This window comes from Diadema antillarum, unplaced genomic scaffold (assembly GCF_040938485.1).
Source record: "Diadema antillarum isolate AM-2024a unplaced genomic scaffold, OU_Dant_1.0 seq00000398_RagTag, whole genome shotgun sequence".
Lineage (NCBI taxonomy): Eukaryota > Metazoa > Echinodermata > Echinoidea > Diadematoida > Diadematidae > Diadema > Diadema antillarum.
The window spans coordinates 226,183-298,271 of NW_027271389.1; the positions used below are offsets into that span (position 1 = coordinate 226,183).

The 72,089-nt window shown below is 37.1% G+C and overlaps 1 protein-coding gene across 2 annotated transcripts; it reads left to right on the forward strand.

The window, feature by feature from the left end:
* The first annotated feature begins 17,588 nt into the window (after positions 1-17,588).
* On the forward strand, positions 17,589-26,736 carry LOC139732042 (uncharacterized). 2 transcript variants are annotated; one of them, XM_071642920.1, is made up of 8 exons: positions 17,589-17,685; positions 18,287-18,679; positions 18,939-18,986; positions 19,382-19,429; positions 20,798-20,973; positions 21,792-22,658; positions 23,263-23,438; positions 24,633-26,736. In XM_071642920.1, the coding sequence occupies exons 1-6, from the start codon at positions 17,661-17,663 to the stop codon at positions 22,428-22,430; spliced, it is 1,329 nt and encodes a 442-aa protein (XP_071499021.1). In that variant the 5' UTR covers positions 17,589-17,660; the 3' UTR covers positions 22,431-22,658; positions 23,263-23,438; positions 24,633-26,736. The 2 variants fall into 2 exon arrangements, with proteins under 2 accessions (XP_071499021.1, XP_071499020.1); XM_071642919.1 differs by lacking the exons at positions 17,589-17,685; positions 18,287-18,679; positions 18,939-18,986; positions 19,382-19,429; positions 20,798-20,973 and having other exon boundaries at positions 22,441-22,658.
* The last annotated feature ends 45,353 nt before the right edge of the window (positions 26,737-72,089 follow it).

Genomic DNA, 72,089 nt, shown 5'->3' on the forward strand with positions numbered 1-72,089 from the left:
TGATGGAACATTCCAATCCTGCTCATTGTTCAGGACCATTGTCTGGGTGTCAACTACACACTCCCATACACCAATTGACGTCTGTGCGAAATTAAAGATTTGAACACAGGGTTGACAATAAAGCAAAATCTGATACCTATTAAACTGAAAAATTAATGTTTAATATAATTAAAATTAATGAATTATGCAGTCATTGTAAAAGTGCCTCCAATAGAATTGTACACTATTCAGCTATTGCTCACATCAAAGTCAATGACAACGGGAATTGTCATTGTCGACCCTGAGGAAAACGATTATTTGTCGAAAATTTGGTCTGAAGAAATAGCACTGTTGGACTGTCAAAATGCATTACCACTCTACTTCTTCATCTTTTATATACTAGTGCCAAAACGCGGAATACAAGTATCAGTATATATATACATATATATATATATATATATATATATATATATATATATATATGTGTGTGTGTGTGTGTGTGTGTGTGTGTGTGTGTGTGTGTGTGTGTGTGTTTGTGTGCTAGGCTATGCAATACTGCAGCCAATGGTGTTAGGAATGTGAAACACTGTAAGCGTATCTTGAACGTCGTTATGCTCCATGGATTCTTCAAAAAATGGATCTTTACTATTGGTATAATCACAGCTATCGCAGTCACCGTCAAGTACTGCAGTGACTATTCACTTTTGAGACCTCAAATTTGTCAAATGATTGACTTTGATCTAATCAGACAGACTGACAGTAGCACACGATGTATTGGAAATTACAAGTGAATAAGATGACATACCCCCAAGAATTAATTCGCATTATCTCTTCGCTGTAAAGTACATATAATTATTTTTATTTGTTCGATTTTATCATGCAAAGAATATTATTGGTAATCAAAACTTGGGGAGATTAAAGATTATATACAAATAATAGTGAAAGAAATTGTTCTACATAAAGTTTAGCACCAATTTGAGACAAAAGATAACAAGATATGTATCTGTTAGATATGCATGAAAGCTAACCCTTTCCTGTTTGTTTTTGTTTAGTTTGCTTTGTTGTTGTTGTCTTTTCTTGTAAAGCGTCTAAGTGCAGGTCAAACATTGCAATGAAATGAGTGTAAAGCTGACTTGCATAATTGGCAGCATGAAAGTGAGAGCAAAACTACTCTGACGAGTATTTGTATACAGCTGCCGCAACAAAAATAAGTTTTCTTGCCATGACAATGATCGCTAAGTACTTTATTCACTAACCTGCGACACAGAACACCCATACCGATAGACTACTCTCGCATTCACAGAACTATATCTTCACCGCGATTTCTAACACCAAATTTCAGAGACACTCGGCTTGCGTGGGTGTATTTTTTCCCTCTCTCAATGGCAGCAATGGGATTCGACGTAACGCGTATATATCAGTTAATAATGGATCTGGTAATCATGTTGGCTACTGTACTGCTTGTAGAAATGGTGTATCCATCATTCTATGTTGAATCAGGTAAGATCAGAAAATCTCCTCGCATCGATGGTTCATACACGTGCTGTTCATAAGTCAGGAATCGATTAATCGCTCCCCTTTAAACTGGACCTTGAACCGTCTGTCATATAATATTACTGGTATAGTATGAAATAATTGCGCTGTTTTTGTTTTAGACTAACATACTTTGGTGCCCGGTAATTCAACTCGTCACTTCGAAATCTGATGTAGATGCTTGAGAGATTGGCATATTGCCTTTGTTTTGAAACGGAAAGGCAAATAATAATTTTAGCTTTGTGCTCTAACATTCGACATTTTTATTTAAAACATGGAAAGGATAGTCCGTATGAAAATAACCATTGCTCAGTTTGCTCAGTGCATGTGTGGTTTTTTCCGCACAAACTACTTGATATAAAATTATCCTGCTAAGTTTTTATCATTGTCTTTCTTCTCCTTTTCCTCTTCTTATTCTACCACTACCCATTTTTTTTCAATTCTGTCCTTTTTTCCTATTACATACTAGTATTCCGCTACTCTGTGTCACTGTATTTGTGTTAGGTTCAAGAAACCACAAACAGCCAGGGTTAAACACTCTCCTTATGATTAGGATGGCATTTCCATGTTATTTTTATATGTATGTTTATATATGATATATGAATGATAACGCAGAATACCACGTAAGAGTCTGCATATCAAATCGGTCTATCAGTCTAAAAGTCGGTCATGATTTGGAATACTTCCCATCGAATGGCTGTTAATCTATTTGCTTAGATATAGATACATTGGATATCTTGATATCAGACTCATTTCTCTTTGTGACGCAGGCTTTTTCGAAAGATTTTGCCGCATTTTTCATTATTCTTTATCTCTCTCTTCCTCTGTCGTGTATGCGTGAGTGTGTTTCATTTTGCAGCACCTACAGTTCTGTTACTCGATTCTCCTTTCTACATTTCATCTGAAAACGCTGCTCTGTGGGAGGAAGCGATGCGGGGTCAATTCGCCCCTGTCTGGAGGTTTACAACAAATGCCAACTACAGGATAAAGTTCATTTTTTTCAGTTATCAGTTCCAAAGTTTCGAATTTCCAAATGAACAAAAGCTGTACATTAGTGATGGCCTTCAGTATGATTCCTTTAGCGGAAGAACCGTAATAGCTAGCTTCAGTGGCAACAATGTTGGAAACTTACCAAGTAACGTGACATCACTGTCTAACGATGCCTGGCTGCAAGTAACGTTTGGTGTGTTTGCATACGCATTTACAAGTGACAGACTTAACATCCTGCTGAATCAGCTTACACTGAATATGACTGTTGTGGCTACAAAGAATCAAGGTATATTCATGCTCAACAGGAAAAAAATGCCTTTCTATATAGTATACTGTAGAAAAGATCTATCAGTATACGTTATTTCATTTTTGACGAATAATGGGTACTAGGTCAACTCTGTAAAAGGTAGTTTTTTTTTCCAAGCAGATACGGAGCCAGTTGTACGTGTGCCATATTCTCGCTAAAGAAGATTACACGTAATATGTGTCGCAAAATTCTTGTGATGTTGGTGAACTGTGTAAGTTTTAGCGTTACACATGCATTCCTCATTTTGATGCTACACAATCTGATATTTCCATATTTTGCATATTTCTGTATATATCTCCCTTGCAATAGCATCTTACTGTTTACAAAAGAATCGCTCCGTACACTTGAAAATGCAGAATTTGACAGTCATTATACAGGTGTTATAGCTCCTCATCATATCATGCAGATTTTTCCATCACTCAAAGTAACTGTCATCAATAGTATAATCTTTTTCAATGGAAAAAAAATACACATCCCCTCGACTTTTTACTGACGTAAGTTGAGGTAATTACGACCGTTTTTTCTCAAAGATGCAAATCAAGTAGGCCTACTCTGTTATTATCCTAGAAAAGTGAAAATACCTGTATGTTGAATTTTCTTTACAACAATTTCTTTATATTGTTGTATTTGTTGTATATACATGACGGATAATGCGTTGTAGTCCACTCATTGAGCGATGGCAGCAGCAACGCTTTTAACATTCAAAGCTGTTTAACAGATGGTCCAATCTTCCTAAAACTTTCCTCTATGTCTTCTACTAAATTGCTGCATTCCCTCAATTCGCATGACTATGTATTTGGGTGTCAACGTAATCTAATAATCCCGATAGAATGATAAGATGTTCTTGACGTTTAGATGAAAACTAGGAATAGTCACGTATTTGAACAAGAATCATACACCATTATGATGATACAGGTGTTGGATACATCGGATGTTTTAACATCAAAATACAGCCTACTTCAATTTACACATCTTGCTTTAACATGTTAAACACATCTTAACACATTAAAAAGAGCGTGTGTTGAAATGGAGAAAGCAGACCCACCAGTCAGAGCTTTCGAAAAATTATGCAAAGTTAAATGTATCTATATAGAGTTAGAACTGAAGAAGATAACTACATGTTAATTGATTGAGGTAGACCCAGGTAATATTTGCAAAGCAATTCTTATGGCTATTCTTTTTTTCTTGATGTTCAAAGCATAGATGCATATTATATGACATCACATGATGTCATTTTGTACGCATATATGTGACCCTGCACCACAAATCCAACAAAAAATCGCCAGATATGGATTTTTTTTTTCCTTAAGGGCAGATTCTGAAAGAGCAGACTCTAAGCTTTAATATGAAGTATAACTCGACTCAAATGACCTCTCTTAAGGGTCCTGTTTACCTTTGGGAACAGTGATTTCAAAAATTTTCAAGATATGACATTTAATGCAACTGTAGGTTTGTTGTATCACAAAACATCTTATCATATAAAATGTTCGCGATACAGCCTAAAATATAAGGAGATTTTTCTCAACAAACCGTAACTGTAGACGGTTTAGTCTGGAAACATTTGTATTATAACTATTGTTCACATTTTGTATATCTTACAATACTTAACATCAACTTATACCGATTCAAATTTTTACAGTGGCTGTTTCTACCCCTGACTCACATTTTAGAACTATTTTAAGCACTAATGCTGTTTTTTTTTTCATCTGCTAGTGGTAAATTACGCCTTTAACCTATCTAAATATTGAAAAACAAAACACACTCTGGAAAAGTGTGAAATGAGAAAAGAGTCTCTGAAGTATAGTATCTATTCAAGTGCTTAATCTTTACAAATCCGTGCTACCTGTGCGATGAGTGGGACAAAAAAAAAACAGGATGTAAACCACTGTACCAACAACAATGAAGGGATTATCAGATTAAGCTGAATTTGAGCATGGTCTATTAACGCATTCTGTTGATGAATAATGCCAATTTCAAATCAGTATAATCTATAGCAAACTGAAGAGTGTGCGAAGGATTTTGAAGAAATTAAAAGGAACCTCTAAGACATACCTGATCACACTACTCTACAAAAGATAGTAGAAAAACGACCAAAAGAACTCTTTCCCATTCATTTTATGATCCTAAACGTAAGGATAATGTAGAAGAATAGTTCTTTCGGAAAATATTAAAAACTTAAGATTGATCGGGTTGACGTATTTCTCCTATTTTGAGTCCATACGTAAAATCAAAGGGTGCGACTTTTTGTTGGCTTTGTGAAGCACGGTCAATGTACGCCTCAATATTACATATGAATCTCTGAATACTATAACAGCAAGTTCCGTTGGAAAAACATTTTATAACATTCAACTACAATACAGCCAGTTAATGTTATCATGCAAACTCATATTAGCTTTACTGGAACGTGTATGCTGTTCTTGATGAACCATAGAATAGGCCGTTCCAGGATTTCTATTTTGTTCACATGACTATGACAAGCGGAACTGAAGTGAAATTTCAGCTTTCATATTTTGTTGTGATTTTCTCATCTAGAATTCATATTGCGTGACGGACTCCCAATGTCCATCAAATCTCCGTTCTACCCCGAGGTCTACCCTAATAACGGCTACCGTCTTTGGGATATCAGAACTGAAAACGGTTCATCCATAGAGGTAGAAGTTCTGGTGTTCAACATGGAGCAAGATAAAGACTTCCTTCATATCGGTGACGGAGATATCAGATTTACCAAACTTGACGACACTTGGAAACACTGGACGGGAAACATGGAAAACTCGCGCCAAAATTTGAATTTCCGTAGCGTAAGCTCCCGTCTGCAGATGATCTTCACAAGTGACGGGGATGAAACACGTGTCGGATTTCATATCTCATTACGAGCAGTTCGTACCATGACAACACAGGGCAGCGTGACAAGTCACATCTACGGTAAAAATTCAAAATCGACGAAACTGCAACTCTTTGCGGGGAAGTCTGTCAGAAGTTGAGTTAAACTTGTGAGAGCTGTTTTCATGGTATCTGGGAAGTTGACATTTTGCAACAGATTGTTACATCATACTACCAACTCCCCACGTCTTTTGACTACATGAATATTTTAGTGCACATAAACGAGCGATATCTATTGTTCCCATGGTTCATTAATCCGGAAATGACGAATAACTTTTGTTATTCCGAAACACAAATTCCTGTACCTATAGAGGTCTGTTTTTACGAAAACGTAATTGGATGTGATAATCCCAACATTTGATGTGTAATATCAAAGGTACGTTAATCCGAGAACGAAATGTTAAGGTTAATTGATTCTAAAATGATAAGAAAACAAATTACAAACCTTTTTTCTTTTCCGGATAAGAACTTTCGGAATAACGACCATTATTCATTTACATACCAGATTTATGAGCCTTCTGAATATCATAAATCTTTGGAATTGTGAACATGATCAAAATCCATCACGTTGAATGGAAACAATTTCTAGCATGCATTGTCTTAATTTTGTTATGAGTGCATCATTATGAATACAATCTAATGATAATGATTCTCATTCCCATTTTCTCAATCCTTTCGTTACATACTCAAGCACAACTACTTGGATTGCAACCACTCATCATGAAAGTCCTTCGCAAGGTTTACATGTTGACGTTTTCACTTATTTTCTTTTAAGCTTAAAAAAATCAACATAGGAATCAATTATTGTAGATACATGTATTATGCTTCATTAGTTGAATAGTTGTTATTTTCTATAATACTCTTGGGAAATCATATTGTACATATATCCATAAACCTGAAATGAACTTGCGCATGAATCATCGTAAAATTCATTTACTGTATATCATGATTCCATGTAAAGCAGCTCTCCATTAACACCTGATTGTTGAATATTTCCCACCAGTTTCACAGAAGCCTCTCGGAACCTCTACAACAAAACGCCCTGTTACCAAGGATACGTTCTTCACGTGGTTTCCCATTGCACTTGCATCACTCCTCGCTCTCATCTTGATCGTGATACTCCTGAGATGGTTACACATGAAGTACCCGAGATGTAGGACTACTCGGCACAGAAACAGCAGCGTAAGGACACTAAGTGTACTGAAAATCGATTGTAACATGAGCCAGGGTTACACCAAAGCCGAATTCTCCCGAATAAATTTGGACCAACTCTCTCCGAATATGGCGTGGATCGGATGGATTCGGTAGATTCGGAACCTATTCGTCTCTGATTCGGGGAGCTCCCCGAATCAGAGACGAAAAGGTTCCGCATAGGTCCCGAATCAGAGCAGAATCGCTAATCTGGCTTATTCGCGAGACTATTCGGCCGTATTCTGGCCTATTCGGCTCACTCGCCTGTATTCTGCTCTGTATTCGGGTAACGATTCGGATGGATTCGGGCAGGTATTCGCAGGGAAATTCTGAGCATATTCAGTTCTATTCGTGATATTCATGTCTATTTTACTATAGATGATTTGGGCCGTTACTCCCCTATGATATAATGATCCGAATACATCCCGAATGTGGCCCGAATGAAATTTGTCCGGGCCACTTTCGGGAGTAGTTTTCAGGGTATTCGGCTGGTTTTGAACATTTCAAAACGAGCCGAATCCCTCCCGTGTATTCGGGTGGATTCGCAGCTGTTTCGGCTCCGGTGTAACCGAGGCTTAATTAGGCGCAGTTGTAATCATTGATGCTTAACTCCATGGAAGGCATATAAGCCATTGATATCATTTCAATGCATAGTTTCTGTGCAAAGACGAATAAGCCCCGTCATCCTGATCATGACATCAACTTCTCGTTTTCCAGTTCTGTAGTCAATCATCTCTAATCATTTATTTCAGATTCATATCTAACTTAAAGGTACATCTTCCAAACACAGTAGCATAATACCGAAGAAGGATTCGAAATTCGATTTCACCTCTTCGAACTAGGATCAATTATGAATGCTTTCATGAGACCTCATCCACTGTCATTCAATGCATGAATATAAAGTCCCCTTGTCCATGTCCTAGTCAGTTGTGACTGTTTTCACGTGATCACAAATTCAATAATCTGCAGGCTTTCGGTACTCAGGGTCGAGATAAGAGGGAAAATATTCCTCTCTCAATGCAGCAAGAAGATGGCAATGTGCAGTGCAGTGATAAAACTACTGTATCTGTAGGTTTGTAAGTCATCTCTCTCTCTCTCTCTCTCTCTCTCTCTCTCTCTGTCTTTTTCTTTCTATCTTTCTTAATTTCGTTCTTTTTGCAGACACATGATGTTGTGTCCCGGAATTCCGCTAAACACTCTCTGTCCCCAAGGGATGACGACCTCTACGAAACTATACCTGATGATCTTGACAAGCCCCAAATCTACGACTCTCCCCACAATAGTTGCAATGGAGCAGATCTCCCATTAGCTGAAATGTGCAGACAAAGCACCACGAGAGTACAGGTACATCCTACTGAGATTTCAGCATCTCACCGATTTCTTGACGCTCCGGTGACAACATCATCCATCTGTGCTAATAAGGGACGGGAATACGTCAATGACGACATAGAAGCAGCAGAGGTGGAAACTGACTTAACAATACATGAGAGTAAACAGGTGGGGCTAGAGATGGGCAATCCAAACCATCAATCAACCACAACTAATTCTGGTGTGATGCGGTGTGATGTGGTTGGCTCTACATCTCGCGAAGCTGTCCAAGAGGACGAAGAAGACATACTGAGTGAGATGACAAATTCTTCACTCTGGAACACAATCAATGGTTCCTCGGAAGAAGAGTGTAAATCTGACTTCAGTTACACCGATTTTTATGAAATACCACCATCAACATTTGAGGAGCAAAAGGGAGAAAGCATTGATGGGTTGGAGTGTCCATTTCCTGCGAACACACAAGACCCAATCAGTACACATATTGAATCTCCAAAGCAAGCAAAGACGTCGCCACCATCACGTATGAGTCAAATTGGCACATACGTGAACTGCGATGCGTGTAATTGTGTTAGTGACACAACGCGTGACAAATCTGTTCCGGGAAACACATCTAATGCTTCTTCAAAAGTGAACGCTTCAAGAATCCCGGGAAAATCCGCGGAGCAAGGAGGGGTGCTGCTAGACGAGTTTGGATATTTGATTATCGATGACACTGTAGTCGATGAAACATTATCTGCAGAAAGTCATTCATCGGCCATTTGAAAGAATTTACGACACTCACCTTCCGGAGACGATCCAGAAAACACATATACACACATTGATAAGGAAGTGGAAGTCACACATTAAAATTGACGAGTTTGATTACTTGATTCTCGAAGACGAATGAACACGTGACGATCCTATTTGTTCATAATGCAACAATTCATAAAAGCGCAAAATCACGACATGTAAAGGTTGGATGTACTAGATAACTTAAAATGAAACTAACAACATGATGAAGGTTCCATCAAAATTGCATCCAGAAAAAAAAAAGTATGAAGTTCTAAGGTTTCCTATGTTTTGCATCAATTATATTAGTAAAAGCCACGTATGCACTGGGTGCGGTGATGACCGGGTGATTATGACACATACTACCAATCTCCGTAAGATGTTTTTTTTTTTCTAGAATCAGAAGTGATAGAGCCAGCCTATATGACATGAGTGCATTAGTTACTTAATGTGTGTGTGTGCGTGTGTGTGTCTGTGTTTGTTTCTTTTTTCTTTTGGCGGTAAAGGGTATACTTGGTGTCCTGTGTGTAATATTTTCATCTTGAAATCGAATAGTCACATTTTTTTTTCCACCAGACTTGATAGGTTCTATAATTATAGGGTAGTAGAATATCTATTTTGTACGAATGGCAACCATTTCTATCTTGGGGTCCCCATTTAGGGTCACAAATTAAGGAGCCGTTTAGATATGTCTGTAAATACAAGAAATGTTCTGTACAAATACGCTAGCGAGTGTACTTTCAAGTGAGTTTATGTCACATATGCAGCTGGTCAGTGGCCCCCTTGTGGGCCAAGACCACATTTGGGGCCAGTTTTCACATTTGTTATCTCTTTTTTAAAAATGCCTGGTCAAATCTTGTACAAACTTAGATGTTATCTCCAATTTGATGAAACGTAAATAAAAAAAAAGAAAAATGAAAAAATGGGGAATGTAAAAAAAAAATGTGAAAAAAATGCAAGCCATGCTTTCCTGGACGCCGCCAAAGTCCACCAAGCTAGATTAGTGTTTCCTATAAGTAACAGTCCGCAAGAATTTGTGCAAAGTGAGCCTGGAATACTCAGGTGAGCGTTATAGACCCTCCCCCCCCATACTTTTATTTTTTTTCTAGTTAAAATCGAAAAAAAACTATTTGTATCCTTTGCAATACCGTTTTTTTTACCCCTAATCTTTTTATCTTGCTTAAAACTATAAGATATCACATTCTGCAAGTCATGACCTTTAACCCCACATGCATGGTCTATTCTCTCACAGAGCAATTTGTTGAAGTTGAAATGACCAAGATGCAGGAGGTTGGAACTTCGCACTTTCACTTTATTTTCTCGTTTCACTTAAGTTTATTTTTCATATTTCTCGCACCTGAACAATATATATTGTGGTGGCACAAAATACATAACATACACAAAATTACAATGTTCAAATTTCACAAAAGAAATATGCACTAAATGTACATAGTAGTTTAATGGCCAGAGAAGATATTGTTCATGTAAAAGAACAGACAAATAAAAACATGGAGGAATAAAAGTTCTTCAAAGCATCAATAATGACATGGAAGATAACGTAGAAGTGACGAAGTGAGATATTTATTGAAAAAATGGTAATTTCTTCATTGTAGGACAACTATAATGTAAATCAGATTATCAAAAGTCAAGGGTCAAAGTGCAGGTTGAAATGCCAGAATTCTACTATTTAACGCTGTAGTTACACTTTTCTCAATCCCTTGGAGATTACTAAATGCACAAACTCAATACAACTAAGTATATCATGAATTACTGCAGAATGATTCCATAAGGAAAAATTTTGGCCATGGAGTCAAAGGTCTAGGGAAGCAATCAGCTGTCACAATTTTTACAACATTTTGAAAATAGCTCAAAGTATTACCATGAAATAGGATGTTGCCTGTTGATGATTATTTGAAGAAAATATTGTGGCCATGGGTTCAAGGCAAGGAACAAAGGTAAAGTGAAAATGCTCAAATCTCCAAATACCTGCTCTCTTATGCAATGTAATCATCCATCCAAATGAAACCTAGTGACAAACATGTTATGATAAATCTTTGTTAGTTATGTGAAGCATTACCTACATGGCCAAGAAGTACTCTAAACCTATTGGGAGACCCATGCATTATGGTCGAGGCATGCCAGTTGCATTTTAGCGGCATATCTAGTTGTGTGATTATGCTGATGTAAATATACAATATGATTTATTTCTTAATGTGCATTCAAAGCTACAGGATGAATGTTTTCTTATAACCCATATGACTTAAATACTGATGTAAATATACAATATGATTTATTTCTTAATGTGCATTCAAAGCTACAGGATGAATGTTTTCTTATAACCATATGACTTAATTGAAACGGAAGAAAAATAAACTTTTGTTCACCCCTATGTTAAAGAAAATGTGTAATAGAAACTTTAAATCATCTAAAAATTGTTTTAAAAAAATTGTTCATCGCCAAACGAACTATGATACTATAGGAATTTGGTTACAAATGATCAAAATACGCAAATTGTGCATTTGTCTTATGATGCGAGGTTCAAACATTTGAAAAACAACCCAAACGGGCCATGAGGGTTATCAAGTTGAACTTCTGAATGAAAATTTAAAAACTCAAAAAATTGAAAATATCAAATGTATATAATGTATACTTGTATGATATCCCCACTATCGTAGACTCTTGTAATTCATATCTTATTTCCACTGATTAGAATATACAAAAAAAATAAATGGAAACCCTCCTTTTGAAGGTTATAATAAACGTATTAAAGGAAATTTCATTGATTCTATATTTTTTTCATGGATGTAATTGAACATGATATCTGCAAATCTGTGTCAGAATTGCAAACAAAAAAGAGCTGAGGTTTTATACGTACGCCAAAGTGATACCACTTTACAAGCATGTTAGTGAATGTAACTAAACGAATTGCAAACCTGTATTTCTTTTAACCATGTTTAGTAAAAATTTTAAAAATATCGTGTATTAAAACATTAAAATCATTAGTTATGTATGTAAAAAAAATTGTCCTTAAAACAATGTGGTTAAAAGAAGAGGTTATGACACAATAGCTTTTTTAGATTCGATAAGAGATATAGTAAAATCATTCGCTGTGTTGAAATCTTTTCAGAGCTTTTTGAAGTTCTTGCTTGTATTGATCATGCAGTTTTATTGAGAAAGCTGTTATTTTATGGAACAGTAGGTGAGTAGGAGAATGGTGTTAGACTGGTTAAAGAGTTGTCTTTCTAAATAGATATCAATTTTTTAACGAAAAGAAATAAATGAATATACAAGGTGTATATATATATATATATTTATATATATAATATATAATAATTTATATACTCTCTAAAAAAATCGAGTGAAAATTTTCACTCTAAAAAGAGTGAATACAAAAAAGAGTGAATTTTGAGTGAAAATGCTCATTTTCACTCATTTTGGAGTGACGTCAGGATCACTCCAAAATCTTCGAGTGATCCCTGACGTCACTCCAAAATGAGTGAAAATGAGCATTTTCACTCAAAATTCACTCCAATTTCACTCGAAATTCACTCTTTTTTGTATTCACTCTTTTTAGAGTGAAAATTTTCACTCGAATTTTTTTAGAGAGTAAATATATATATATATATATATATATATATATACATTTAAATCTAAGTGCAAGAATACAACTATAGAGATTCTTCAAGGATCAATTTTGGGAGTAAAGTATATTTTTTATTTTCATTGCTCTTTTACTTCATGTGAATGATTTACACAGTTCGCTGTTCGCTGCTGTCTGCAATTCACTCGGCTTAAAAGAACAAGTTTATTTGTATATATTAGGGAGCAGTGTCCTTAGGATAAACAATATTTGCAATGATTATGAGTTGATGAATTTTCAAGGCTGCCCTAAAATGACCAAATATCAAAAGAATTCTAAGATATCGTGTCGCATGATTTTTGAGAGAAATAATACAATTATTGATAAAAACATGATTACTTTGTATTTGAATAATATGTGAATGATAATATATATCAATCACCATTATATATATATATATACGTAAGTAGGGTGTGAACTGCAATATGGCTGACAGTGCTCAACTATATAGGAGCCCATGTAGTACAATATATAATAGGATGGAAGGCGTTGCTTTGAATAGTGACTTGGCTGGACAGTCTGTTTCGGCCGAAGCCTCGTCAGCAACTAAATCAGTTTCTTGTTAAAGTACAGTGTAAGACATACGGCTCTGGTGCACTCAAGCAAGCAAACAAAAGATACAAAAGATACATGCACGTGGCTACTTAACGGCACAATGAAGTTGATAATGACACTGGTACTGGGCTTAATGTATAAACAGGGATAATATGGCTTAAATTGTTACATGTGGATGCGGGGGGGGGGGGGGACTAACCAAGCTCTGTGAGGGAAAACTTTTTCTTATGTTTACATGTTGAAATGAGTTCTTGAGTTCAGGGTTGCTGGTTTCTTGGCCGTGATGATGTGGTATTTCTCCCATAGACACGGGTTGCAACGGTTTGTTTTGGGCGAGTACGGTTGGGCGTGCCTGACGATCCTCCATGTGAGTGAGTAGGGAGTGCCTTCATCCTTCAGTCCCCAAATGTATTTACTCAGTTCTGTCTGGTGTCGCTTTTCCCTGTTTGTGAAGCTTGCCTTGTGTGTAGCATATCTGGATTTGAAGGAGGTTAAGGTGAGGCCGATGTATACTTTCTCATCGTCTGGGGTCGCTACTTTCGCTTCGTATATGATGTTCCTGGCTGTGCATTTCCCAGGGATCGGGCAATCCTCCTTCTTTCTGCAGTTGCAGGAGTCCATGGCTTGCTCTTGACTGTTGTTGATTAGTTTGTTGTTGTGTGCCTTTGTTATAGTATGCATATTGTCCATGCAGCTGTAGCTTACTTTCAGAGTGATCTTGTTGCATATCTTGCTGAGCTGGTGCCCTATATATTTATATATATGTATATATCATATATACATATATATATGTATATATCATATATATATATATATATATATATATATATATTATATATATTATATATATATATATATCTTTGACAGATTTGTAATGAAGTTAACTGAATGGAAACTCAGTTAATGAAAATAAACCTACCGTTGAATAGTATTTAGCCATGGGTACCTAAAACAAGTGTTTTCAAGCTAGATCATAGCTGATTACACAGCGGAAAACGGTAATGTAAGTTTTACATTATATTGTTGTACAACACTTCCTTGTACTTTCTGATAATTCAGTATCAATATTGTACTTCCTTACATCTGACATTATAATATAAGAAATTTGAATACAATGACCAAACCATAATCTCAGCCCCTGGCGAATGAATACCAAAAGTTCAGTGTTGGTTCGCAGGCAATTAATACTCCTTCACTCCTTAGAATAGGGGCGATAATTGTCTAGCGGTCATTATGTCCACGTTGCCTGAAGGTATCTATTGTGTAAATTCTTTTATAAGATAAATTTCAGTTTCGACGTCCAAGCGTCAGTTTCTTTTTGATAGGTAAAGAATATAAGATTATTATGATAAAGCTTAACATGCAAATGGATCATTGAAGGTTTGTGGCCGGCGTTGTTCTCGCATTAACAGTATGACAGTCACTTTCAGTTTTAAAGGTCTTCACAGTACAATCGAAAAGAGAATTTCACAAAACCTGACTTTTTGAATAAAGTGCACATATTCTCGACTCGTTCCTGACTTATGTTAGGGGTAATATTATTCCCACTGACTTCTGAAAGATAGAAGTTGAGTGTTCATTTATTATGTAAGAAAAGTGAGAATATCTTGAATTTTCTTTATACTTTCTTTATATAGTTGTACTCATATGACATCACAAGCTATAGTAGTCTTTTCATCCAGCCGTGACTGAGCAGAAACTTCAAAAATTCATAATTTTTGAACAGATCGACGGTATATCGATTGTCCGATTTTCCTCTAACTCGCATTGATGTGTTCTACTAATATTGCTGCTTAATGCTGCATTCACTCAACCCACATGTCTATGAAGGTGAACTTGTTCTTTAAGGAGCATCATGATAGCAAAGAAAATGGATATAGTGAAATCAACAGATATATAATCACAATACATTTTAATGATTTCTGTCAATTTTTCTGTAGACCCTTCACAAATTTTCACTAGATTATACCATGGTATAAGAGATATACTACTACCAGCCTTGATTATCTCAAAACCAGTATAAGGATTGATGAAAGTGGTTCTACTTAAAACGAACTGAGGTGTCCCCACGTATTTTGAATCTGCTTCGACTTATTTGACAATGGATTTTTTTTCATTGATGTTTAAACTTCAAACCATTTGATATGTATAAGCCTATACACAAATGTGTTCCTCTTTCATATGAAGTTTTTTGAAGAGTTTCACTTCAGTTTTGTAATGTGCGGGGAAAGTTTCTGTTTGTACCCCTCTCCAAATTATAATTAGGCCAGAATAAAAATATGATTCCTTTCAAGTGAATGAAAAACGTCATGAGTACCTAAATTAAATGCTGTTAGGAATGTAAAAGAATTCACTCCCCTCAATCACACTTAAGTTTACCTATGAATAAAATCAGATAAAATGAACAGAACCATGCAGCTACATCACGTGCACAAAACATCATTACAGAATGACAAAAGCAGGCATTGGATTTCAGTTTTGTTTACAGCCTAAAGTGAGATTATATAAATTGTATATCATCATTTTTCACGTGACTGCAATTCTATTTGTAGACCTATTTTTATCTCTACACCTGTACTTATTTGTGTTTTGAGTGCAGGTTATTTTCTTTTGTATGATAATGTATTATTGACACTGTTTGTAATTGCTTAATTACATCGATTTAGCTGACTCTGGGCATGCTGGGTGCATGCAGTGGTTGGGGAGGAAGGCCTCGAGCCTCGGTGATTAAGTTTGCCTTTTCCTCCCCTGACAACCAGTGGTATGCACCTAGAATCACCACATTCTTTATAATCATGTGATACGACTTCCTGTTTGTATCGTACGTTGAAATGTCAAATAAATAAATAAATAAATAAATAACAGTAGTAGTAGTAGTAGTAGCGGTAGTAGTAATAAAAGTAACAAAATTCCAACTCGGGTTTTGTTTATTCCCAGAAGCGTGACTCTGTTTTTCAGAGAGCAGTGAATATACTGTGTAACAATGTAAGGATGACTTGCATAATTTGCTGTTTGAGAGTGAGAGCAAAACTGCTGATACGAAAATTTATAGCAGCCGCAACACGTAATTGAGGAAGTTTTCTTGTTTAGTATGACAAAGACTCCATTTAACAAGCTGCGACGCAGGTCACTCATACCGATAGACCGCGCTCGCATCAACGTTGATTCCTGAATTGATCAAGATTTACGCTGTCAAATACCAGAGACCTTTGGCTTGCTTGGATGCATTTTTCCCATCTCTCCATGGTCACATGGGATTTGGTATAACACGTGTTGTATAACAAATAATGGATCTGCTAATCATGTTGGTGATTGTATTGTTTTTGGACAAGATATATCCATCGTTCTACGTAGAATCAGGTAAGATCTGAAAATCTCCACGCATCGATAGTTTACACATGGATGTACTGTTAACAATCAGTCATTGATTTATCATTCAAGTAAACTGGATTTTGACTGTCTGTCATAATATTGTGGGAATATATGAATATTGTGATGCTTCTGTGATAACTTAACCTACTTCGGTTCACGATGATTGTTCTTCACTCTTCACTTACGAAATCTGAAAAAAAAAAGAATTGTTAAGAGGATACGATTATTGTCTTTGTATTACGGGGAAAGAAATGTAAATTTGAGCTTTGTGCGCCAACGTTTCACTTTTATAACATTCTATTTCCTTTAAAATTCGACACTTCACATAAAACGTATCCAGCTAATTTTTTATCATTGCTTTCCTTCTCCTTCTCTATCTTCTTCGTATTCCGCCACTGAACTTTCTTCCATTTCTGTCGTTTCACCGCTCTACTTGTTCCACTACTTGATTTCTTTTCTTTTGTTATATCCAAGAGACCAAAAACTATTAAGGGGCTAGAAATATGATTTAGGATGCATGGGATTTTCATGTCAAATTTTATATAGGTGACAACGTAGAATCCAACGTAAAAATATATGAATTCGAATGATCTATCATTCTAAATTTAGTTTAATGATTTGGAATGTTTACAGTTGACGTATACTGTCAACATTTCCTTGAGAAACTCGACATCTGGCTGTCAGATTAATTTCTCATTGCAATGCAGGGTTGCCCTTAACATTGCTGCATTGTAATACCTTGTTTCTCTCCTCTGCCCTTCATTTGCAGTACCTAAAGTTGTTTCACCTGATTCACCTTTGTACATTTCATCTGAAAACACTGCTCTGTGGGAGGAAGGCACGGGAGTTGAATTCGCCTATGTATGGATGTTTGAAACAAATGCCAGATACAGGATAAAATTCGGCTTTTACAGTTTTATGTTTCCAAATCGACTTAAGCTGGAGATAGGCGATGGCCTTGATTCCCCAAGCGGAGACCACACAATAGCTAGCTTTAGTGGCACCAAAGCTGGTAGTTTACCAAGTGACGTGACTTCACCGTCTAACCACGCCTGGCTGCAAGTAACGTTTGGAGATGCAGTTATAAGTGACAGATTGAATCAGCTTACACTGAATATGACTGTTGCGGCTGTAAAGCAAGGTATATCCATGTAAAACAAAAAAAGGCAATTTGCATAGTTTTATCTTCACCGTTACGGCAAAACACACACACACACATTAAATGTATTTGAGCTCGTGTGTGTGTATGTGGAGGGACAGAGAGAAACAAGTAGGAAGAGAAGAACGAAATATATAGCTTCTACAGTGGTACTTCTAAATTCAAATAATGAATTTAACAGAAAATATTTTTCTCTGCATTATTTTATTTTCGAAGAAAGAAGGAACTTGGCCAACTATCTTAAAGATTTTGCCCCAACTGTACGTGTGTAATATGTCCATTTATACATAAAATATCATTTATAAGGCTATGGACCATGAACAGTGTGTTTCCCAACTTTCTTGTGAGGTTGGTGTATGTCAGCCACAGTATGACACTATCAATGTCTAAAACACAAAAAGCAAGTTCTGTTGTGGGACAAAAATTCCGGATGCATTCAGCTACGATCTTACAGCCTTTTATGTTATGTATACTTGAACACCACCCAAAGATTTTTTTTTTCATTTGTAAAATAACTATATTGTATGACAACCTGCACTACTGTAAATCTAAGCTTTAGTATTTTCGTGGTGTTCTTATTTAGAAATATTGACCCTGCTTCACCGAAACCAAGTGCCTATTAAATCTCCGCTTTACCCCGAGGTCTACCCAAGTAACGACTATCGTCTTTGGGACATCAGAACTGAAAACGGTTCGTCCATAGAGGTAGAAGTCTTGGTGTTCAACATGGAACAAGATAAAGACTACCTTCATATCGGTGACGGGGATCTAAGATTTACCAAATTCGGAGACACTTGGAAACACTGGACAGGAAATATGGAAGTCTCGCGCCAAAATTTGACATTCCTTAGTGTACATTCCCGTCTCCAGATGATCTTCACAAGTGATGAGGCTGGAACGCGTGTAGGATTCCACATCTTATTACGACCCGTTGATACCATGACAACCGACAACAGCGTGACAAGTGGCATCCACAGTAAGAACAAACAATCATACAAAACTGCAACTTGTATTTTTCTAATGCTCTTCTTGACCATGCTCAAGACATAGGACCTACTGTACATTTCGAGGACCTGTAAAGCACCCAAATTTGAGATCAAGTTCTTATGAATTAAATTGAAACAATTTCCAGCACGCCTTGTCTTGTTTCTACTAAAAATGCGTTTGAATGCAATACACAAATAATAAATCAGTTGAAACAACTTGCAATTTCTCAATACTTTCTTTCCATTCAGACATATCTGCTGGCATTTCAACAACTCGTCAGGATTATTCCTCGCAAGGTTCGCAAGTTCATGTTTCCACTTTTGTCTGTATTAACTTTATATGCCTGTTAGCAAACACTTATGACAATGAGTGATGTATGTACTTTCACAAATATGTCCCAGTTTCCAATTTAAATGTAAATATCCAAATATGGTAAATAATTAGCAGTTACATAAAACATCGGCATAATTCAGTTAAAGTCTTGTTTTACCATCAACCAATCTTCTTAGCGACTTCATAAATATTTGCCAGTGAGCAATAAGTGAAGAACAAGCCCACCAAAGTTTTTTTGTGTGAAAATAGAGAAAAAAAAATGTGCTCTTTTCAATTACAAATTGCATATGTACAGTAATGATGATTTACAAATTGATTGCATTGACTTGAATTCTCAAATCATTCTTCATTTATTTAGACAAAACAGCAGAGATTTCAACAACTCATCAGGATACTTTCTCGCAAGGTTCGCAAGTGGACATTTCACTATTCACTGTCACGTTTAGCAAGGTCCATGATAACAGACAGCAGAGTCGAGATGTAATGTGTTTAATACGAAACATTCACAACCATTTGACCTTTAACCAGACCGTCGAATTCCCTAATGTAGTGCTTTTCCTGATGTCAGGTGGAAATATCAGTAAACATTGCAAGAGATAAAATATTACAGGTACAAATACCAAGGGCTATGTAAGGAATATAAAAAAAAAATAGGTCTTTAAAAATTTGAGTAAAAATATCAAATGTGTAGGCAAAAGTCTCTACAAATTACGAAACATTGACTTTTACCATAGATGATAAGATGAGTGAGAAGCTAGATGTGACATTTTTCAGCGGGATAGGAGTGGTAGGAGCCCTGGTAAGGAGCTGATCTGGTTATTACTATGATTATATTAATTTGACTTACTGTTTTAAAAAGATTGTTCCAAAAATGTAATCTTATGTTTGATGATTGGAAATGAATTTGTTTGGTTTATTTGGTTTGTTTTTGTTTGTTTGTTTGTTTGTTTGTTTGTTAATTTATTTATTCATTTGTTTGTTTTGGGGTGTTGTTTGTGCATGAGGCGTGAGAAAAAGCTTGGCAGGCGAGTGAGGGTGAAAAAAAAAAGATTATTGAGGCGAGACATTTGGCTGTTCTTCCCTAGTTGCATTAACACTATGGAATAGTGTTGCCTTTAGACAAGAATGAATCCATCTTTACCATTTTACCTGTGGTATCTATAATTCTGGCATTGGCATCTCTGAGATTTTTAAAACTTTACAGTTTTAGCTCAGGCATATTTACACCAAAATAAATTGTTCATGGAGGCAGATGGAATTCACTCATGAGGCCACTTAATTCGATTCTTTTCCTTTGAACATCAGACAGAAGAACTGAGCACTTTATACTAAACTTTTCTGCATTCATATTTTCATTTCGTATATCATTCTTCTCTTCAGTTTTTCAATCCTTTTACCATCTACAGTCAAAAGGGCTTTTCATCTTAATGGCAGTTTGAAGAGGTGTTGTAGGCCTAATCCTACCCATTCGGCTATACCCTTTTTTCAGTAATAGCTATTCAAGATTCTTCATCCGCTTGATTCCCCCTAAACCAGAAAAATTTCAAAATGTAATACTTCAGGAGCTGATTGGTTCTTATTTAAAGTGGATGATACTTATAATATTTATCTTATTTGCATAATATTTTCTTATAAAATAAAAACATATGTATGTATTAGTTCATGATACTCATAACATGCATTGACAGTATTCGTTCATATGTTATAATATATTCTTTGTAAGAAAAGCAAGCTTTCCACTAACACCTGATCACTGAATATAATTTACCGCCAGTTTTCAACACGACTATCAGCACCACACCAGCCCAACTCCTTATCAGGCAAGACAAGTTCTTCATTTGGTTTCTCATCGCACTTGCATCACTTCTCGCCCTCATCTTGATGTTGATACTCCTGGGATGGTTGTCCAAGAAGTACCTTAAACGTTTGATTAATCGACACTTTAACAGTGTAAGGATGCTGAGAAAAACACACTCGTATTGACTTGTAATTGTGAAGTTAAGTTGCAATTTAAACACTGATGATAAAAGCTGGGGTGGGAATGCCTCGGTAGTTTAAAATCTCGGATAGCTTTCCAAGTGTCCAGGAAATACCTCTATACCTGATCCAAAACCTAAGCCCTTATTTGATGAGGTTTCTATACACAAACACTATAAACCGAAGAATGAAACCCGTCATACTGACGATGACTTCCAGTCTTTCAGTGATAAACGATTAAAGGTCAGGATTATCTCAAATCATTTAGTTCCGGTTCATTTATTATAGGCTAAATTTGTCAGATATGCTACATGACAAGGAATGCCTGTTTTACGAATTCGAAAGGCACAAGTGCAAATTTCATTGATCGAAATGCTAAATTGAACAAACAACTTGCAATTTTGAATGACAGAATGTGCAGTGACGAGGATTTTCGCTAAATTGAATGAACTTTCTATCATACGGACTGACAAAAGTGCGGAATTGGCCGGGGAAACCTATACTAACAAGCATTGCTTTTTAGTTCGTTCATATCTCACAATCCTCTTAATGTTTTCATAAATGCATCAATATAATACCACTTACTCATGTCCTATCAACAGTTGTGATTGATTGTCGTTTTATGATAATCTACATACTCGTGACCAAGCGTTCCTAAACTGCAGGCTTTTGATACCCAGGGGCAAGGGGGCAAAAATAACTTTCATGCGCAGGTCTATTAACAACGTTGTATTGCACTCTATGTCTTTCTCTGTTTTTTTTTTTTTGTTTGTTTTTTTTTTCCTTTTCAGAAATATTATGTTGTGATTCGTAACTCCACTGAACATTCCCAGAGCATGGGGGATCCGGACAATGTCTACGAAGAAATACCCGATGACCTTACCAAGCCACGATTGAAAATCAAGAACTCTCGTGATCCCCACAACGCTGTAAACGGAGCAGACCTTCCATTAGCTGAAATAAGCAGACCAAGCACCGCAAAAGTACAGGTACATCGTACTGGGATTTCAGCATCTCACCGATTTCTTGACGATCCGTTGGCAACATCATCCATCTGTGCTAAGACATTTGACGTCAATAGAAAGGAAGGCTTTAATGATGATATGGAACCTACCGTGGTAAAAACTGAATTATCAGTACGTGCTAGTATGGAGGCGGAGATGGCAATGGGAATGCCAGACCATCAATCAAACAAAGATGATAGTTTGTCCTCGAGAGCAGCATCACACATGCCAATGCGTTCCACAGTCGAAGAGGATACAAAACTCAAAGGCTGGAAGGAAGTAGAATCGGACGGAATTAGTCTAACGCTGTCTAGAATTTATTTTGAGCGTACGACATCTGCAGATGATGTATTTGGTTCAACCTCCTGCGGAGCTGCAGAGAAAAGGGAAGACAGCCTTGATGAGATGGAGAGCAATTCACTCTAGAGCGTAAGCAATTATTCCTCGGCAGAAGAGGAACATTTTGACCTCAAGCACACCAAAATCTATGACGTACCACAATCAAGATTTGAGAAACAAGGAGGGAGCCTAGACAGGTCCGAGTCTCCTATTCCTGCAAAGACACGTAACCCAATCAGTACACCGACTGAATCTCCAAGGACAGTAAAGACATTACCACCGTCAGTTGAGAGTCAACGTGACAGATACGTCAATGTGCGTAATTGTGTATCTGCAATTACTGGTGACATAAGAAGTGATAAATTCAAGGCGGGAAGTATATCTGATTCTTCTTTAAATGTGAACAATTCAAATTCTACGGAGTCAGGAGGGGTATTGCTAGACGAGTTTGGATATTTGATTATTGAGGACAAAGTCAGTGAAACATTAACGGCAGAAAGTCAATCATTGGCCAATTGTAAAAACTTAAGAAAATCGCCTTCCGGAGACTATCCAGAAAGAGCACTCAACGATGAAGAAGTTGATGTCAACATTGACGAGTTTGGTTACGTGATTCTTGAAAAATGACTGAAGAATATCAGCACATCACAATCCTGATGGTCCGTAACACAACTATTCATCAAAGTGCAGAACCGTAGCATGTTCAGGTTGCTGTACTGGAAAACTCAAACCAAACAAACATCGTGATAAAGGCTTCATCAAACTTGGACCTAGAACCACAAAGTTGTTTTAGAAATGGATGTATGCATGAATCACCACCAAATGCATTATACCCTATAAGCTTCATAGTTATATAATCATATGACTCATGTAAAATCAAGTAGTGTCTCATACTTGAAAGCATATTGTTAACCACCAGTTTTCCAGATGACTATCGGCACCACACCAGCCCAACTCCTTATCAGACAAGACAAATTCTTCACTTGGTTTTTCATCGGGCTTTCATCACTCCTTGCCCTCATCTTGCTGATGATACTCCTGAGATGGTTGTACAAGAAGTACCTTAAACGGTGGATTAATCGACACATTTACAGTGTAAGGATGCTGAAATATACACACGCGTGATTGTAAAGTTAAGTTGCAATTAACACATTCATGATAAAAGCTGAAGAGGATAGGCCTCTGGAATTTAAGATCGCTTTAATTTAAGGTAGCTTTCCAATTTTCCAAGAAATACACTCCTCACCTCATCCAAATGCCAACCACTTATCCTATGTAGTTTCTTTACACAAACACTATACTAAAGCGAAGAATGAAACCCGTCATACTGATGATGATGACTTCCAGTCGTTCAGTGATAAACGATAAAGGTCAAAATTATCTCAAATCATTTAGTTCTGGTTCATTTGTTAATCTATTCTAGGCTAAATCTTTCAGATATGCTACATGACAAAGAAACCGAATTATACCTGTACTTGTTCACCTCTTTAAGTCTAATCGATGACAATATGTTTGTGCAAAATTTCCATAAATTATCTCCTATATGTTTATTTTCAACCATGTTTAGAAGACCAACGAATTTCATGCTTATTCTGTCCGACGAGATTGTTTGTTAGTTAGGTTTTTTTTTTTTTTTACATGGGAAATGACCTTTCTGGTAACATCACTATTATTCATTCCTCCCCTATGTTCAAAAGCAGATTAAAATCTTGAATGATGAAAAGGTAGTAGGCCTACAACAGTGTAACCACTTTATCCGCTAGGGTGCTTGTATACTGAGACTTTTTGTCCATCCTTGGCAAATTGGGATTCAGTTCAGCATTTCTAGTCTTTTTGCTCAACCCTGCAGTTAACGAGGTGTTCATTAAAGTAACGTATAAACATGGTACTTTACTTTATTTCCATTTTCCTTTTCTTGCTTATAAACATATTAGCAAGCAAAGACAGAATGTCTCAATCATCACGGCTTTCTTCTATCTTATTCTATGAACGTATTCAACTGAAGGAACGGACTAGTACTAAAAAGCATTGCTTTTTAGTTGGTTCATATCTCACAATCCTCTTAGTGTTTTCATATCACCTCATTAAATGCATCAATATAATACCCCTTACTCATGCTTTATCAACAGGTGTGGCTCATTGTCGTATGATAATCTACATACTCGTGATACAAAATCCCTAAACTGCAGGCTTTTGAAACCCATGAGCAAGGGACAATAATATTTTCTTGTAGGCCTACCAAAAACAATATATTGCACTCTCTTTCTTTCTCTTTTTTTTCCTTTGCAGAAATATATTGTTGAGACTCCTAATTCCGCTGAACACTCCCAGCAATTTACCCAGAGCCTGGGGGATCCCGACAATGTCTACGAAGAAATACCCGATGACCTCACCAAGCCACGAATGAAAATCAGCGACTCTCCCAACAACACTGTAAACGGAGCAGATCTTCCATTAGCTGAAATGAGCAGACAAAGCACCACAAAAGTACAGGTACATCCTACTGGGATTTCAGCATCTCACCGATTTCTTGACGTTCCGTTGGCAACATCATCCATCTGTGCTAGGACATTAGAAGTCAATAGACAGGAGGGCTGTAATGATGATATGGAACCTACCGTGGTAAAAACTGAATTATCAGTACGTACTAGTATGGAGGCGGAGATGGTAATGGGAATGCCAGACCGTCAATCAAACACAGATGAAAGTTTTTCCCCTAGAGCAGCATCACAAATGTCAATGCGTTCCACAGTCGAAGAGGATACGAAACTTAGCGGTTGGAAGGAAGTAGAATCGGACGGAATGAGTCTAACGCTGTCTAGAATTTATTTTGAGCGTACAACATCTGCAGATGATGTCTTTGGCTCAACTTCCTGCGCAGCTGCAGAGAAAAGGGAAGACAGCCTTGATGAGATGGAGAGCAATTCACTCTGGAACGTAAGCAATTATTCCTCGGAAGAAGAGGAACATTTTGACCTCAAGCACACCAAAATTTATGACGTACCACCATCAAGATTTGAGAAACAAGGAGGTAGCCTAGACAGGACCGAGTCCCCTATTCCTGCAAACACACGTAACCCAATCGGTTTACCGACTGAATCTCTAAAGACAGTAAAGACATTACCGCCGTCATTTGGGAGTCAACGTGACAGATACGTCAATGTGCGCAATTGTGTATCTGCAATTAGTAGTGACATAGGATGTGATAAATTCAATTCTTTAAATGTGAACAATTCAAATTCTACGGAGTCAGGAAGAGTATTGCTAGATGAATTTGGATATTTGATTATCGAGGACAAAGACAATAAAACATTGAATGCAGAAAGTCAATCTTCAGCCATTTGTAAGAATTCACGACAATCGCCGTCCGGAGGCTATTCAGAAAGAGCACTCAACGATGAAGAAGTTGATGTCAACATTGACGAGTTTGGTTACGTGATTCTTGAAAAATGACTGGAGAATATCAGCACATCACAATCCTGATTGTCCGTAATACAACTATTCATTAAAGTGCATAACCGTAGCATGTTCAGGTTGCTGTACTTGAAAACTCGAACCAAACAAACATCGTGATAAAGGCTTCATCAAACTTGGACCTAGAACCACAAAGTTGTTGTTGTTGTCGTTGTTTTTTTTTACTGATCAGAGGTGATAGAGCAACAACGTATGCCAATTAGATGTAATGATGATCTCATAATCTCTCATGACCTACACACAAATCTCCACTGATATTCTTCCTGAAAACCCCGTAATGGATTTTCACCAAACTTGGCAGGTAGCATCCTCAGCATGCCTAGGGGAATTGGATTTTGAATTTGTTCAAAAACACTATAAAAGTCTCATGAGAGACTCTTTGCTCGTAAGACACATTTATGAGAGACTTCAATAGCTTTGAAAGTCTCAAATGGCTGCATAATAGTGAGCGACTTTGGCCATTCTGAGATTTGTGTGAAGACTTTTATGTGATGACTTCACGAAACAGACCTCAAGAGGTGTCAATTTCTCTAGAACAAGAAGTGATAGAGCTAAGTTAGTGCTATGAGTAAGTACATTATAGTGACTGTAGTTTCAAAGATGTTCCTGACGGCATCGGGGGCCCTGGGATGTAGAGGAAGCGATTGGAGCCCAAATTGCAAATTTTGATAATTCATCTTGAAAATTTCACCACACTTGGTAGGTATTATTGCTCGGGTATTGAAATACTTGTACGGATGAGAACCATCCCCATCTTGGGGTCACCGGGGGCACAAATTGAGGATACGTTAAAATAATCTTCTCTAAAACCAGAAATGCCCGAACAAATAGTGTACATAGTGTACTTCCATATGACCACCAGACATACCATTAACAAATGCATTGATGCCGTATTCAACATGTTCTCTTGTTAGGCTTATCTCACCTATATCTTACCTTAATACATTGCAGTATTTACGCTCTGCTATGAACTTTGGAAAAAGAAATGATCATAATTATGGATTGCCTGAAACAAGTGTCCTCAAACTAAATCATAGCTGATTGCTTAATTGGAAATAATGATATCAAGTTTGCAGTCAATATTATTGGCTTCCTTGTTTGTTTCCTTGTTTGTGATTATTTATAGCGTCATTTGACATTCAGGTGTCATTCTTAATAAGGTGAAGATAATAAAATGGTAAGACTTGTAGACAAGCTTTACATGTCAATACATGTAGATTACAATGTATTGAAGGTTTGTAGCCGGCACTGACCTAACATTAACAGTTTGAAAGTCACTCTCAGGAATTTTGATAAAACTAAATATACCTGTCACTTAATATCTTCATCGTTAATTCTCAAAACTTGTAATTATTTTACAATGCTCTATGTCAATTTGTTCCTTGCTGCACTTTGTGTAAATAAGGCTAAAAAGTGTAAATTCTTCTGCAGTCGGTACGGTTAGAATGGCGAATTTAGATGTTGATCTAGATTTGTGTCTCCCAAACTTCTTCATTTCCTAAATAGGAAAATTGGTCAGCTTCTCGTTAGGTCCGATCAAAATGTAATTGATCTCCTCGACTCTGTCGTTTTTAAGGTGAGAATGCAGAAAACCTGGCAGTGAACTTCAACAAGGTTATTTCTTTAACTTCCTTGATGGTGTAGCATTACAAAAGAAAACGAACAGAGTAAAATCAACACTGAGATTCACTGCTTTACTACGTTTGAATGCTTTTATTCACACATTTCTGTAGAACGCTTATAACAGTATACATTTTTTCAAGAGATATCACGATAATCAATTACGATTACCTTGATCAGTCGTCGTGACTGAGAAACTGAAAAATCAATTGTGATTAATGAAAGTCAAATTTGTTTTACCGTATTCGACACTAGATTTTTCAAACATGAAAACAATTTTTTTGTATACACCAATATTTTTTTTTCAAATCAATTAAAGTGTTTCAGTTTAATTGGTTGTATGTGTGTATGTGTGTCTGTCTGTTTGTGAAGGAGTGCTTGTGTTGATATAACCCTCTCCAAATTATAACGTGTTTTATTGAACAAGCCAAATCGAAATGTGGTCACTCCATAATTATTGAACGGTAAATTTCATGAGTTTCCAAATTAAGTGCATTATAATTTTGTGAAAGAATTCACCATCGTCAACCACGGGTAAATTTACCTTTGATTTTTGTCAAACTCGCTGTTTCCGAGTTTTTATGAATTTTCCCGATTTATGGTAGTGTCTTTGGTAGTAATGGAGTAATATTGGCTTAGGTGGGTACGTTCCAGTTTATATATAGTAGGCCTACAAGACTTTCTGAGAAAAAAGAAATATTGTAGAAACCTATCAGATATGCCCAGAATCACTGATGCGCTGCCACTGAATTTGATTTTATTTTATTTACTCCTAAAATGCATACACCTGTACATACAACATAAACAAGTAGGCCTACATACGGTAAATAGTTTGTTTTTATACATGGACTATGTCACGTACATGTGTACGTTTTGTGCGGATGGTCACTCAATGCTTCATTGGAATGCCCAGTATCTTACACGTATATGTAAACAAACATTATAGCAAAAAAATGGAAGGAAAAGTATTTCGCACGTTCAGTATCTTAGTAATGCATGTTAGAAGGAGAGAGAAAGGAAGAAAAATGTAGGGGGAAAAAGACTAGAAAGGGATACCCTACATCATGCTAGTTAAATAAGGTATACAAATTGGATAGTTTCATTCTGGCAACATGGAAAGACTCCTAAGTACGCCTACGATATGAACGCTTTATACCATGATACATTGCTTAATTTCTAAGGGCTATAGCATATATATATATATATCATATGTATACATATAATCATATATATATATATATATATATATATATATCTCATATGTATACATATAATCATATATATTTATATATATCATATGTATACATATAATCATATATATATATGTATATATTCATATGTACATATATACATATATATATTTCATATATATATATATATATATATATATATATATACATGCTAAGCTGCAGCCAAGGGTGTGCTGAATGTGAGAAACTGTAAGTGGATCTCGAACGTCGTTACGCTCCATGGATTCTTTACTAAATGAATCTGTACAAAGTGGTATAATTACAGCTATCACAGTCACTGTGAAGCACTGCAGTGACTACATGTATTTACTTTTAAGGCCTCGAAGTTGTCAAATGATCGACTTTGATCTATAGTCAAACAGTAGCACAAAATAGTTTGGAAAGTTACAAGTGAATAAGATGACATACCCCCCAAGAAGCAATTCGCTTTATCTCTTCACAGTAAAGTATATACCTTCACGTATTCGATTTTATCATGCAAAGAATATCATTGGTAATCAAAGCTTGGCTAGGTCAATGATTAAAAACAATTCATAGTGAATGAAATCGTTCTACATAAAAAGAAGGAAGATATTTTAGCACTAATTGGAGACGAAGGATAACAAGATATCTGTTAGGTATGCATGAAAGTTAACGCTTCCCTGTTTGTTTTTGTTTTGATTGCTTTGGGGGTTTTTTTTCCTTGTAAACGCATATATGCAGCTGAAACATTGTAATGAAAATGAATGTAAAAATGGCTTGCATTATTGGCAGCATGAAAGTGAGAGCAAAACTGCTGTGACGAGTATTTGTATACAGCTGCCGCAACAAAAAGAAGTTTTCTTGTCATGACAACGATCGCTAAGTAGGAGTACTCTATTCACCGACCTGCGACACAGAACATCCATATATGACACAGAGCACTATATACCCTCGCATTAACAGTACTATATCTTGACCGCGATTTTTAATATTAAATTTCAGAGACACTGGGCTTGTGTGGGTGCATTATCCCCCTTTTCCATGGCAACATGGGATTCAACGTATCGCGTGTTGTATATCGAATAATGGATCTGCTAATCATGTTGGCCACTGTACTGCTTGTAGACGTGACGTATCCGTCATTCTACGTAGAATCAGGTAAGATCCTAATATCTGCTCGCATCGGTGGTTTATTCATGTGCTTTTTAACGTCAGGTATTGGTTATTAACTTCACTTAACTGAACATTGACTCTCTGCTATATCAGGGGAATGGTTTTAAGAATTGTGACTCTTATATGATACGGTTCACAATAATCAATCTCTTCATGTCCAAATTCCAAAAGAGATGTTTAAATGGTTTAGGAGATGTTGTCTTCTGATTTTACATAGGACGGGAAAACAATTTGAGCTTTGTGAGCTCTATCAATTGACATCTTTATTTCACACTAATTCTGTCTTATAAGGAATCTTGGAAATGTATACTTTTTTTTTTCTTACCCGGATCATTCCTTTAAGGAAGTGCAAATGTTTTTTTTTTTTCAGATTTTTTTTTCTTTAAGACAACTCGTCAATACAAGTTATGGTCAACTTGCGTGTATATTGTGCAATGCTATCGCCGTGTACTGATACAGTTTGCTTTATATTCCGAATATTTGCTATTTGTTTGTAAGTTCAGCTGAAAATGAAACGAACCCCCTTTTTAATTCTTTGATTAAGGGACATTTAGGTATGCTGAATAGTGTTTCCGAATAACGAATCTGCTGAATAAGAAACTACATTTTATTGTCGGATTAATAAAAGTACATCAACTGTGCTGATTGAGCACGCTTAATACAGCAGTACAGTAACAAGCGTTTACCTCAATATCTCAAAGCCTTTCAACAATATTGGTCATAAACTTCCACCCTCTCAATCATTTTAATCAAATCGGCATGGAATCCCATGGTATAACTATAGATAAGTTTTACAATTCTATAGCAGACAGAACAACACAACAACAACAACAACAACAAAAACAAAACAAACCTGAGGGCATTTCATCTGAAAAAAAAAATGTTAAGCTATTGAAATCCTTTCATCTGATTGGCTGAGACAAAAGGCATGGAAGGTCCCCAGGTCACCATCTACAAGGATTATGCTTCTCAGTGGAAATTGTTTCGTTGTGTAGTACCACATTCTCCCCTGTTAGTATTCATTGTATATTGGTTTATATTAAGGTCTTTCATGACATATCGCTGATCCACTCTTTCAATTTTGCTTTGCAGTAAATTTGATGTTCTCCACCTCCCCGCCCCACCACCACTTCCTCAGGGGAAGAGCTTATAGGAACCACATTAGCGTTCCCTAAATCTCTGTTAAAGAAACACTATTTGAATAACGAAAAAGTCCGGACTGAAAATTGTCAAGAAAAGAAAGGGTATTTGATTTTCATCCGAATATTTCTGAGCAGTATCATTCAGAGCGTATACTATTATGTTCCTTTCACATCACTCTTCGCTGTATTCAAGTACGTATACTATTTTATTATAGGTATTGTACTATCAACGCCAAGAATATAGACCTATAGCTCATACAAATTTTTGTGTTCTCTCGAAATTAGATGTGAAAATCCATATTTCATTCGATGAAAATACTGTCACTGTCTTAACACAAACTTCTAGACAATTTTCCTCAAACATGTGTCATAATTCATTTTTTTTAATGAGGATTGTAATAAATGAATAAATGCGATTTTATACAGATAATGTTGGACAGAAAGATGTAGGCCTATTAATAGTTCACCTCCAGTGTATCGAACGACCCTGGAGAAGAGAACAATTATTTTTACAGGGTATAGATATTGAAATAATCTCCCTTCAGGATTATCCGTTGCACATCCTTACCTACAATATAGGACAGATGTTTTCAAAAAATGCTTAAGGAGATTTCTCCTTACAAACCACTTGACATAACCTGTTTCCTGCGCATTCTTTTTTTTTCTTCTCTTGCCCCCCCCCCCTCCTTATTTCGCTACTCTGTTTCTGTACATTTGTGTTATTGCACAGAGACCACAAAAATTTCAGGGTTAAAATCTCTCCTGATGATTAGGATGGCATTTCCATTTTGAATTTTACATATAAATATATCACAATGCATAATCGAAGGTAAGAGTCTGTACAACCATTAAAATTATGTGTTGGTCTAGAATTGGTTTCATGATTTAGAAGATTTGCTCTTGATTTTGTTTCATGAAACTGGACATTTGAGTGTCTGATTCATTTCTCTTTGTAGTGCAGGTTTTATCGGAAAATTTTGCTGAATTTCTATACCTGAAATACCATTCTTTCGTGCTTCATTTTGCAGCATATACAGTTCTCTCACTCGAGTCACCTTTCTACATTTCATCTGAGAACACTGCTCTGTGGGAGGAAGCGATGTTGGGTGATTTTTCCCCTGTCTGGAGGTTTACAACAAGTGCCAGCTGCAGGATAAAACTAACCTTCCAAAATTTCACGTTTCCAAATGACCCTAGGATGAACATAGGTGATGGCTTTTTCCCAAGCAGAGACAGCACAATAGTTAGCTTCAGCGGCACCAATGTTGAAAACTTACCAAGTGACGTGACATCGCTGTCTAACCATGCCTGGCTGCAAGTAACGTTTGAATACGCGCTTATAAGGGACAAACTGACCACCCTGCTGAGTGGGCTTACACTGAGTATGACTGTTGTGGCCGTAAAGCATCAAGGTATGTAAATGCTAAACAGCCATTTTTTTTTTCTGTTATAGTTGAAAGCATAGGCGTACCCAGGATTTTTTAAAGGGGGGTGTTCAGTGGCGTACCGTGGGTCAAAACATTGGGGGGGGGGCACCTCATGGAAGCAACATCAGAATTGCATAACTGTACAATTAAATGCGAGCGAGCGGAGCGAGCGAGCTTGAAAATTTTGACATTTTACAGTCCCCAAACTGCCGTTTGTAGCTGTATATAATAATATATGTATATATAATCATATATATATATATATATATATATATATATTTGCTTTGGAAATTAAGGGGGTTGCACCGGGTGCAATTGCTGGCAGTTGCTGGTAGTAACATCAGGAGAATTGCATAACGATTAAATGCGAGCGAGCTTGATAATTTTGACATTTTACAGTCCCCAAACTGCCGTTTGTAGCTATATTTTTTCGCTTTGGAAATTAAGGGGAGGGGGCGCACCGGGCGCAACTGCTGGCAATTATTGACAGCAACATCAGAAGAATTGCATAACGATTAAATGCGAGCGAACGAAGCGAGCGAGCTTGAAAATTTTGACATTTTACAGTCCCAAAACTGCCGTTTGTAGCTATATTTTTTCGCTTTGGAAATTAAGGGGAGGGGGCGCACCGGGCGCAACTGCTGGCAATTATTGACAGCAACATCAGAAGAATTGCATAACGATTAAATGCGAGCGAACGAAGCGAGCGAGCTTGAAAATTTTGACATTTTACAGTCCCCAAACTGCCGTTTTTAGCTATATTTTTTCGCTTTGGAAATTAAGGGGAGGGGGCGCACCGGGCGTAATTACTGCTGGCAATTACTGACAGCAACATCAGGAGAATTGCATAACGATTAAATGCGAGCGAGCGAAGCGAGCGAGCTTGAAAATTTTGACATTTTACAGTCCCCAAACTGCCGTTTGTAGCTATATTTTTTCGCTTTGGAAATTCGGGGGGGGGGGGGCGCACCGGGCGCAACTGCTGGCAATTATTCAAAATAATTGCATGTATATATAATATGTATATCATTATAGAATAGTATATAATTCACTTATTTTATCTAGCGATCCACGTCCGACAAGCTTTACTTTTTAGTGGATCACTATTTTCCATAATCGAATTTATTTTCCGCTCGCCCACGAAGAATTTATACAGTGTTTTTCCTAAATATTGTACATGTTATATGTTGTTCTATAATTTGTCTCGTATATATATTACATGAATCTTTTGCAAACGTTTGAACCTTATTTCATCACATGTATACTTTGTAATATGTCTTTTTGATTTTCGATGATTGGAAATAAACTATGATTGAATTGAATTGAAAAAATTGAATTGAAATTACTGGCAGTAACGTCAGGAGAATGGCATATAACGGTTAAATGCGATCGAGCGAGGCGAGCGAGCTTAAAAATTTTGACATTTTACCGTCCAAAAACTGTCGTTTGTAGCTACATGTATATATTTTTTCGCATTGGAGGGAGGGGGCGCCCGGTGCGCCCCTGGATCCGCCACTGGTAGTCAAGGGTGTCGGTTTATGTTCATGATTGGGGGAGGTATGACCTGCCAGCGAGGGGGCGTCGAAGTGACCAAGCGGGAGAAGGATGTCCAAAATCTGTATTTATATAGAGCATCCCCTAATTTGTTTGTGTTTGTGAGTGTGTGTGTTTCATATAGATGGAAAAGTTAGGAAATAGCCAAGGTCAAGCCTTATTATTTGCAATGCAAGGCATTTTAATATAGACTAGTATGTATAGCAACACTGCATAATCAATGATCAAGCTTTGATAGCAAATGTGTACAACCTATCAAACATCACATTGCGCAACATTGCAGCGACTCTTTTTGCCATTCCGATATTCTGAGTCACTGCGCACATCCTGCTTGTATTCAAAATGCCAACCAGGAATCACGCTGAATCACAATCTTTTGTCAACTCCGGGCTTTTTGAACAATGTTATACCTCTTTATTATGGTTAAAAGAAATCTTAGAAAAATATCTTTTTTTTCTTGATCATTCTTTCATGTCGATTTCAAAAGCAGTTTACTAACCCTTGAATTACCATTTTCGTAGGTTTTTTTCTTTTTTTCTCTTGTTTTTTCTTTTTTCTTTTTTTTTCCTTTTTTTTACCAGCGGATTGGGGGAGGGGGGGGGGGGCACGTGCCCCCCCCATGCCCCCCGTAGTTACGCCACTGTTCCTAGACCTAGATATCTAGTGAATTTTAGGCGCAATAAAGTCATCCAACCACAATTTGTAGACTCACACTCAGTTATCTTTCAGTTTTAACTTTCAGTCATTGAAAAAATTCATATCTACTATTACTAAAGATTACCAAGTCCATGTGCTATTACTAATTACATTGAGTAGCAAGTAACTTGCTACTCCCAGAGCTTCCAGAGCTTGCTGCTTCCAGTAGGCTGTACTGACTGTACTTGGTAGTCAGTGGCGTATCTAGGGAAAACGGCGCCCGGGGCAAGCGCGAAAATTGCGCCCCTAATTTCTGAAAAAGTGTTCAACCCCAACCCCATCCCGGTAGGGACTTTAAAAAAAGTCCTCATGATATGCTTTTTGAAGCACTTAAGAGGGGTCTTTTGAGGGTGATTTAAATGTAATAGGCAACCCTAAATTTTGATATATTTTGGCGAGCGAGCGCAGCAAGCTAGCCGAAAATTTTGATATTTCAGCTTTATACATAACATGGAATTCTTGTCATTTTTGGTTATTAAATCTTCGAATTAGAATTCTAACTATAGTGACGGCCTTATAGATAACGATTTATACCAACAGTGTCCAACCCCATCCCGGTAGGGACTTTTTCAAGCACTTAGAAGGGGTCTTTTGAGGGTGATTTAAATGTACTAGATATTGAAGAATTTTGGCGAGCGAGTGCAGCGAGCGAGCCGAAAATTTTTGTATTTCAGCTTACAAAACATGGAATTCTTGTCATTTTTGGTTATTAAATCTTCGAATGACAATTCTAATCAAGATATAGTGACGGTCTTATAGATAACGATTTATACCAGCAGTGTTCAACCCCAATCCCATCCCGGTAGGGACTTTAAAAAAGTCCACTTGATATGCTTTTCGAGGACTTAAAACGGGTTTTTTTTTTAGGGTGATATAAAATATGATAAATTTTGATAAATTTTGGCGAGCGAGCGCAGCGAGCGAGCCGACAATTTTTGTATTTCACCTTGCAAAACATGGAATTCTTGTCATTTTCTGGTTATTAAATCTTACAATTCTAATCAAGATATAGTGACGGCTTCATAGATAACGATTTATGCCAACAAACTAAGGACTTGGAAAAATACTCTAAATTACTACGAGTGAGTGAGCCTAACTTTTTATATTTCCACGTCATCATTACGTTTTGTTCTTCTTATTTTTTTTTTGGATAAATTTTGGCGAGCGGGCGCAGCGAGCGAGCCGAAAATTTTTATATTTCAGCGTTACAAAACATGGAATTAATGTTTTGCTTTCATCTTGTTTGATTTGGTTTTCTGCCCCCCCCCCCATTCTCCTTCCCCCCGTCCGGGCGAGGGTTTTTTTTTTCTTCTTCTTCTTCTTCTTTTTCTTCGTCGGTTTTTTTTTTCTTCTTCTTCTTTTTCTCGTTTTTTTTTCACGTGCCCCCCTTGCCCCCCCCCCCCCTAGATACGCCACCATGGCCACTGTTGGTAGTTGATACTACTAACTTAGCATGCAATGTGCCTATAATAGGCTGCAGCGCAGCATGCATTGTACACACATAATATTATGCATCATATACAATTTACGGTATACCGCGTACGGTATAATACCGGTAAACGCTGAACATTATGCGCAATGTACGTGTATCTCCGCGATTCGGTCAGAAAGCAAAGCAGGGATCGGGAATGTCTACTGTTTGCGCGTCAGCTTCACGCGCGGTGCGGTAACGTAGTATTAACACGTACTGTACACGAGTTCTTTAGTGCGTATATTATGTAACTCCATAATGTGTCATCGTCCACACAAACATTAAGATAAAACAAGGAAGAGAGAGAGAGAGAGAGAGAGAAAATGAACGCAAAAGAAAGGAAAGGCGGAATTCAAAACGGAAATAAAAGCGGTAAAGACAGCTTTTGTTTCATTTGTCAACATCTAAACATTGCTGAAGAGGGGTGTTTAACAGCTCAAACACCTCCCTTTTGCCCAAGGGAGGTGTTTGAACACCTCAAACACCCCCCTTTTGGCAAAGGGGGGTGTTTGAACACCCAAAACACCCCCCCCCCCCCCCCCTCGGTACGCCCTTGGTTGAAAGGATTTATCTGTACGTGATTTTATTTTTGAAGAAAATTAGGTACTGGGCCAGTATTTAAAGAATTTTTCAAAGCAGGATTTTGGAGGCAGCTGTACCTGTGCCATGTCCTCACTGAAAAAAGAACACATCTAGGGCCTATAGGTATTCGACATCAGTCGCGCAGTTATCAAACTAGCAAAGCTGTGGACAATATACATGCACTATGAGTGTCTTGTGGAGTTGGTGTATGCTATGTAAGTTATGGCTTTACTCACGAATGTCTTTTTGATGCTACACAGTGTGATAATGCCATATTACACATCTCTGGGTGTATCCCACTTGAAATAGCATCTTCCTGTTTACAGGAGAATCACCTCTTCCCTACGTGAAAATGCAGAATTTGACAATCATTATAGCTTATCATTATGTTATGCACAATTGCAAACGCTCAAAGTAACTGGCATCAGTAATATTATTTTGAATAAAAAAAATACTCATCCCCTCGGGTTTCATTCTTTTTTTACTGACATAGGTTAAGGGAAATACAATTCCCCGTTCTTTCTCAAAGATGGAAGGCGATTACTCTTTCATTATGTTAGAAAAATGAAAATTTGTTGAATTTTCTTTATATTTTGATTGTATCGTTGTATAAACATGACGCCAAAAAGCTTTTTAGCGTTCTCATCAAGCGATGGCAGCATCAACACTTTAAACACTTCAAACAACTCTGGAAGTTGAAAGCATTCATAAAGGCCGTGTCACACCTTTCCGGGCAAGCCTTGCGTGCAACATGCGAAGAACAATTTTAAGGCCGTGTCACACCTTTCCGGGCAAGCCTTGCGTGCGACTTGCAAAGAGCATTTTTGACTACCCGGAGGTCCCCGTAGATGATCCGCACGTGACAGTACCTATCTCAACCGTAGTCGCCCGGAGGTGCGCACGCATGTATTTTTACCCGCGACCGTGTTTAGGCCCTGTCACACCTTTCCGGGCAAGCTACTTGGGCTTGTTATGTGTAGGGATTTTCTAGCATACCGGACATTCCTGAGGGCGGAAAAGGATTTGAGCAAGTCAGCGCAGGTGTCTCCTTGCTGGACGTTATACTTGCGAGTATACTGTGTGACCTTTGTACCAGTCGCGTGGGGGCTGACAACTCAGTGAAGGAATTCCTCTAATGGAATGGCTGAAATCTCACAGAATTTCATTATCTTGGCTGCATACGGGACTGCGAAGTACCTGCGTGGGAATTGCCTGGGAAGTACTGCCGCTAAGGGTCTCCTACTGGCGTTCTGCGTGGACCTCTACGGACATTCCCGCGACTTACCTGGAAAAAGTTTTGGTCATGCTCAAAACTTGGCTGCGGTTAAATCGGACTTGCGTGAGCACCTCCGGGCAACTACGCGCTAGATACTGTCAGGTACGGACCAACTGCGGAGAGCTCAGGGGAGTAAATTTGTTTCCCCGCAAGTCAAGCCGCAGAAGTTCCCCCGTACGGTATGACAAGGCATGAATGAAAATTGCAAACATTCTTGTTCGCCCGCTGAAAATCTTCTACGTGCTGGAAACTACCTCCTCGCCACAAGCCCGCGTAGCTTGCCCGGAATGGTGTAACACGGCCTTAGAGGCCGTGTCACACCTTTCCGGGCAAGCCTTGCGTGCAACATGCGAAGAACAATTGTAACTACCCGGAGGACCCCGCATATGACCCGCACATGACAGTACCTACCACGTATCTTACCCGTAGTCGCCCGGAGGTGTAAACGCAAATCTTTTTACCCGCAACAATGATTAGGCCCTGTCACACCTTTCCCGGCAAGGGGTTAATACGCAGGCTTGTTGCGTGTAGGGATTTTCCAGCATACCGGATAAATATTGAGGGCGGACAAGGATTTGGGCGAGTCAGTGCATGTGTCTTACTTCCTGGACGCGTTCTACTTTTAAATTCTATACTTGCGGGTATACTGTATGACCTGTGTGCCAGGCGCGTGGGGGCTGACAACTCAGTGAAGGAATTTCTCTGAAGGAAAGGCAAAAGTCCCACAGAATGTCATTATCTTGGGTGCATATTGGGACTGCGAAGTACATGCATGGGAGTTGCCTGCGAGGTGCTGCCGCTAGGGCCTCCTACTGGCCTTCTGCGTGGACCTCTCCGGGCATCACCGCGACTCACCCGGAAAAAAGTTTTGGTCGTGCTCAAAACTTGGATGCGGTTGAATCGCACTTGCTTGCGCACCTCCGGGCAACTACAGGCGAGATACGCGCAAAGTACTGTCAGGTGCGGACCAACTGCGAAGAGCTCCGGGTAGCAAATTTGTTTTCCCCGCAAGTCAAGCCGCAAAACCACCCCAGATACGGTATGACAAGGCCTTGAGCATGCTGAAAACTTGTTCCAAGAGAGTCGTGTGGGTTCGCTCCCAGAGGTACACGCAGAACACCAGTAGGAGACCTTTGCCGGCAGCACCTCGCAGGCAACTCCAACGCAGATACTTCGCAGTAAACGTAAGTCGCTCGTAACAGAAAACGGATCGGTTTAAAAGTTCTCACGCAGGTCACACGGAAAACACGCAAGTAGAAGGTAAGCAGCACGCGTCTAGCAGGTAAGAAACAAGTGCGAAACTCGCAAACATTCTTGTCCGCCCGCGGAAAATTCTCCTGCGTGCTGGAAATCCCTCCTCGCAAACATCTCGTGTAGCTTGCCCGAAATGGTGTGACACGGCCTTAAGGTTAGAACTTAATAAGATGATTAAATTGATTGATGTAGGCCCAGGTAATTGGTAGAGCAATTCTTATAGCTGTTTTTCATTTTTCTTGCTTTTCAGAGCATAGCTGTATATTATGTATGACTTTACTTTGTACACACATAACATATGTATTGTGATATATAACATATGTAACCTATATTACACACTCCGTGAATGCTAACAGCAAGTTAAGTTGGAAAAACATTATCGTAACATTCAGCTATATTACAGCCGGCTACTGTTATCATGTAAACTGATGTTAGCTTTCCGATACTAGTATTCATACTGTTCTTGATGAACCATACAATATGTCGTCCAAGGATTTTTTTTTTTCACATGACTGTGATAGCCAGCACTGCAGTCAAATATTAGCTTTTATATTTTATTGTGATTTTGTAATCTAGAATTAATATTGCGTGACGGACTCCCAATGCCCATCAAATCTCCGCTTTACCCCGAGGTCTACCCAAATAACGGCTACCGTCTTTGGGATATCAGAACAGAAACTGGTTCATCCATAGAGGTAGAAGTCCTGATTTTCAACATGGAACGGGACAAAGATTACCTTCACGTTGGTGACGGAGAGCAAATCTTTACCACATTTGGAGACACTTGGAAATCCTGGACAGGAAACATGGAAGACTCACTCCAAAATTTGACATTCTTTAGTGTGAGTTCCCATCTCCAGATGATCTTCACAAGTGACGAGACTGGGACTCGTGTCGGATTCAGCATTTTATTACGAGCAGTTCGTACCATAACAACACAGAGCAGCGTGACAAATGGCATCCACAGTAAGGACACAAAATCACACATCACTGCAACTTCTTGTGTGCCAGAATTTGGCCTCTGTAACAGCTGTCTTCGTGACAGCTGGGAATTTGACATTATGCTATAAATTGTTGCATTGTACCATCACTCCCAACATCTTATGACTACATGAACATTTTAGAGATATAAACGAGTTATGTTAATTGTTCCGAAAATGGCAAATAAGGTTCTTTTTTCCAAAACACACAAATTTCCTATAAGTTATTATAGAGGGTCGTTTATACGATAATGAAATCGGATTTGATAATCCGAACATTTGTGCTGCTGTATCGATGGTTCGTTAATCACCGAAAAAAACCAAAGGAAGGTGAGTACTAATGAAGTCTCGTAATTACGAACCTTATTTCGTTTTCAGTTAAGAAACTTCGGAATAACGAACATTATCATTGGATGAACGAACTTTCGGAATAATGAACATGATCATCAAGTTGAATGGAAACAATCTCACACGTGCATCGTCTTGATTTTAGTAAGAGTGCATTTTAACATACTGATAATGATTTTCATTCCATTTTCTCAATCCGTTCCTCGTCTACTCAGGCATAACTGCTGGTAGTTCAACCACTCACCAGGAAAGTCTCTTGCAAGGTTTGCACGTTGACGTTTTCATTTTTTTTTTTTAAAGTTAACACGGTAGTGAAGACTTATGTATGGGGATGATTGAGAAATGTGCGCATTTTCCTCGCAATGTAGAAGTCAAGAAATCAGCATAATTTATTTATTATGTTGTATTGGCATCATCCAAGCTCCTTGGCGACTTTATGAATATTTGTCAGTGAACCTATAGTGAACGACAAGCTCACCTAGTTTTCGTTAAAATGACAAAACTGTGTTATACTAGTATAGTTGATAATTCTCCCTGCTGCTAGTCGTGCTCTTTTCAATTATGTAGCAGAAAAAAAAAAACAATGCTGATTTACGAACTGATTGCTTAGATTTAAATTCTTCATTCAATTCCTCGTCAATTTAGGCATAACAGCTGAGATTCCACCAACTCATTGGGATACTTTCACGCAAGGTTTGCAAATGGACGTTTCCGTTTTTAATGTCCTTTTTTCTTTTCAATATGATCTATAACAACAGAGTCGATATGTCCAACGTTCAGTGACGTAGACATAAAAATAATAAACCACAGCCAGGCAAGATTCCCAAAAGAGGATGCACTGTTGTTGTTTTTTTTTATGTGAGGAGAAAATATCAAGTGAACACTGTGAACTGTTAGGTGAAATGTTACAGTTAAAAATACCAGAGGCTATAATGTCAGCAGTTTAAAACTCCTAGGAATTGAATTAAGATGTGAGTCTAAGTCACTACACTTTCCAAGTTACCATAAATTGGGTCGTTGGCCCGGGCACATAAGCTTGCTCTTCTAAACAATAATTGTCCTCTTCTAAACAATAATTGTCCTAAAATGTAATTTTTTGTTTAATGGTTTCAAATCCTCTATGTCTTTATTTATTGGTTGTTTGTCTGTTTGTTTGTTCGTTTTTTTTTTTTGTGTGTGTATGTGATAGGGTGCTTTGGGGTGTTTTTTGTATAAAGGCTTGAGAAGCAGCTTGTTAGGCACTTGAGCGTAGGGATAAATAGACTCCTGCTGGGATGAGGCGTCAGGGTTTGTTGTGCAATAATTGCATTATTAAACACTATGGCCTATTACTTGTGCTAAATCCACCTTTGACATTTTATCTCTGGCATTTCTTAATCTGGCATTATCGCCTCTAACATTCTTCAACTTTGCAATTTTTCCTCATACACACACAAAACAAACAAGGACAAAGTTTTCGTGGAGAAAGATTGAAACCCATGTGGCACTTTACTCTCTTTCATCGGGCAAAATGCATGTGTCTGTTTGCGATAAAATTTTCTGCGTTCATGATCTTATTTCCTGTTTTCTTCTGGGTCTTTCAACCGTCTTAGCATCTACAGCCAAAAGTAATTTCAATCTTCATAGCAATCAATTGCGGCTTTTAATCCTATTTTAATGTTCATACTTTTGTTTTGTCGAAAACTTTTATTTAGTATACGTGTATCTATCACAGATTATTCCTATACTTGCTACCCCGTAGACAAATAAAAGGAAATAGTAATTAATTATTAAAGATATGTGCTTCACTATTTGTTTAGTTGTTATTTTCTATAATACTTTCAGGGAATTGTGTATGTTAATTATAGTCATAACCCTGAAATGAACTTACGCATGAGTCATGGACGAATTGATTTACTGTGTATCATATTATCTTCCATATAAACATAAAGAAGCTTTCCATTAATACCTGATTGCTGAATATTTACCACCAGTTTCACAAAAGCCAGTCAGCACCTCATCAGCAAAACGCCTTGTTACCAAGGATACGCTCTTCACTTGGTTTCCCATCGCGCTTGCATCACTCTCTCTCCTCGCTCTCATCTTGATGGTGATACTCCTGAGATGGTTGTACAAGAAGTACCACAGATGTTGGACTACTAGACACAGAAACAGCAGCGTAAGGATATTGACCAAAAAAAAATGCACATGTGAAATGCAAAATGTAACATTTAGTTACAGTTGTAAACATTGATGCTAAATGCTGAGGAAGAAGTATAGGCCACTGATATTATTCAATGCATGGTTTCCGTGCACAGCAGCATATGAATATATTAAGCCCAATCATCTTCACAACCTCTAGTTTTCCAGTGATGTAGTCGACCATCTCATATCGTTTATTTAAGGTTCATGTGTTCTAGGATACGTCTTCCACGCGTAGTAACATAATGCTGAAGACGGATCCGAATGTCCAATTACACCTCTTCAATCTAAGATCAGTGATGAATGTTTTCATGCATCTTCATTCTATCAAACAATATGATTCCCATACCCAAATCTTATCAACTTATTGTGACTGGTTGTCGCGCAAGGTCACTGCGGGCTTTTGGTACCCAGGAGGAGAGGGGAAAAATTGTCCTCCCGTGCAGCAAGAACAATGCAATGAGCAGTGCAGTGATCAAATTAGTGTATCTGTAAAGGGCTGTGTCACACCTTTCCGGGCAAGGCTTGCGTGCGACTTGCGAAGAACAATTTTTTACTACCGGAAGTCCAAGTAGATGACAAGCACATGACAGTACCTACCACGTATCTCCCCCGTAGTCGCCCGGAGGTGTAAACGCAAATCCTTTTTATCCGCAACCGTGTTAAGGCCCTGTCACCCTTTTCCGGGCAAACTACGCGGGCTTGTTGCGTGTGGGGATTTTCCAGCATACCGGACAATTTCTGAGGGTGGACATATATTTGGGCGAGTTTTGCATGTGTCTTACTTCCCAGACTTAAGTTCTACTTATGTTCTACTTGCGGGAATTCTGAGTGACCTGCGTGCCAGGCGCGTGGGGGCTGACAACTCAGTGAAGGAATTTCTCTGAAGGAATGGGTAAAATCCAACAGAATGTCATTATCTTGGCCGCATACGGGACTGGGAAGTATACCTGCGTGGGAGTTGCCCGCGAGGTGCTGCCGCTAAGGGCCTCCTACTTGCGTTCTGCGTGGACCTCTGCGGGCAATCCCAGTGACTCATCCGGAAAAAGTTCGGTCATGCTAAAAACTTGGCTGCGGGTAAATTGGACTTGTTGCGGCGCACCTCCGGTCAACTACCGACGAGATAAGCGCTAGGTACTGACAGGTGCCGACCAACTGCGGAGGGTTCCGGGTAGCCACTTTAATTCCCTGCAAGTCAACCCGCAAAACTTCCTCAGATACGGTATGACAAGGCCTTGAGCATTCTCAAAACTTGTTCCGAGTGAGTCCCGGGGGTTCGCCCGAAGAGGTACACGCAGAACGACAGTAGGAGACCCTTACCGGGGGCACTCCAACGCAGGTACTTCGCAGTACCCGTAAGTCGTTCGTAACAGAAAACGGATAGGTTTCAAAGCTATCACGCAGGTCACACGGACTGCACGTAAGTAGAAGGTAAGTAGCACGCGTCCAGCAGGTGTGACACAAACTCGCAAACATTCTTGTCCGCCCGCAGAAAATTCTCCTGCGTGCTGCAAAATCCCTACTCGCAACAGGACCTCGTAGCTTACCCGTAAAGGTGTGACATGGCCTTAATATGTCCTCTTTCTCCTTCTCAATTTGCAGACATGTTGTGTTGCATCTCCAAATTCTGCTAAACAGTCTCTGTCCACAAGGGATGACGACCTCTATGAAACTATACCTGATGATCTTGACAAGCACCAAATCTACGACTCTCCCCACAATAGTGGTAATGGAGCAGATATCCCATTAGCTGAAATGAGCAGACAAAGCACCACGAAAGTTCAGGTACATCCTACTGGGATTTCAGCATCTCACCGATTTCTTGACGCTCCGTTGGCAACATCATCCATCTGTGCTAAGGGACAGGGATACGTCAACGATGACATAGAAGCAGCAGAGGTGGAAACGGACTTAACAATACATGAGAGTAAACAGGTGGGGCTAGAGATGGGCAATCCAGACCATCAATCAACCACAACTAATTCTGGTGTGATGTCGTGTGATGTGGTTGGCTCAACATCTCGCGAAGCTGTAGAGGACAAGGAAGACATTCTGAATGAGATGGAAAACACTTCACTCTGGAACAGAAGCAATGATCCATCGGTAGAAGAGGGTAAATCTGACCTCAGTTACACCGATTTTTATGAAATACCACCATCAACATTTGAGATGCAAGAAGGAGAGAGCAGTACACCGATTGATTCTCGTAAGACAGCAAAGACATCACCACCATCACGTGGTAGTCAAATTGGCACATACGTGAACTGTGATGCGTTTAATTATGAAACTGCCGGTACTGGTGAAACAACGCGTGACAAAATCAAACACATCTAATTCTTCTTCAAATGTGAACGCTTCAAGTATACCGGGAAAATCCACGGGGCAAAGAGGGGTACTGCTAGACGAGTTTGGGTATTTGATTATCGATCACACTGTAGACGATGAAACATTATCTGCAGAAAGTCATTCATCGGCCATTTGAAAGAATTTACGACACTCACCTTCCAGAAAACACATATACACACATATCGATAAGGAAGTGGAAGTCATACATTTGACGAGTTTGGTTACTTGATTCTCGAAGACGAATGAACACGTGACGATCCTATTTGTTCATAATGCAACAATTCCTTAAAGCGCAAAATCACGACATGTACATATTGGTTGTACTAGATAACTTAAAATGAAACTAAAAACATGATGGAGGTTCCATCAAAATTGCATTAAAAAAAGAATTATGAAGTTCTAAGGTTTCCTATGTTTTGAATCAATTTTATTAGTAAAAGCCACGTATGCACTGGGTGCGGTGATGACCGTGTGATGATGTCATGGACTAGCAATCTCATTAAGATGTATTTTGTTTTTCTAGAATCAGAAGTGATAGAGTTAGCCTATGTCATGAGTGTATCAGTTACTTAATGTGTTTGTATGTTTTCTTTTTTCTTTTGGCGGTAAAGAGCATACCCTTCGGGGCCCTGGTGTCCTGTGTGTAATATTTTCAGCTTGAAATCGAAAAGTCACATTTTCACCAGACTTGGTTGGTATTACAACTATAGGGTAATACTCGTAGAATATCTATTTTGTACGAATGGGAACCATTTCCACACTGTAAAAACATCGGTGTTAGATTTAACACCACGGGTGTTAAATCTAACACCGATCAAACTTCAATAAAGGACCACACCCACAGGTGTTAAAAATGCACTGTGATGGTGTTGAAAAGTGTTCACCTGACACTTCGTGGTGTTAATTTGACACTGTACCTGGTGTTATTTTGACACTGTACTGGTGTTAATTCAAAAATGACACCACATGGTGTTGATTTGATACTTGTTGGTGTTAATATCAATGGTTTAACACCCGTCCAGCTTCAATAAGAGACCACACCAGCTGGTGTTACTTTGGTGTAAATTTATTTTCACATTTTTTCAAAAATCTAGTATTTTAATGTAAAAATCAACAAGAAGTGCAGTTACTAAGAAACTCTTCAAAAAACAGTTTAAAATTTGGAAATGACACCCGGAGGTGTTAATTTGACACCATAAATGAGCACCGAAAATTTAACACCAGCTCGGTGTTCACTATTTAACACCGGACTTTTTGCAGTGCATCTTGGGGTCCCCATTTAGGGTCAAATATTAGGGAGCCGTTTAAATATGTTTGTTAATACAAGAAATGTTCCGTACAAATACGCTAGAGAGTGTACTTTCAAGTGTGTTTATGCCACATATCCAGCTGGTCAGTGGCCCCCTTGTGAGCCAAGACCACAATTTGGGGCCAGTTTTCACATTTTGTTATATCTGTGTGTTTTTTTTTTTTAATGCCTGGTCAAATTTTGTACAAACTTAGAAGATGTTATCTCGAATATGATGAAACGTAAATAAAAAAAAAATGAAAAAAAAGGGGAATGTAAAAAAAAAAGTGAAAAAATGCAAGCCATGCTTTCCTGGACGCCGGCAAAGTCCACCAAGCTAGATTAGTTTTTCCTATAAGTAATAGTCCGCAAGAATTTGTGCAAAGTGAATCTGTAATACTCAGGTGAGCGTTATAGACCCTTCCCCCCATACTTTTGAATTTTTAAAGTTAAAATCGAAGAAAGCAATTTGTATCATTCGCAATACGGTTTTTTTTACCCCTAAAGCCTAGCGTTGTTGACTTTTACGTTGGATAGTTTGCAATTGGTAAATCATTGATTGATTGATTGATTGATTGATTGATTGATTGATTGATTGATTGATTGATTGATTGGTTGATTGATTTTGGGCACAAACGTTTCGATGAGTTTGGCACCAGCACTGATGATGATAAAATCCTAGATCATCGGTCATATTAATGATCAATGTCATTATTCATTGAGCATAAGAAAACGTTGAAAGTTTATAAGCTCTCTATCAAGGATCAACATAAATACATTTTGCAATTGCTCTTTAATCTATGAAAGGAATAGATTACGTACAGAATGGATGAGATGGCGCAAAGACACTAAAATTGCTGTGGCTAAATGTCAAACAAGTCGAACATCGCTGACTAAGCTGAATAGGGATTTTCAAATGAAGAAACACTACAGCACAAAAAAAGTTATATAATTATGGTATACATGTATATGCTGTCAGTGTAAAGGCACTTGTAGTAGGAAACGCACATCTCCATGCCATTGAACAGTTTTCAACATGTTTTTCTTCACATGGTTCACATGACGCTCTCAGCGTCACTCGGATATTTTCTCTTACTAAAAGCACGTAACCATCACATTTTGTAATTAAACGGTCATATTCAAGGAACAAAGGTAAAGTGAAAATGCTCAAATCTCCAAATACTTGCTCTCTTAAGCAATGTAATCATCCATCCAAATGGAACCTAGTGACAAACAAGTTATGATAAATCTTTGTTAATTATGTGAGGCATTACCTACATGGCCAAGAAGTACTCTAAACCTATTGGGAGAACCATGCATTATGGTCGAGGCATGCCAGTTGCATTTTAGCGGCATATCTAGTTGTGTGATTATACTGATGTAAATATACAATATGATTTATTTCTTAATGTGCATTCAAAGCTACAGGATGAATGTTTTCTTATAACCCATATGACTTAAATACTGATGTAAATATACAATATGATTTATTTCTTAATGTGCATTCAAAGCTACATGATAAATGTTTTCTTATAACCATATGACTTAATTGAAACGGAAGAAAAATAAACTTTTGTTCACCCCTATGTTAAAGAAAATGTGTAATAGAAACTTTAAATCATCTAAAAATTGTTTTAAAAAAATTGTTCATCGCCAAACGAACTATGATACTATAGGAATTTGGTTACAAATGATCAAAATACGCAAATTGTGCATTTGTCTTATGATGCGAGGTTCAAATATTTGAAAAACAACCCAAACGGGCCATGAGGGTTATCAAGTTGAACTTCTGAATGAAAAGTTAAAAACTCAAAAAATTGAAAATATCAAATGTATATAATGTATACTTGTATGATATCCCCACTATCGTAGACTCTTGTAGTTCATATCTTATTTCCATTGGTTAGAATATACAAAAAAAAATGGAAACCCTCCTTTTGAAGGTTATAATAAACGTATTAAAGGAAATTTCATTGATTCAATATTTTTTTTCATTGATGTAATTGAACATGATATCTGCAAATCTGTGTCAAAACTGCAAACAAAAAAGAGCAGAGGTTTTATACGTATACAACGCCAAAGTGATACCACTTTACGAGCATGTTAGTGAATGTAACTAAACGAATTACAAACCTGTATTTCTTTTAACCATGTTTAGTAAAAATGTAGAATATTGTGCATGAAAACATTAAAATCATTAGTTATGTATGTATAAAAAAAGTTTTGTCCTAAAAACAATGTTGTTAAAAGAAGAGGTTATGACACAATAGCTTTTTTTTAGATTCGATAAGAGATATAGTAAAATCATTCGCTGTGTTTAAATCTTTTCAGAGCTTTTTAAATTCTTGCTTGTATTGATCATGCAGTTTTATTGAGAAAGCTGTTATTTTCTGGAACAGTAGGTGAGTAGGAGAATGGTGTTAGACTGGTTAAAGAGTTGTCTTACTGAGATATCATTTTTTTAACGAAAAGAAATAAATGAATATATATATATATATATATATATATATATATACACTTAAATCGAAGTCTAAGAATACAACCATAGAGATTCTTCAAGGATCAATTTTGGGAGTAAAGTATATATTTTTTATTTTCATTGCTCTTTTACTTCATTTGAATGATTTACACAGTTCGCTGTTCGCTGCTGTCTGCAATTCACTCGGCTTAAAAGAACAAGTTTATTTGTATATATTAGGGAGCAATGTCCTTAGGATAAACAATGTTTTCAATGATTATGAGTTGATGAATTTTCAAGGCTGCTCTAAAATGACCAAATATCAAAAGAATTCTAAGATATCGTGTCGCATGATTTTTGAGAGAAATAATACAATTATTGATAAAAACATGATTACTTTGTATTTGAATAGTATGTGTATAAGAAAATGTTACATGGAAACATCTTATCAACCACCATTATATATATATATATGTAAGTAGGGTGTGAACTGCAATATGGCTGACAGTGCTCAACTATATAGGAGCCCATGTAGTACAATATAATGTATGGAAGGCGTTGCTCTATTAGTGACTTAGCTGGACAGTCTGTTTCGGCCGAAGCCTCGTCAGCAACTAAATCAGTTTCTTGTTAAAGTACAGTGTAAGACATACGGCTCTGGTGCACTCAAGCAAGCAAACAAAAGATACAAAAGATACATGCACGTGGCTACTTAACGGCACAATAAAGTTGATAATGACACTGGTACTGGGCTTAATGTATAGACAGGGGTAATAAATACAATGGCTTAAATTGTTACATGTGGATGAGGGGGGGGGGGGGGGGGACTAACCAAGCTCTGCGAGGGAAAACTTTTTCTTATGTTTACATGTTGAAATGAGTTCTTGAGTTCAGGGTTGCTGGTTTCTTGGCCGTGATGATGTGGTATTTCTCCCATAGACACAGGTTGCAACGGTTTGTTTTGGGCGAGTACGGTTGGGCGTGCCTGACGATCCTCCATGTGAGTGAGTAGGGAGTGCCTTCATCCTTCAGTCCCCAAATGTATTTACTCAGTTCTGTCTGGTGTCGCTTTTCCCTGTTTGTGAAGCTTGCCTTGTGTGTAGCATATCTGGATTTGAAGGAGGTTAAGGTGAGGCCGATGTATACTTTCTCATCGTCTGGGGTCGCTACTTTCGCTTCGTATACGATGTTCCTGGCTGTGCATTTCCCAGGGATCGGGCAATCCTCCTTCTTCTGCAGTTGCAGTAGTCCCTGGCTTGCTCTCGACTGTTGTTGATTAGTTTGTTGTTGTGTGCCTTTGTTATAGTATGCATATTGTCCATGCAGCTGTAGCTTACTTTCAGAGTGATCTTGTTGCATATCTTGCTGAGCTGGTGCCCTATCAAATATATATATCATATATATGTATGCATGTATATATATATATATATATATATATATATATATATATATATATATTTGTAATGAAGTTAACTGAATGGAAACTCAGTTAATGAAAATAAACCTACCGTTGAATAGTATTTAGCCATGGGTACCTAAAACAAGTGTTTTCAAGCTAGATCATAGCTGATTACACAGCGGAAAACGGTAATGTAAGTTTTACATTTGTTGTACAACACTTCCTTGTACTTTCTGATAATTCAGTATCAATATCGTACTTCCTTACATCTGACATTATAATATAAGAAATTTGAATACAATGACCAAACCATAATCTCAGCCCCTAGCGAATGAATGCCAAAAGTTCAGTGTTGGTTCGCATGCAATTAATACTCCTTCACTCCTTAGAATAGGGGCGATAATTGTCTAGCGGTCATTATGTCCATGTTGCCTGAAGGTATCTATGGTGTAAATTCTTTTATAAGATAAATTTCAGTTTCGACGTCCAAGCGTCAGTTTCTTTTTGATAGGTAAAGAATATAAGATTATTATGATAAAGCTTAACATGCAAATGGATCATTGAAGGTTTGTGGCCGGCGTTGTCCTCGCATTAACAGTATGACAGTCACTTTCAGTTTTAAAGGTCTTCACAGTACAATCGAAAAGAGAATTTCACAAAACCTGACTTTTTGAATAAAGTGCACATATTCTCGACTCGTTCCTGACTTATGTTAGGGGTAATATTATTCCCACTGACTTCTGAAAGATAGAAGTTGAGTGTTCATTTATTATGTAAGAAAAGTGAGAATATCTTGAATTTTCTTGATACTTTCTTTATACAGTTGTACTCATATGACATCGCAAGCTATAGTAGTCTTTTCATCCAGCCGTGACTGAGCAGAAACTTCAAAAATTCGTAACTTTTGAACAGATTGTCCGATTTTCCTCTAACTCTCATTGATGTGGTCTACTAATATTGCTGCTGATGCTGCATTCACTCAGCCCACATGTCTATGAAGGTGAACTTGTCCTTTAAGGAGCATCATGATAGCAAAGAAAATAGATATAGTAAAATCAACTGATACTCTCCAAAAAAATCGAGTAAAAATATTCACTCTTAAAAGAGTGAATACAAAAAAGAGTGGATTTAGAGTGAAATTGGAGTGAATTTTGAGTGAAAATGTTCAATTTCAATTTCAATTTCACTCATTTTGGAGTGACCTCAAGGATCACTGGAAGATTTTGGAGTGATCCCTGAGGTCACTCTAAAACGAGTGAAAATGAACATTTTCACTCAAAATTCACTCCAATTTCACTCTAAATCCACTCTTTTTTGTATTCACTCTTTTAAGAGTGAATATTTTCACTCGATTTTTTAGAGAGTATATAATCACAATACATTTTAATGATTTCTGTCAATTTTTTCTGTAGACCCTTCACAAATTTTAGATTATACCATGCCATAAGAGATATACTACTGCCAGCCTTGATTATCTCAAAACCAGTATATGGATTGATGAAAGTGGTTCTACTTAAAACGAACTTAGGTGTCCCCACGTATTTTGAATCTGCTTCGACTTATTTGACAATGGATTTTTTTTTCAATGATGTTGAAACTTCAAACCATTTGATATTTATAGGCCTATACAAAAATGTGTTCCTCTTTCATATCAAGTTTCTTGAAGAGTTTCACTTCAGTTTTGTTATGTGCGAGGAAAGTCTCTGTTTGTACCCTTCTCCAAATTATCACGTGTTTCATCATTGTATTAGGCCAGAATAAAAATATGATTCCTTTCAAGTGAATGAAAAACGTCATGAGTTCCTAAATTAAATGTTGTTGGGAATGTAAAAGAATTCACTCTCCTCAATCATAGCTGAGTTTACCTATGAATAAAATCAGATAAAATGAGCAGAACGATGCAGCTACATCACGTGCACAAAACATCACTACAGAATGACAAAAGCAGGCATTGGATTTCAGTTTTGTTTACAGCCTAAAGTGAGATTACATAAATTGTATATCATCATTTTTCACGTGACTGCAATTCTATTTGTAGACCTATTTTTATCTATACACCTGTACTTATTTCTGTTTGAAGTGCAGGTTATTTTCTTGTGTATGATAATGTATTATTGACACTGTTTGTAATTGCTTAATTACATTGATATAGCTTACTCTGGGTGCATGCGCTGGTTAGGGAGGAAGGCCTCGAGCCTCGGTGATTAAGTTTGCCTTTTTCCTTCACTGGCAACCAGTGGTATGCACCTAGAACATGTAGAATCACAACATTCTTTAGGGCCTATATCATGTAGTACAAGTACGACTTCCTGTTCGTATCCTACGTTGTAATGTCAAATAAATAAATAAATAAATAACAGTAGAAGTAGTAGTAATAGTGGTAGTATTAATTATTAAAAAATAATAATAACAATAATAATTCCAACTCGGGTTTGTTTATTCCCAGAAGCGTGACTATGGCTATTACTTGTCATTACGTCGTGGAGTCGCCAGTGTCAAAGCTGGCTAATGAAATATCAAAACTACAACTTGATACCGTCTCTCTTCTCGAATTTTGCCGGCAGAATATAAATTGGTATGCAAAATCGCATCCAAGGGTGTGCCGAATGTAAAAGATAAAGTGGATCTTGAACGTATATGCTACACACATTCTTCAAATGAATAAAATGAAACTTTACAAGTGGTAAAAACAGCTTTCACAGTCAGAGACAAGCAATACATACCTTCCAACATGTTTGAGGCCTATCAGTTTCAAATAATTGACTTTGAAATATATATATAATTGGACAGCAGTACAGGATATTTTAGAAAATTACAAAAATGAATAACATCTACAGTTGTACAAGAAACGTTATTGCTTCACAGTAAAGTAGGCCTTATCTTCACTTATTCGATTTTACAAAGCAAAAAGTTATCATTGGTAATCAAACCTTGGGTTGGATGATAAAGAAAACAAAATAATGATGCAATGAAATCGTTGTAAAAGAGGGTAAACATCTTTGGACAAATTTGAGACAAAAGATACCAAGCTGTATATCTAATATCAGGTATGCTTGAAAGTCAACGTTTTACTTTTTGTTTATTTTGTATAATTTTGTTTGTTTGTTTTTTCTTCTAAGCGCCTGTATAGGCCTACATCCCAAATTTTGCAATTAATTCATGTTTGCTTTGTTTTATTTCATTTAATCAAGGGATTAAAATGCCTTGATTAGACTGATACGGCTGTTTTTCAGAGAGCAGTAAATATATATTGTGTTACAATAACAGTGTAAAGATGACTTGCATAATATTGGCTGCATGAAAGTGAGAGCACAACTGCTGCTACCAAAATTTATAGCCGCCGCAACACTTAATTGAGGAAGTTTCTTGTTTAATATGACTAAGACCGTTAAGAACTCCATTCAACGAGCTGCGACACAGGACATCCATACAGATAAATCGCTCTCGCGTTTAACAGTGATGCATGTATATTAATTGACAGCGAATTCAACGGTCAAATATGAGAGACTCTTGGCTTGCTTGGATGCATTTTTCCCTCTCTCCACCGTAATATGGGATTCTGCATAACACGTGGTGTATATCAAATAATGGATCTGCTAATAATGTTGGCGATTGTATTGCTTTTGGACAAGACATATCCATCGTTCTACGTAGAATCAGGTAAGATCTGAAAATCTCCGCGCATCGATAGTTTACACATGGATGTACTGTTAACAATCAGTCATTGATTTATCATTCAAGTAAACTGGATTTTGACTGTCTGTCATAATATTGTGGGAATATATGAATATTGTGATGCTTCTGTGATAACTTAAAGGACAAGTTCACCTTCATAAACATAAGGATTGAGAGAATGCAACAATAATAGTAGAACACATCAGTGAAAGTTTGAGGAAAATTGGACAATCGATGCAAAAGTTATGAATTTTTAAAATTTTTGTGTTGGAACCGCTGGATGAGGAGACTACTACAGCTTGTGAGTCATATGCGTACAACAGTATAAAGAAAATGTAAAAGAAAATTCAACATATTTTCACTCTTTTCGCATAATAAAAGAGCACTTGACTTGCCTCTTTCTAAAGGCGGGGGGAATAATATTACCCATAACATTTGTCGGTAACGAGTCAGGGGAATGTGTACTTTTTTAAAAGATGGAATTTTGTGAAATTCTCTTTATATTTTCCTTATATTGTTGTACGCATGTGACATCTAAGTTATACATACACTGCAGTAGTCTTCTCATCCAGCGGTTACTGCACAAAAACTTCAAGAATTCATACCTTTTGAACGGATTGTCTGATTTTCCTCAAACTTTCACTGATGTGTTCTACTAATATTGCTACATTCTCTCAATCCTTATGTTTATGAAGGTGAACTTGTCCTTTAACCTACTTCGGTTCACGATGATCATTCTTCACTCTTCACTTACGAAATCTGAAAAAAAAAGAATTGTTAAGGGGATACGATTATTGTCTTTGTATTACGGGGAAAGAAATGTAAATTTGAGCTTTGTGCGCCAACATTTCACTTTTATAACATTCTATTTCCTTTAAAATTCGACACTTCACATAAAACGTATCCAGCTAATTTCTTATCATTGCTTTCCTTCTCCTTCTCTATCTTCTTCGTATTCCGCCACTGAACTTTCTTCCATTTCTGTCGTTTCACCGCTCTATTTGTTCCACTACTTGATTTCTTTTCTTTTGTTATATCCAAGTTATTAAGGGGCTAGAAATATGATTAGGATGCATGGCATTTTCATGTCAAATTTTATATAGGTGACAACGTAGAATCCAACGTAAAAATGTATGAATTCGAATGATCTCTCATTCTAAATTTAGTTTAATGATTTGGAATGTTTTACAGTTGACGTATACTGTCAACATTTCCTTAAGAAACTCGACATCTGGCTGTCAGATTAATTTCTCATTGCAATGCAGGGTTGCCCTTAATATTGCTGCATTGTAATACCTTGTTTCTCTCCTTTGCCCTTCATTTCCAGTATCTAAAGTAGTTTCACCGGATTCACCATTCTACATTTCATCTGAAAATACTGCTCTGTGGGAGGAAGGCACGGGAGTTGAATTCGCCTATGTATGGATGTTTAAAACAAATGCCAGCTACAGGATAAACTTCAGTTTCCACAGTTTCATACTTCAAAATCAACTTAACCTGGAGATAGGCGATGGCCCTGATTCTCCAATTAAAGCCTGCACAATAGCTAGCTTCAGTGGCACTAAGCTTGAAAACTTACCAAGTGACGTGACATCGCCGTCTAACCACGCCTGGCTGCAAGTAACGTTTGGAGATGCACTTATAAGTGACAGATTGAATCAGCTTACACTGAATATGACTGTTGCGGCTGTAAAGCAAGGTATATCCATGTAAAACAAAAAAAGGCAATTTGCATAGTTTTATCTTCACCGTTACGGCAAAACACACACACACACATTAAATGTATTTGAGCTCGTGTGTATGTATGTGGAGGGACAGAGAGAAACAAGTAGGAAGAGAAGAACGAAATATATAGCTTCTATAGTGGTACTTCTAAATTCAAATAATGAATTTAACAGAAAATATTTTTCTCTGCATTATTTTATTTTCGAAGAAAGAAGGAACTTGGCCAACTATCTTAAAGATTTTGCCCCAACTGTACGTGTGTAATATGTCCATTTATACATAAAATATCATTTATAAGGCTATGGACCATGAACAGTGTGTTTCCCAACTTTCTTGTGAGGTTGGTGTATGTCAGCCACAGTATGACACTATCAATGTCTAAAACACAAAAAGCAAGTTCTGTTGTGGGACAAAAATTCCGGATGCATTCAGCTACGATCTTACAGCCTTTTATGTTATGTATACTTGAACACCACCCAAAGATTTTTTTTTTCATTTGTAAAATAACTATATTGTATGACAACCTGCACTACTGTAAAATCTAAGCTTTAGTATTTTCGTGGTGTTCTTATTTAGAAATATTGACCCTGCTTCACCGAAACCAAGTGCCTATTAAATCTCCGCTTTACCCCGAGGTCTACCCAAGTAATGACTATCGTCTTTGGGACATCAGAACTGAAAACGGTTCGTCCATAGAGGTAGAAGTCTTGGTGTTCAACATGGAACAAGATAAAGACTACCTTCATATCGGTGACGGGGATCTAAGATTTACCAAATTCGGAGACACTTGGAAACACTGGACAGGAAATATGGAAGTCTCGCGCCAAAATTTGACATTCCTTAGTGTACATTCCCGTCTCCAGATGATCTTCACAAGTGATGAGGCTGGAACGCGTGCAGGATTCCACATCTTATTACACTGCAAAAAGTCCGGTGTTAAATAGTGAACACCGAGCTGGTGTTAAATTTTCGGTGCTCATTTATGGTGTTATTTTAATTTAAACAAGACGATCAAGAATTTTACATTAAAATACTAGATTTTTGAAAAAAAATGTGAAAATAAATTTACACCAAAGTAACACCAGCTGGTGTGGTCTCTTATTGAAGCTGGACGGGTGTTAAACCATTGATATTAACACCAACAAATATCAAATCAACACCATGTGGTGTCATTTTTGAATTAACACCAGTACAGTGTCAAAATAACACCAGGTACAGTGTCAAATTAACACCACGAAGTGTCAGGTGAACACTTTTCAACACCATCACAGTGCATTTTTAACACCTGTGGGTGTGGTCCTTTATTGAAGTTTGATCGGTGTTAGATTTAACACCCGTGGTGTTAAATCTAACACCGATGTTTTTACAGTGTACGACCCGTTGATACCATGACAACCGACAACAGCGTGACAAGTGGCATCCACAGTAAGAACAAATAATCATACAAAACTGCAACTTGTATTTTTCTAATGCTCTTCTTGACCATGCTCAAGACATAGGACCTACTGTACATTTCGAGGACCTGTAAAGCACCCAAATTTGAGATCAAGTTCTTATGAATTGAATTGAAACAATTTCCAGCACGCCTTGTCTTGTTTCTACTAAAAATGCGTTTGAATGCAATACACAAATAATAAATCAGTTGAAACAACTTGCAATTTCTCAATACTTTCTTTCCATTCAGACATATCTGCTGGCATTTCAACAACTCGTCAGGATTATTCCTCGCAAGGTTCGCAAGTTCATGTTTCCACTTTTGTCTGTATTAACTTTATATGCCTGTTAGCAAACACTTATGACAATGGGTGATGTATGTACTTTCACAAATATGTCCCAGTTTCCAATTTAAATGTAAATATCCAAATATGGTAAATAATTAGCAGTTACATAAAACATCGGCATAATTCAGTTAAAGTCTTGTTTTGCCATCAACCAATCTTCTTAGCGACTTCATAAATATTTGCCAGTGAGCAATAAGTGAAGAACAAGCCCATCAAAGTTTTTTTGTGTGAAAATAGAAAAAAATGTGCTCTTTTCAATTACAAATTGCATATGTACAGTAATGATGATTTACAAATTGATTGCATTGACTTGAATTCTCAAATCATTCCTCATTTATTTAGACACAACAGCAGAGATTTCAACAACTCATTAGGATACTTTCTCGCAAGGTTCGCAAGTGGACATTTCACTATTCACTGTCACGTTTAGCAAGGTCCATGATAACAGACAGCAGAGTCGAGATGTAATGTGTTTAATACGAAACATTCACAACCATTTGACCTTTAACCAGACCGTCGAATTCCCTAATGTAGTGCTTTTCCTGATGTCAGGTGGAAATATCAGTAAACATTGCAAGAGATAAAATATTACAGGTACAAATACCAAGGGCTATGTAAGGAATATAAAAAAAAAATAGATCTTTTAAAATTTGAGTAAAAATATCAAATGTGTAGGCAAAAGTCTCTACAAATTACGAAACATTGACTTTTAGCATAGATGATAAGATGAGTGAGAAGCTAGATGTGACATTTTTCAGCGGGATAGGAGTGGTAGGAGCCCTGGTAAGGAGCTGATCTGGTTATTACTATGATTATATTAATTTGACTTACTGTTTTAAAAAGATTGTTCCAAAAATGTAATCTTATGTTTGATGATTGGAAATGAATTTGTTTGGTTTATTTGGTTTGTTTTTGTTTGTTTGTTTGTTTGTTTGTTTGTTAATTCATTTATTCATTTGTTTGTTTTGGGGTGTTGTTTGTGCATGAGGCGTGAGAAAAAGCTTGGCAGGCGAGTGAGGGTGAAAAAAAAAAGATTATTGAGGCGAGACATTTGGCTGTTCTTCCCTAGTTGCATTAACACTATGGAATAGTGTTGCCTTTAGAAAAGAATGAATCCATCTTTACCATTTTACCTGTGGTATCTATAATTCTGGCATTGGCATCTCTGAGATTTTTAAAACTTTACAGTTTTAGCTCAGGCATATTTGCACCAAAATAAATTGTTCATGGAGGCAGATGGAATTCACTCATGAGGCCACTTAATTCGATTCTTTTCCTTTGAACATCAGACAGAAGAACTGAGCACTTTATACTAAACTTTTCTGCATTCATATTTTCATTTCGTATATCATTCTTCTCTTCGGTTTTTCAATCCTTTTACCATCTACAGTCAAAAGGGCTTTTCATCTTAATGGCAGTTTGAAGAGGTGTTGTAGGCCTAATCCTACCCATTCGGCTATACCCTTTTTTCAGTAGTAGCTATTCAAGATTCTTCATCCGCTTGATTCCCCCTAAACCAGAAAAATTTCAAAATGTAATACTTCAGGAGCTGATTAGTTCTTAAGTGGATGATACTTATAATATTTATCTTATTTGCATAATATTTTCTTATAAAATAAAAACATATGTATGTATTAGTTCATGATACTCATAACATGCATTGACAGTATTCGTTCATATGTTATAATATATTCTTTGTAAGAAAAGCAAGCTTTCCACTAACATCTGATCACTGAATATAATTTACCGCCAGTTTTCAACACGACTATCAGCACCACACCAGCCCAACTCCTTATCAGGCAAGACAAGTTCTTCATTTGGTTTCTCATCGCACTTGCATCACTTCTCGCCCTCATCTTGATGTTGATACTCCTGGGATGGTTGTCCAAGAAGTACCCTAAACGTTTGATTAATCGACACTTTAACAGTGTAAGGATGCTGAGAAAAACACACTCGTATTGACTTGTAATTGTGAAGTTAAGTTGCAATTTAAACACTGATGATAAAAGCTGGGGTGGGAATGCCTTGGTAGTTTAAAATCTCGGATAGCTTTCCAAGTGTCCAGGAAATACCCCTATACCTGATCCAAAACCTAAGCCCTTATTTGATGAGGTTTCTATACACAAACACTATAAACCGAAGAATGAAACCCGTCATACTGACGATGACTTCCAGTCTTTCAGTGATAAACGATTAAAGGTCAGGATTATCTCAAATCATTTAGTTCCGGTTCATTTATTATAGGCTAAATCTGTCAGATATGCTACATGACAAGGAATGCCCGTTTTACGAATTCGAAAGGCACAAGTGCAAATTTCATTGATCGAAATGCTAAATTGAACAAACAACTTGCCATTTTGAATGACAGAATGTGCAGTGACGAGGATTTTCGCTAAATTGAATGAACTTTCTATCATACGGACTGACAAAAGTGCGGAATTGGCCGGGGAAACCTATACTAACAAGCATTGCTTTTTAGTTCGTTCATATCTCACAATCCTCTTAATGTTTTCATAAATGCATCAATATAATACCACTTACTCATGTCCTATCAACAGTTGTGATTGATTGTCGTTTTATGATAATCTACATACTCGTGACCAAGCGTTCCTAAACTGCAGGCTTTTGATACCCAGGGGCAAGGGGGCAAAAATAACTTTCATGCGCAGGTCTATTAACAACGTTGTATTGCACTCTATGTCTTTCTCTGTTTTTTGTTTTTTTTTTTTCCCTTTTCAGAAATATTATGTTGTGATTCGTAACTCCACTGAACATTCCCAGAGCATGGGGGATCCGGACAATGTCTACGAAGAAATACCCGATGACCTTACCAAGCCACGATTGAAAATCAACAACTCTCGTGATCCCCACAACGCTGTAAACGGAGCAGACCTTCCATTAGCTGAAATAAGCAGACCAAGCACCGCAAAAGTACAGGTACATCGTACTGGGATTTCAGCATCTCACCGATTTCTTGACGATCCGTTGGCAACATCATCCATCTGTGCTAAGACATTTGACGTCAATAGAAAGGAAGGCTTTAATAATGATATGGAACCTACCGTGGAAAAAACGGAATTATCAGTACGTGCTAGTATGGAGGCGGAGATGGCAATGGGAATGCCAGACCATCAATCAAACAAAGATGATAGTTTGTCCTCGAGAGCAGCATCACACATAACCGGAGGGCCATACCCCAAAAAGTCGCTTACTTAACGAGTGAGTTGCACTCTCTCTACAAACTAAGTAGACCATGCTTATTTTCAAGTTTTTATTGTAACAAACCACATTCCACTGGTCTACCTCAAAAAAATTGTTGCGAAAGCCTCCAAATCCAAGATGGCGTCCAAGATGGCCGCCATATTTACTGAATTTGTTATTTGAAAGATAGAATTTGATTGAAACATCAGACTTCAACAAATTTGATGTCATATGAAAGAGAATAAAATTTTCTACAAGTTGATACCATTTTTGTGGGTTATTGTGATAACTGGATTGAGATTTTAAGGAAAAAACACTCATTTTTTGATATTTTTCTGAAAAAAGGAAAATCATGAAAATGCTTGATTCAGCATAAATCACAGACAAACTGAAGGATTATCTTGAAACGTTTCAAGAATTTTGTTTGACATATAATTAATATTTGGAGAAAATTAGGGGTTAGTACCATTTTCGGTTCAGGAGTTATAATGTCTCAAACTTGAAAACTCACTATGTAAAAATGGCCACTTTAGTTGTGACAAGACCATGTTGATCGTAAAAAAAGCTTGCGCGCGCCAAGACTACTACACGCACCACTGGCACTGGCGCTTGTAGCAGTGCCAGTGGTGCGTGTAGTAGTCTTGGCAAACGCAGACTTTTTCTTTGACAAACAAGGGTTTGTGCCTGAAACTAACTTTTCATACCAAGTGGTAGCTCAGGTGACGCTGATTGCTATCATTTCAAAGTAGATTGTTCTGAAGCAGATGAGATGAAGCAAAAAAATATCTTTCAAATAGAGGTTGAAGCTCGAAACACTAACCTTGCTATAGAAAGTTTAAAACAAAATTTGGATCAATCACTCAAAGAATTCAAATTGCAGGCCATCAAAGCTGACATAGCGTATTGCGCCTAAAGTAAATGTATCATTTCGATTTTGATACAATTTTGTCTGTTTTGCTGTCTATTTATACGGTTTTTATATATTCTGAACATTTTAATGGTATTTCAAACCATCTTATAGGTTTTTATGGAGACATTTTTCAGAATGCACCATGAATATTTCTCTAAAAAGTAAAAAATAAATAAAATTAAGAATGTTTATGAAAACCATGCAGAAATTAACATCTTTCCCATAATATAATCAATATTTGGAGAAAATTAGGGGTCAGTATTGTATTTGGTTCAGGCGTTATAATGTCTAAAACTTGAAATTCAATTTAACATAATATGTGACCCTGCACCTCAAAACAAACAAAAAGTCGCTAGACATGAATTTTTAGCTAAGACCATATTCTGAAAGAGCAGACTTTAAGCTTTGAAATGATGTATAACTCAAATCAAATGGACTCTCCTAACCTATCTAAATATTGGAAAGAAAGCACAAAGTCAGGAAAAGTGTGAACTGAGAAAAGAGGCTCTGAAGTACAGTGTCTATTCAAGCGCTTAATCTTTACCAAACCGTGCTGGCTGTGCGATGAATGGGACAAAAAACAGGAAATAAACCACCAGAGTAACAACAATGAAGAGATTATCAGATTAAACTGAAATTAGGCATGCCTCATTAACACATTCTGTCCATAATTAATGCCAACTTTCAAAGCAGTAGCATTATCTTTTCAAAAGGTAATGAGTTGAAAGTGAAGAGTGTGGACAAGGTTTTTCAGAAATGAAAAAGGGATTCTAAAGACACACCTAATCACACTATTCTACCAAAAATGTTCGAGATAAACTGCTGAAACACACACTTTCCAGCCCGTTTTATGATACCAAATTTTAGCATAATGTAAAAGAGGACCCGCTCTTTCAGAAAACATGAAAAAGTCAAGTTCGGCTAGGTTGACCCATTTCACTTATTTTCAGTCCTCACGCAAAATCAGTGTGTGCGACTTTATGTTCGTTTTGAGGTGCACGGTCACATATATATTTGCACGCATCTGTTCCCGAAGACGTCACAGAGGGTCAAATCCAAGATCGTCCTTACTTTTCGAGTTCCACTCTCTCTATAAACAAGACCATACATAATAATAAGTATACTAAGCAATGTTCCGTAAGTACACCTCAGTAGATTTGTTGCAAAAACCTCCAAAGTACAGATGCGGTCCAATAGGGCCGCCATTTTTATTGAATTTAACATTTCAAACATAAAATTTGATAGAGACATTGGATTGCAACAAATTTGATGTCATATGAAGGAGAGCAAAACTTCCTAAAAGTTGATACCACTTTAGCTGTGTATTGTGATAAATTGGGGGGGGGGGGTGTTGTTTGCTTCTCTTTTTTTTGGGGGGGGGGAGGGAATACATATTTTTAAACTGTTTTGAAAAAAGGAAAAAATGTAAAAATGCATGATTTAATATTTATCAAAGAAGAACTGAAGAATTGTTTTGAAACCTGCGATTGAGATTGAGATTTACTGAGATTGAGACATAATTCATATTTCTGGAATTATAGGCAATATCATACACTGTTGACAAGTTAACATCTAAAACTTGAAAAATTATATGTATGCATTATAAATTTTGCATACAATGTGTTTACATGGTCACATGTAATATTGTTATGGTCTAGTGACTTGCAAGTACCTGCAAACTAACTTTTCATGCCAAGTGGTAGATGACGCTGGTCGCTATTACTGTAGCTTTTCATCATACATAGTAGATTGTTCTGAGGCAGATAAGATTGAACAGAAAGTATTTTCCAAAAAGAGATAGGAGCTCGGAATTTGGCACAAATTTTGCCAATGTGTAATATTTAGCGATAAAAATAGTATCCACACAAAATTCAAGATGGCGGTAATTAATCGAGGTTGTCGTTCAAGGCATTATTTACCATTAGTGCACGTAAAACAAAAACCCAGCTTTACTTAATTCCTCAAACTAGTTCTAAACTGTGAGTTAGGGATAGAACAACTAATGCACAAACTTAAATCAGTATAATCAATGCTAAACATTGTTAGATATACTAAATAGATCTGATAAGAATGTCTTTTTATATACTAGATTGTTAAGTTATCATGGTTATGGTTTCTTGAAAAGAAATGGTGTTATCTCCGTATGTTTTAGGCTTTATTATAATTTTTTTTTGCATGGTAGAATGTTTTGTGATACAACTAACCTGCACATATAAATCGAATGTGATATCTCTCCCAATGGTAAACAATACCTTTAGTGTGTTGCGTGAAAGTTAAATCTCAACTTATAACTTATAATTTGATATATTTTGTTCAATCTTCTTATATTGCTGTCTATTACATGTTTCTATACATCCGAACGATATTGTACTAGTGTAAACCATATTGAGGGTCTTTTTTTTTGGGGGGGGGGGGGGGTGGAGCTCATTCCAGTGTTTGGATAAGGCCCAATCTTTGATAAAAACAGAAATGCTTCTGTATCCAAGATATGCTTTTTTACTTGTCTGTTACTCTGCTGTTGTAGAAACGTGAATGATGATGGTATAATATGTGTAATAATGTCTGATCCGCAGATGTCCTTGAAAGCCCTCCTGATCCGAACCCCCCCCCCCCCCCCCCCCAAAAAAAAAAAAAAAAAAAATCCGACATGGCGGCGATTTCTCAACTTTGCTCTTAAATGTGTTGTGCGAAATTACTTTTTCAGTATATTGTTCGAATAAAATTGTCCAAATTGATTATTCGTGCTGTATATTCACATTTACAAATAAGCATGCTGAAACTATATTTACTGTTATCAGATTTTTCTTACATTGTTTTTAGGCTGATTACTTGTGGGTTATAGTGTCACAATTGATCTGAACTTATGCCATTGGTAGATGCTTTCCCATAATATAGACATCAGGATCTCTCGAGAGTGAAAATGTTCATTTTCATTCATTTTAGAGTGACCTCGGGGATCACTCAAAGTGTGACGAGTGATCCCTAAGGCAGGGCTCGACACTAACTGTGGTCCGGTGGCCCAGGGCCACCAAAAACCCACGTCGGGCCACCAAAATGTCAGAAACGAAGAATTTGGTGGCCTGATCGGGCCACCGAAAAAGGTCGGATATTTGCCTTTGGGCCACCAAAAATAAAAGTTAGGGTGGGGCCCTGCCTAAGGTCACTCTAAAATGAGTGAAAATGTTCATTTTCACTCTAAAGTCACTCCAATTTCACTCTAAATTCACCGTTTTCTGTTATTCACTCCTCACATCAAAAGTAAAAACTTCCACTCGATTTGTTTTAAAAATGTGTCCATAAAAACCTAAGACGGTTTAAGATAGCGCAACAGACAAAATTGTATCAAAATTGAAATAATACATTTAATTTGGCGCAATGCACTATGTCAACTTTGATGGCTGTCATCTTGATTTTTTTTTTGAGCGGATGATCTAAATTCTGTCTTAAACTATTTATAACAAGATTGGTGCCAAGTTTCAAGCTACTACCTCTATTAGACACTCTTTTTTTTTTTGGCTTCATCTCATCTGCTTCAGAACAATCTACTTTGAAATAATAGCGATCAGTATCACCTGAGCTACCACTTGGTATGAAAATTTAGTTTGCAGGTACAAACCCTTGTTTGTCAAAGAAAAAGTCTGCATTTGCCAAGACTACTACACGCACCACTGGCACTGCTACAATCGCCAATGCAAGTGGTGCGTGTAGTAGTCTTGGCGCGCGCAAGCTTTTTTATGACCAACAAGGTCTTGGTCACAACTAAAGTGGCCATTTTTACGTAGTGAGTTTTCAAGTTTGAGACATTATAACTCCTGAACCGAAAATGGTACTGACCCCTAATTTTCGCCAAATATTAATTATATGTCAAACAAAATTCTTGAAACGTGTCAAGATAATTCTTCAGTCTTTCTCTGATTTATGCTGAATAGAGCATTTTCATGATTTTCCTTTTTTCAGAAAAATATCAAAAAATGAGTGTTTTTTTCTTAAAATCTCAATCCAGTTATCACAATAACCCACAAAAACGGTATCAACTTTTAGAAAATTTTATTCTCTTTCATATTACATCACATTTGCTGAAATCTGATGTTTCTATCGAATTCTATCATTTAAATAACAAATTCAGTAAATATGGCGGCCATCTTGGACGCCATCTTGGATTTGGAGGCTTTCGCAACAAATTTTTTGAGGTAGACCAGTGGAATGTTGTTTGTTACAATAAAAACTTGAAAATAAACATGGTCTACTTAGTTTGTAGAGAGAGTGCAACTCGACCTCTGTTTTTAGCTTTTGGCCCCCCCCCCCCCCCCCCCCCCCCGGTTAACATGCCAATGCGTTCCACAGTCGAAGAGGATACAAAACTCAAAGACTGGAAGGAAGTAGAATCGGACGGAATTAGTCTAACGCTGTCTAGAATTTATTTCGAGCGTACGACATCTGCAGATGATGTATTCGGCTCAACTTCCTGCGGAGCTGCAGAGAAAAGGGAAGACAGCCTTGATGAGATGGAGAGCAGTTCAATCTGGAGCGTAAGCAATTGCTCCTCGGAAGAAGAGGAACATTTTGATTTCAAGCACACCAAAATCTATGACGTACCACAATCAAGATTTGAGAAACAAGGAGGGAGCCTAGACAGGTCCGAGTCTCCTATTCCTGCAAAGACACGTAACCCAATCAGTACACCGACTGAATCTCCAAAGACAGTAAAGACATTACCGCCGTCATTTGAGAGTCAACGTGACAGATACGTCAATGTGCGTAATTGTGTATCTGCAATTTTCTCTTTTTATCCATTCACTACATCACTACTGGACCTTTTCGCGCGCTCAAAGCGCACTAGCTTTACATAACGGGAGCCAGTCAAAAACTATGCATGTCGTTCCCAATGTCCGCTCGGATTTCTGTGTTATACATTCTCTATTGTCATCGTCTCGGAAGCCCTCGGAGACAACCAATTTGTCCTCATTTACATGTTATGTGTGTTCCATGTTTCTCTTCGTTGTCACTGAACTTTCTCGTCTACCTTGTACTGCTCTCTTTTCCTCCCTGTTCGTCTTCTTCGCAGCGATCCTCTGTCCATCATGATTTTGACAAATTTCATGTTCTTTGGCTTCTCCAGTATCCTACCTCACTCTGTTGGTTGATTATTTTCTTGCAATGCTCACTCGTTCCTGTAATTGCGGATTGTCTGACAACACAAACTCTCATAGATATGTCCCACATTTACAATGGCTAATTTCCCAAATGCTCCGTTTAGTTCTCTATCAAATGATGACTTTTTTGAGCTTTTCAGGCAAATAAGGTTAGAATCAGATTCAGTTGGTGGAGCATCTACTTCACGATCAATGTTTTATGACAATTCTGTCGCTGACAATTTAAACTCTTCCGTAAATGAATTGCCCTCTGACTTCAGTGAAGAGTTAAATGAAAATATGTCGTGTAATTATATTACGGTGAATCAATGTAAAGATATGTGTAATAGTTTTTCTAATGATATATTTTCTTTGTTGCATTTAAATATTCGGAGTTTGAACAAACATTTTGATGAGTTCAAATTATTTTTAGAGAATGATGCTGATCAGTCTTTCTCTGTTATTGGTTTAAGTGAAACCTGGTTAAATTCTAACTCTGAAAGTTTTTTTTCGATTGACGGCTATAAAATGTTTGTCAATAATAGACCCGATAAGAGTGGTGGAGGTGTTGCACTTTATATATCGCATACTTTTGAATGTATTGTTCATGATGATATTTTGAGAATGGATAATATTGTTGAATCCCTTTTTTTAGAAATTTGCATACCAGGAATTAGAAATATTGTGGTAGGCATTATGTACAGACCTCCCAACTCCAATATCAAGGATTTTTTAACTTACCTTTCTGATTTGGTAAAATCCCCTGTTTTTAAAAACAAAGATTGTTTCTTCCTCGGCGACTTTAATATTGACTTACTTAAGTCGGGAAATGATACTGTCGCAAACGAGTTTCTTCAGACATTTTTGTCCTCCTCTTTTCTTCCGCTTATTTCGAAACCCACGCGTGTCACAGATCACTCTGCTACCCTTATTGATAATTTGTTTAGTAACACCCTACCCCTTACTGATTCTTATATAATTCTTTCAGATATGACTGATCATTATCCAATTATGACACATTTTGCTCTTAAAACCTCTGTTAATAATGTTAATTTTTTTAGATCTCCTTTATTAAGTCGTAGAGTTTCGTCTGAAAAATTAGCTAGTCTTGATGCGGTTCTCGAAAATGCTGACTGGTCTAGAGTATTTGAAAGTGATGACATCAATTTGTCTTTTGATTATTTCATGGAAATATTCAATTTTCATTTGGATAATGTAATTCCAAAGCAAAAAAAGAAACCAGACTATAAAAAGACTCCTAGATTACCGTGGATTTCAAAATCAATTCTTCGGTCGATTAACAGGAAAAATCGATTATATTATAGATACAAATTGGAAAAAACTGAGCGATCAAAACATAAATACACTTCATATAAAAATACCCTAACTATGATTTTACGTTCCGAAAAGAAAAAATATTATTTTAAGCAACTGCAAAGATATAAGTTTGATATGAAAAACACTTGGAATGTTTTAAAGCAAGCTATGAATGTTTCGAGTAAACATTCAGCTATTGATAATATTAAGTTGAATGATGAAATCATCAGTGACCCTGTTCACATTGCAAATGTTTTCAATTCTTATTTTTCAAAGATAGGTGAAAATTACGCCCAAAATATCCCTGCGTCAGAGCATCACTTTACTGAATACCTAGATCAGTGCAATCCCAATTCTGTTTATTTTACTCCAACCAATAGGCATGAGATTATGGATATTGTATCTTCCTTTAAGAACAAGAGGAGTTCTGGTTATGATGACATAGATAATTGTATTCTTAAAGGTGTTATATCTTCAGTTGCTGATCCACTTGTTCATATTTTCAATTTATCAATTTCTAATGGTGTGTTTCCTGATAAGATGAAACTGGCCAAAGTAATTCCATTATTTAAGAAGGGTGACAAATATGAAGTCAGTAATTATCGTCCAATTTCATTATTATCATCGTTGTCCAAAGTTTTAGAGAAACTCATTTATAAGAGAACTATTAATTTTTTAAAGTTGCATAATATTTTGACTAATTCTCAATTTGGTTTTCGAGAGAAGCATAATACCACTCATGCTCTTTTATACTTTGTTGATCAAGTGGCTCATGCAATTGATAATCACTCTCATTTAATTACTATTTTCTTGGACTTCTCCAAGGCCTTCGACACAGTTGATCATGATATTCTACTCCACAAGTTATCACATTACGGAATACGTGGGAAGGCCTTGGAGTGGTTCAGGAGTTATTTAGGAAATAGAAGACAATTTGTTACAATTAAAGACAATTTTTCAGTAATAAGAGAAGTGAATTTTGGCGTTCCACAAGGAAGTTTATTAGGGCCACTATTATTTATTATTTATATCAATGATTTTTGCCAGGCATCCGATGTACTATCCTTTATCCATTTTGCTGACGATACCAGTGTATTTTTTGCCCACAATGATGTCAATTTTCTTGTTCAAAAAGTCAATACTGAATTACAAAAAGTGAATAATTGGGTAAGAGCCAATAAATTATCATTGAATACCCAAAAAACGAAATATATGATTTTTAGTAATACTGTTGACATTTTGAGTACAGCTATAGTTTTGAATGATTTTCATTTAGAACAAGTTTCACATTTTAAATTCCTTGGAATTATTGTTGACGACAAACTTTCCTGGAAGTTACATATTGATTATATATCCAACATAATCTCACGTAATATAGGTGTTATAAATAGAATGAAATTGTATATCCCACAAAAATCATTACTTATGTTATATTCGTCACTGATATTGCCATATCTTAATTATGGTGTTTTAGTTTGGGGCAACACTCACCAGAACCTACTGGATAGAGTGTTCCTTCTACAAAAGAAAGCTCTCCGTGTCATCAGTTATCCTTTCATACCCTCCCACTCAAATATATTATTTGCCGCAAATAAGCTGCTAAAAATTAAAGATTTGTATTTATTTAATTTGGGGCAATTTATGTATACGTACAGCAACAACTCACTCCCCTCCATTTTCGATTCTATGTTTCAAAGAAATCAATCATTCCATGACTATCCCACTCGACGTTCCAATGAATTTCACTTACCTCTCTTACGAACGATTCTTGCTAAGAACACACTTATTTATACTGGCCCAACATATTGGAATTTTCTGAATAATGACATAAGAAATTCACCTTCTATATTTTCATTTAAAAGGAGATTAAAGTTGTTTCTATTGCAATGTTATGTTCCTACAGAAGTGAATCAGCCTGTTGGCTCATTTTAATTTTTTCCGAAGAATTATGATAACCAATAATATACTCTCACATATTCTCTCGTCCCTGTTGTCCTGAGACTCTTACTGAGTAGATTCAATTCTACTTGTAGTACCTCCGCATCTATTTCTCTCTATTTTTCCATATTTATGTATCCCTTCCTCGCATCCCAATATTTTTTCGACATAGTTCTGTCGAGGATCGCTGGATCTGTTTTCCTTTCTGTCCGCTGTATTGTCTTCCTATATGTCAACCTTGTCTCGTTCTGTCTTGCATTGAAGTCCCCTTTCATAAGTTTTGTCGTCTCAGTCTCGTTTAATGTTCATTCGCCTGTGTATGTGTGTCTGTCCGTTACTCTGTCTTCTTATTGGGCTTCCAGACCTTTTTTTTAATCTGACTTTATTCCCGATCTTTTTTCCCGTTTTTGCATCAGTTCATTTTCTATTGACATTCTGTACCTGAGGGGCCCACATTCTACAAGCATTGCCTTTTTAGTGGGTCCCTCCATTTTTCGATATTTTGTGTAATGTTATATCGTCTATATCACTTCAGTCAATTTTCATTACAACATTATTTGTTACTTCAAGGTTCCACAATTATGTTCTCTTTTCAATTTTACTTTGTTTTGATTATGTAACCTTATTCTCTGTTACCAATGAAAGTGAAATGTTTATGTTTTTTTCGAAAAATGAAATAAAATTTGAATTGAATTGAATTGAATTACTGGTGACATAAGAAGTGATAAATTCAAGGCGGGAAGTATATCTGATTCTTCTTTAAATGTGAACAATTCAAATTCTACGGAGTCAGGAGGGGTATTGCTAGACGAGTTTGGATATTTGATTATTGAGGACAAAGTCAGTGAAACATTAACGGCAGAAAGTCAATCATTGGCCAATTGTAAAAACTTAAGAAAATCGCCTTCCGGAGACTATCCAGAAAGAGCACTCAACGATGAAGAAGTTGATGTCAACATTGACGAGTTTGGTTACGTGATTCTTGAAAAATGACTGAAGAATATCAGCACATCACAATCCTGATGGTCCGTAACACAACTATTCATCAAAGTGCAGAACCGTAGCATGTTCAGGTTGCTGTACTGGAAAACTCAAACCAAACAAACATCGTGATAAAGGCTTCATCAAACTTGGACCTAGAACCACAAAGTTGTTTTAGAAATGGATGTATGCATGAATCACCACCAAATGCAGTATACCCTATAAGCTTCATAGTTATATAATCATATGACTCATGTAAAATCAAGTAGTGTCTCATACTTGAAAGCATATTGTTAACCACCAGTTTTCCAGATGACTATCGGCACCACACCAGCCCAACTCCTTATCAGACAAGACAAATTCTTCACTTGGTTTTTCATCGGGCTTTCATCACTCCTTGCCCTCATCTTGCTGATGATACTCCTGAGATGGTTGTACAAGAAGTACCTTAAACGGTGGATTAATCGACACATTTACAGTGTAAGGATGCTGAAATATACACACGCGTGATTGTAAAGTTAAGTTGCAATTAACACATTCATGATAAAAGCTGAAGAGGATAGGCCTCTGGAATTTAAGATCGCTTTAATTTAAGGTAGCTTTCCAATTTTCCAAGAAATACACTCCTCACCTCATCCAAATGCCAACCACTTATCCTATGTAGTTTCTTTACACAAACACTATACTAAAGCGAAGAATGAAACCCGTCATACTGATGATGATGACTTCCAGTCGTTCAGTGATAAACGATAAAGGTCAAAATTATCTCAAATCATTTAGTTCTGGTTCATTTGTTAATCTATTCTAGGCTAAATCTTTCAGATATGCTACATGAAAAAGAAACCGAATTATACCTGTACTTGTTCACCTCTTTAAGTCTAATCGATGACAATATGTTTGTGCAAAATTTCCACAAATTATCTCCTATATGTTTATTTTCAACCATGTTTAGAAGACCAACGAATTTCATGCTTATTCTGTCCGACGAGATTGTTTGTTAGTTAGGTTTTTTTTTTTTTTTTTACATGGGAAATGACCTTTCTGGTAACATCACTATTATTCATTCCTCCCCTATGTTCAAAAGCAGATTAAAATCTTGAATGATGAAAAGGTAGTAGGCCTACAACAGTGTAACCACTTTATCCGCTAGGGTGCTTGTATACTGAGACTTTTTGTCCATCCTTGGCAAATTGGGATTCAGTTCAG

Coding starts and splice junctions, on each gene's coding strand:
- LOC139732042 (XM_071642919.1), top strand. CDS start 23,271: ATGACTATCGGCACCACACCAGCCCAACTCCTTATCAGACAAGACAAA. Junction 23,439..24,632: donor TTAATCGACACATTTACAGT/GTAAGGATGCTG, acceptor TTTCCTTTGCAG/AAATATATTGTTGAGACTCC.